The sequence below is a fragment of the Lactuca virosa genome, chromosome 6 (genome assembly GCF_052849685.1).
Source record: "Lactuca virosa cultivar CGN04683 chromosome 6, Lactuca_virosa_CGN04683_v6, whole genome shotgun sequence".
NCBI lineage: Eukaryota > Viridiplantae > Streptophyta > Magnoliopsida > Asterales > Asteraceae > Lactuca > Lactuca virosa.
In genome coordinates this window covers 80478052-80550140 of record NC_136431.1, presented here as the reverse complement: position 1 = coordinate 80550140, position 72089 = coordinate 80478052, and the positions used below count along the sequence as shown (strand labels likewise).

At 35.5% G+C, this 72089-nt stretch overlaps 1 protein-coding gene, 1 long non-coding RNA gene and 1 pseudogene across 2 annotated transcripts; 1 reads left to right on the top strand and 2 right to left on the bottom strand.

The window, feature by feature from the left end:
* Positions 1-26129: 26129 nt before the first annotated feature.
* Positions 26130-28943, bottom strand: LOC145118589 (receptor-like protein EIX2; annotated as a pseudogene).
* A 4730-nt stretch (positions 28944-33673) lies between these two features.
* Positions 33674-35576, top strand: LOC145121600 (uncharacterized). Its single transcript, XR_013714600.1, has 3 exons — positions 33674-33946; positions 34136-34819; positions 35365-35576. It is a non-coding gene; the product is annotated as an uncharacterized LOC145121600 (long non-coding RNA).
* A 15114-nt stretch (positions 35577-50690) lies between these two features.
* Positions 50691-53485, bottom strand: LOC145120455 (receptor-like protein EIX2). Its single transcript, XM_079056279.1, has one exon. It carries the CDS (start codon positions 53451-53453, stop codon positions 50793-50795), a length of 2661 nt encoding a protein of 886 aa, XP_078912405.1. The 5' UTR covers positions 53454-53485; the 3' UTR covers positions 50691-50792.
* Between the last annotated feature and the right edge of the window lie 18604 nt (positions 53486-72089).

Sequence of the window (72089 nt, the reverse complement as noted above, 5' to 3'; positions counted from 1 at the left end):
CCTAGGGTGTGTGTGTGTGTGGTCGCACAAAGGTGTGTGTTGCTGCACAAGGGAGTGTGCTGCTGCACAAAGGTGTGTGCAGCCGTACACAGGGGTGTGCGATCGTACACCCTTCATGCTTGTGTCCAAAATGCCGACTTTAAGGTGCAGCAAGGCTAGGGTCATGTCCAACTCGAATATGGAAGTCAAACTCTCACTTTGGAGGGTCTTTTAGGAGTGTGCGACCACCTTATGGGGTGTGCGACCGCACTCCTTCAAAGTGGGTGAAGAACATGACGGGATATGATGAACCAAGGCTTAGATCAAGAGGTTCTTCAAGCACAACAAGCTAAAGGATGGATTACTCACGTTTTGAAGCTTTGTGGGGGGGGGGGGGGTTCGCGGTTGATGAAGCTTGAGAGAAATGATGTTGTGTGCTGCCAAGGTGTGAAAGGAATGAAAGGAAAGGGGTCTACCCTTTATATAAGGGTGGGTGTGCTGCCATAAGGGGGGTGTGCGGCCGCACACCCATGTGTACGGCCGTACACTCCTCCTAAAGGTGTGTATGGCCCGGTTTTGTCACTATACGACTTGTTGACTCACTCTTAACCTCAACCTCGGCTGTATTCAAGCTTAGAACTCGCAAATGAACCCTTAAGCAGTACAAGAAGTTAACAGAACAAGTTTAACATTGATTGAATTGACTAAGTGTACAAGATAGATGTTCCGGGTTGTCACACTCTTACCGATGCGAGTTATAGAATCCGAGTACTCTCCGATCGGCCCCTTACTGAAGCGAATAGTGTTGTAAAACTTGGCCAACTTCATGATTAATATGTATAATATACTTAATGATTTATAGTTGACATACATATATGTGATTTTATATATATATATATATATATATATATATATATATATATATATATATATCTTAAATTTTCAGTAATTATTCACGAAGTGAGATCATTGTGTGTTTTTTTGTTTTTTGTGTATTCACATGTATCTAATTTTGTTATATATTTCAATCAACTTATGGTTTTAACTTATGATTTTGACATATAAAATTTCCCCAAAAATATTTTTACATGAATTACCAAATCCGAGTACTCCCCGAGTACTCGCGAGTACTCGAAAGTCGGCCGAACAGGTACCGAGTAGCGAGTTCTACAACCATGTGGACAGGTCAAGGTAAATTAATCGACTCAAAGAACCAATGAAGGTAGGAATGGTTCCATTAAAAGAAGAGTAAATTACACGAATGGTCCCTATGGTTTGGGGTGATTTGCGTGCTTGGTTCCTAACTTATTTTTTTAACTTGGAAGGTCCCTACTACTTGTTTTTGTTACGGGCTTCGTCCTTACTATTTGTCTTTTTTACGCGCTTGGTCCTGTCTTACCTAAAAAAACTATTATTTACATGGAGAAAAATGACGGGGTAGGTATGGTAAGGTGAATGGGGTGGAGTTGGGGTGTGCTTATTTAAATAAATTAAAAAATCAATGGCAAAATAATCTTTTTAGGTAATACAGAGACCAAGCGCGTAACAAAAACAAACAGTAGGGACCTTCCGAGTTAAAAAATAATTAGGGACCAAACGTGCAGATTACCCCAAACCATAGAGACCATTGGTCTAATTTACTCTTAAAAGAATTGTATTGTAGGAAAGATCAAGATGATTCTTTGGCTTAAGTTCTGCAATGAATGGCTTATCTCACTTCCAAAACCAAAGAAATCTTGGTATAACGCCCTGTGACTTCAAGCTTGATGACATGACCTGTTTGCTTGTTGCAGGTGACTTCCAAGACTTCAAGTCTTGAAGGGTGTGGGCCATAATTGGATTCCTGTAAGCTCTTCTTAGGCTGAAGGGTGTGGGTGCGGTCCCAGACCGCACTTTGTGCCACGTAGACCAGGAACACCGCCCCCAGACCGCGGTCTGGTGCGGTCTTGGCCGCAGTGCGGTACTCCCTTGTTGCACTTTCACTCTCTCTCTCTCCTCTTTTATTTGTTCTCTCTCTTCTCTTTCAACCAATCACCTTCTTCTTCTTTTTTTGATTTTTCTCTCTCTTTACCATAATCTCACTCCCTTGGTGTGGCATGAAACCACACTTGTATGGTAAAAAGTGACATGGCGCTTATGTGGCGGGGGAGGGAGTGCGGTTTCGGTGGCACCACTCCCTCCAGCCTTATCAGCAACCACCTAATCACGCTTCAAGAAGCCATGTACCCATAAATCAAAATCTTCTTTAATACCCAGATCATAAAATTTTCAAAAGACATTAAAAAAAAAACAAAGATTTAATACAACCACCTGGTAGCATTAGGAGGTGAAATAGAGTCAACAACAACCAAGGTGGTGATATTGACAGAAGAAGAACAAGACAACATGAAGAAAAAGGGAATACACAAAAGATTTGGTTTTGACACCACACATGCGCATTTCATCGAGCAGTTCATGTGCGTGATCGACTAATCCAAGAGAAATACATGAATTCACAACCTGAATCAAAGGGGAACAATCAGAAGAAATTGGGGAGTCCTCTTTCTCTATTTTGATTTTTCTTACCTCGAATCCGTTAACAATCGTCTTCTTGGTGATCATACTGACAATCTCCTACACTATCATAAATCTAGTTTTCCAGATTCCGACAATTGATGCAGAAATATCGTCCATTTTTCAGCCAACTCTACCTCTTGTAAGGTATATAGCCGACATATTTCAGGTACATGTTTTCCTTCAATGGAGAGTTCAACTGTAAGAATGCCGCTAAACGGGAATCCTCAAGTGAAAACGTGGTCACGTTAGGCGTGGGGGTTTTCTCAGTAGGGAGGACCACCGATCTCTACCATGTGTAAACGAGTTTAAGTATGATGATATGAGGAAATAGAAAAAGGATCCAAAGAAGAAGTCTTGGAACGTAGAAATAGAAATCTAATTTTGACTTTCTTAGTCAAAGCCACCTCGGCCTCCTTGTCAGGGTGTGCATGGGTAGGTTTGAGTCGGTTTTGGACCCAAACCCAACCCAACCCATAAATGGTCGGTTTATGGTTTTCAGAACCCAATAGGATCGGTTTCTGGTCGGTTCGGTTTCTCGGGTTCTGAGGTCGGTTTGGGCGGTTTTTCGGTTTCTTGGGTTCAACCCATATATTTACGGGTTCTGGGTTTAAACCCATGGGTTTTGGGTTTTAACCCATTTTTCATAATTGAAGCAACAAGTTAAATACTTCAAAAAACATCAAATTTAAGTTAAATACTTCAAAAAAACATGAGTCTTACAACAAATAGTCTATTACAAGTCACAACCAAAGCCCGAAATAGTCTATTACAACCAAAAAACAATGAAGTATGAGGTGGTTTCTCGGGTTGGATGGGTCGGTTTCTTGGGACGGTTTGTCGGTTTTAAGTATGGGTCGGTTTCTCGGGTTGGATGGGTCTGTTTCTGGGTAAAAATCGAAACCGAACCCGATTTTTCGGTTTTTAAAAAAATTCAAACCCTAACCGTCGGTTTTGCATCAATTTCGGTTTTTTCGGTTTTGGTTTCATCGGTTTTAGTTGGTTTCTCGGTTTCTTGGTTTGGGTTTGCTCACCCCTACTTGTCATTATCTAATGCCACCTCAGCAAGTTATCCATCAAAAAGGTTAAAAAGGGTTGGGTGAATAAATTACCCGGTATCCTCTCCTTTTTTGTTAATAAAAATTAATTTTGGATTAAATTATAAACTGGATCAAAATTTGAGAATTTTTCGTAGATTTCCCTATTATCTACATCGTTTCCCATATTGTGATATTTTTTGGTACTAAAAAATATGTTATATAAATCAGAAAACAAACAAACTAATAACATCAAATACAAACTGACCCATGGAAATAGTAATAATGTTTTTTGGGTCTCTGTATAAAAAGTGATGTCCAATACAAATTACTCTTTATTTTGAAACTATAGTGTTGCATTTAGTTGCAGAAAAATGTGCCGTTTTTCGGAAAAACTTTCCATGAATAATGAAAATTTTGAAAATACGTTTAGTTCGTTTATTTTTCTAAATTTTTCACAGAAAATAAAAATTTTTAGTTTTCTAAAATTACATAGAAATTAGAAATTTTTGGAAAACCGATAATCATTGTTTTCCACACTTTTTTTATTTCTAAAATTTTTCTAAAATATAAACACACACCCACTCTCACCCCATCCACCTCTACCTACCCCCACGTTAACACACCCACCCACTACAAAGCCTACCCCACCCCCACCCCCTACCCCACCCCACCCACACCTCCACAAACACACACACATACCCATAAACTGACACCTACTCCCACCCCCACAAACAAACACACACACACACAAACAAACACACACACATTCACACACATTCACACACACAAACACACACCCCACACACATTCTTCATCTATTTGTCTTTTAGTTTTAGGTTCTAATTTCACGGAAATTAAGTATTGTCTATTCCACACAAGTAGGCTAGTGCCACCAACTTAGAATCATTCATATTCATAGAGACAATATAAACCTTCATGGGGGTTGTTCATATAGGCATCAATACAATACTAAAACATTTTAATAGAGAATAAATGAAAGCACAATGCTATAATAAACAGATTAATGAAAGTATGTTGATGTTTCTTAGTTTAACCCTTTTGCATTAGTATGGATTACTATGGATTAGTTAATATGTGAAGCAGAATACAGAAGTTTAGCTGTAATTGTGTGTGAATTACTATGGATTTGTTACTTCTGTAGAGATTTGAAGGTTAAGATGAATATCCCTGTTGCATTATGGCGTGATAACAAAACAGCAATACATATCACAGAAAATCCTATATTTCATGAGAGAACAAAGCATCAGAATATTGATTGTCATCTGGTGAGAGATCAATACAAACTTGGTTTTGTACTTCCAAAGCATATATCAACAAAACAACAACTTGCCGATTTATTCACAAAGAGATTATGTGGACCACAGTTCCATATCCTTTTGTGCAAGTTGAACCTTCAAGATATTAACCAAGGTCCAACTTGAGGGGAGGATGTTAAGATTCAACACGTGGAGAAGACTTGTTACCAATCTGTTAGTTAGATCATTGTAATTATTGATAGTTAGTGATAGATACAGAATAGCAACGTACTTTTGTATTATATACAAAGTAGTATCCATCAATAACAACATACATAATTACAATTCATTTTCTCTCTCCTCATACTCTATTCATACTGTTAGAACAATCAAGCTATTCTTGGGTTTGGCATCATATATCAAAACTGCCACAAAGCTCTTAGCAGATTCAAAGGCAGGAAACAATCCATTTGATGGCTTCACACCTTCTGTAAGCTACTAAACTATCTTTTTTGGCACTCAATCAGAGCAAATTAGGTTTCGTTTGCTTGTTTTTTTAAAGGTTTTCAACCACATTTCTGCAGATCTCATCAGACGAAGTTCTAACATTTGGAGATGATAAGTTTATCAAATGTGACGAAACTAGTGTCAAGCAAATACAAAATGTTGCATTTGTTCTTGTCGCACGAGGTCGGGTGATAATAATCTTAAAACAATAATGAAGAACAGTGGATTGAATGCTTGATTACTATGAACTTGAAATAGAGATAACAAAATAACAAATCAGAGAAGTTATTTAAATGATTATCCTTCCTGCCCTAAATCAAAGAGGGTCTCAAAAGAGTTGACCTCCTACCTAAGCTAATTCCGATGACTATAAATGCAAAAGACTAAATGATCCAATACTCCTAAGACTAAACTTATTTATACTAGCCTAGGGATGATACTAGATAGGGGCAAAACAGAAAATAGAAAATATTACAATCAGGTACCTCTATGTTTGCCCTATGTTAATATATGACCTGTTCTCTATCAGCGGGCTTGGGGAATGTCTTGGATACAATTGAATCAAGGTTATTTTTGTCGTTTAATCATTCTACTATGTTTCAGGAAAAGGTTGCTTGTTTGGCTGATAATGATGATAGGCTTGATGTAGATGCAAATAATATGTACAGAATACATTTGAAGAACTTTGTAAAGTATATAATATTAGTAATATTCCTAATTATAAACCCCTTATATTTCACTTATGAGACAACACCTCATGGCCATGGCGAATTGGTAATGTGCATTCACTTCTTTATTCAAGTGCCTTCTTATAGAATGGTTTATATATTTTCTTATTTTCTTATTTGATTGGTTTTTGTTTTTATTAAAATATTTATCTCATTATTCTTAATTTATGGAACAATCTGTTTTAGGAAAGATGGTGGTTGGAGATGAGTTGGATTGATAGTAAGTAAAAAGATTATTGCTCATTTCATCAATTTACAATATTGCCATTCTGACCATCTTTTGAATTATCATGTGACAGATCCATGGCTTGCATATGCACCCGTGAAGAACAATCCTGATGATGCTGCAAAGGTAGTACAAAAGTTTATTAATGACCAAATATCTTAACAGGATTTAAAATAAGTATATTATATAAAAAACTATAGGTACCCAAGAGAAATCTATATCAAAGTGTCACATACGGAGAAACAGCAACTTATCGAACTAATAGTGTGATTCTAAGAAAGGTCACAAACCTAATTTAAAATAATAGCCTAAATTTTTAAGAGTAAATTGCATTTTTGGTCCATGGGTTTAGACGATTTTTCAGTTTTGGTTCGAAAAAGTTCTCTTACCATGTTGGTCCTTATTTGAGGTTTTTTTTAATGTTTTTTGTCGTTCCGAGTAAAATGGGTATATCTTTTGGACCAAAATTGCAAACATCAGCCATACTCAGGGACCAAAATAGTTATTTTACTTTGAATAGGGACCAAAAAATTACACGAACCTCAAATAAGGACCAAAATTGTAAGAGAACTTTTGGGACCAAAATTGCAAAAACCGTCTACACTCAGGGACCAAAAATGTAACTTACTCTATTTTTAATAATATTAGAGTAGATTACATTTTGGTCCTTAGTAAAGCTGATTTTTTTTTTCAGTTTTGGCCTATATTTGAGGTTTTCATAATGGTTTTGGTTCCTATTTGAGTAAAATGACGTTTTTCGGCCCCTTGGTATAGTTAATTTTCTTAATTTGATCTCGAAAATTACTCATTTTACTTGGAATATGGACCAACAACATTTTAAGAACCTCAAATAAAGACAATGAAGGCTAATGAAAACCTTTTGGGACCAAAATTGCAAAAATAGCTATACTCAATGACCAAATTTGTAGTTTAATCTAATTTTAATAGTCTTATGTGTCTTTTTCTTCGAGTGTTAAAATAGATGATCCGGTTTCAGAGGTACGAGGTTATAAGTAGGTTGATTTTTCAAAGTGTAATGCTTTAATAAGGAAAAAAATTAAGGTACGATGGTGTAAGTAGGTAGATTTTTCAACGTACAATGCTTTCAATAACAAAAGATTGAAACTACAGTGATACAAATAGGTAGATTCTGCAAAGTACAATGGATTAATAAGAAAAAATAATTGAAAGTACTATATTTTAATAGAAAGAAATGAAAGGAGGAGGCTATGTGATGTGTAAAATTCACTAGTCTTAAATTTATAGGGTTGAAATTACCGATGCTAAAATTTACTACACGACTTAGGCAAGTGTACCTAATTGAGTTGTAATATAGCAATGGTAAGAACGGATGTCGAACACTTGGGGAAACGAGTATGATTTATGTTTAGACTATTTGTCGCTAATTAACTTAAAAGATAAGTAACTTGTGGGAATTTTTAGTAACAAGACAAATAATGAGAATTTTAACGATTAAAGTGTAAAAATAAATATAGGACAAGAATTGGTTTTTTAGAATCAAGAATGATAAGGATGCTTTCACTTAGATTTAATTCCACCTTTTAGTAATGAATGATTTATATTAAGTGCAATGGATATTATTAGTTATTTACCGATTTCTAAAATTGGTTAAAAATCATGATCTAATTTTTACCGTTTTGATAATAAAATTAATTAAAAACAATTGTCATGCAATTAACAATTTTATTAACAATATTTAATTCGTATCATGCAAACATTTGATCAAACTATTAATTTTAGTGGTCGTAAAACTAATATGAAATCGTAAGTTGGTCGTACGATATAAAATATACATGTTAAATTTTTAGTATTTTATTTTGCCCAATTCCTAGAATATTGTCCTTTACTAGTCATAAATATCAATGGTTATGAAAAATTTATGATTCAAGATAATATAATTAAAGTGATCTTTTAAAAATATTAACTTAGTTATGGGAAAATTAATTACAAAAACTTAACATATATAAATAAATGATCAAATATGCATGATAAAATAAATAACAATTAATATCCGAATAATATAAATCAAATCATATTTTCAAGGTTTCATTATCCAAGTGAAAGCAAAGAGAATTTAGCTCATAATTAAGGTTACAACATACATAGAAAACATATTGAGAATGTTAAACATGTCGATAAAACAAACCCGATGTAGTCCCTAATGCCACTGCAATCTTCAATTCCTTAGCTTTTTGACTCTTGAATCCCCAATTGTGGTTCAAAGGTTGGATGGAATTTGGTATAGTGGTGATATGGTAAGAAATTGTATGGAGAAATTTGTGTATCAAAGTGTATGATTCAATTTCTTCTCCTCCTTTTGTGGTGAAAAATGGTGGTATTTATAGTAAAAATTGGAAGAATTAAATACCAAAAAGAAATAAATTGAGATTGGATCTAATGAAAAAGAATTCAAAAGAATTAAAAAGATGGGAATAAATGGTTGGAAAGTTTAAAGGTGGTGAATTATTGAGTATTGGTTGGAAATGAATGGGTTTAGAATAGGAAAAAGTGGGGAAAAAATGGTTAAAAACGGAATGGAATCGGAATTTGCAAATCTGGAAGCCAAAACGACGTCGTATTGCCAATGAACAGTACCGAATCGAATTTGGGTCGGAATCCGGGTCGAGGCGCGGATCTTCTGTGAGGGAAAACGGTTCGAAATCGCAGGTCGGATCTGGATCGAAGCCGGGTATGGATCGGATCGGATGACGTCATCAATGACGTCACCAGCGAATAAAAGCGCGGATCTTAATTCCCGGGTCGGATCGGAGTCGGGTCGGCAAATCGGGTTAAAGCGCGGATCTTCATGTGAGACGAAATGGTTGCGGGTCGGTTCGGGGTCGGGTCGGATTCTTCCGCTGGACGGATCAGGGTCTTCTTTTGGGCTCCGGGTTTGGGCTCCTGGTTTGGGCTCCGGGTTTTTTTGTTTCTTTTCTATTTTTTTTTTCTTTTTCCAATTTAAATTAAATTAAATTAATTTAATTAATATAAATTATTTAGAAATTAAATAATTAATTCCCAATAATTTATTTTAATTAAACCTCATTAATTAATTTAAATTCTTTTTTTTTATATTTTTATTTTGTTTTCTCGTCTTTCCAACGCGGCTATTTTTTGAATTCTTTGACTTTTTGATCTCGTTTTTCTTCGTGTAATTTCTTTCACTTCTTTTTGCGGATTTTTGCACATTTTCTTCTCCTTTTTCTTCAGAAATGATTTTTAGCTGTAAAATGGAATTTCAAACTTTATAAGTACCTTTTATCTTAAATCATACCAAAATATAGCTAAAAATACATAAATATCGCTCGAAATATATGTATAATTATTGCGATATCAAAATACCCCACACTTGAACTTTGCTTGTCCTCAAGCAAAACTAACTTTAGCATGTCATCATATCAAAACCTTCATCACCAACATTGTTTAAAACAATCCAACTTGAACCAAGCCATTACATCGAAACCTCAATGCATACATTTGTGTCTGATGATTCCTAAAACTTCCCCAATCCTAAATAATCTTCAAAAACACTTGCTCACTTATTTTGAACAACATTCATTTTATGCATCCCTCCGAATATATCCTCAGAAATCTTTCTTAACCTCAAAGTATTTTTACTAAGTCCCCAAGCATACATATTGAAAAATAACCTAGAAATAAAAATTACAATAACTAATAACTTGGCAAATTGCCTTTATTCTAGAGTCTTCATTGATTTTTGGAATTTTTCTTCATGATATTTCTTGATCTTCATAGCTTTGTAGACTCTTATTCTCAAAATTTGTAATATTTTTTTTTTCAAACTAAAAATCCTAAAAAATAAAAACATATGCTTAAGCAAGGGAACTTAACTTCAACTCTTATTGGTTAGAGATATTAGTCTAGAGTGCAATGACTACATAAGCTCTCCTGGATATATTTCTGGTACACGATGCTAAACATATTATGGCCCTCAAACTAAACAAGGTTGTGTTTTTGTTCCATGATTTCACTAGGATAGGGAAGCCACAAATGTACTATAACATACTATTGGTTCAATTAAACATTTGAGTTCGCATTGGATCATCGTACACAACGTTTGCAACTTAAGTTTCAACACAATAAAACTTTTTAATTTTTATCAAAAATGTTTGGTTTCCTTATTCGACCCCCTACCCCACACTTAAATCATACAATGTCCCCATTGTATGTAAAATTAAAGCACATAAAAGTAAAAAGGGAGAAAAAGGAACAGACTTCCCTGGGGTATTGTAGTGGCGAGGTCGAAATCCTGAATTGCGTGGGACAAGTGTTGAGTGCATTTTTCTGTTTGTGATGTTGAAGTGCATGTAAATCTTTTCTTTTTGAACCAGTTGGAGATTTAGGCAAGTGTGGGGTCTAAATCTTTTTCCGCATAATTTCTCTGAACAGGTGCATTTACGTGTCGCGTATAAGATTTGGACACGTCGCGTAATGCAATTATTTGGATTCTCTTCGCGATTCTTGAATTTAACACTTTGTATACTGGACAAGTACACATTACGTTATTAGATCAATTACTCCTTTTCGCTGAGTGAATTGATTTGACTTGTGTCGGCCGAATACTTGCTTCATCCTTCGAATAATGCTCTCCCGTTGGTCAGTGTTAGCTTCAGTTCTCCATCCTGCTCTTTGTGGGGAATCACCCCACACTTATGTGATGCCATTGCTCCAATTGTAATTTGCACTTCAGAAATTTACTTTACACCATTCTCACCATCACCTGTTTCTAAGCTGAAAAGTAACTTTCACAGAAAAATAAAACCATTAAAAAGCACTTTTATTGAAAACACAAACTAAAAAGAAAATTCACACCAAACATACAGAAAATAAACACACCAAATTTAAAAATCAAAACAAACATCGGGTTGCCTCCCGCAAGCGCTTCTTTTTAACTGAGTCATGAGCCAGACTCTACCCCTCACTTAATTGTTTTCAGTGAGTTGGAGGGGTATATCCTCTTTCTCTTATTCTTCTAACATTCCTTCCTGGTAATGCTTCACTCGATGTCCATTTACCTTAAAGCTTTCTCCATCTTTTCCAATTAGTTCGATTGCACCATGTGAAAAGACTTCTTTTATTGTGAATGGACCGTACCAACGCGTCTTCAGTTTACTTGGAAAAAGTTTCAACCTGGAATTGAATAGCAATACTTTTTCTCCAGGGGTAAACTTTTTGTCTCTGCTTAATCTTTTATCATGCCATTTCTTTGATTTCTCTTTGTAGATTTGAGAGTTTCCATAAGCTTCATCCCTTAATTCTTCCAGAGCATTCATCTGCATAAGACGGTTAGTTTTAATTTCCACAGGATCAAAGTTGCATGATTTCAATGCCCAAAATGCTTTATGTTCGATTTCGACTGGCAAATGACATGCTTTTCCAAAGACCATCCTATATGGTGTACTACCAATAGGTGTTTTGTATGCAGTTCGAAATGCCCACAGCGCATCATTAAGTTTATCTGCCCATTCCTTCTTGTTACTTCCCACTGATCGTTCCAGAATTCTTTTTAAAGCTCGATTTGTGACTTCAGTTTGCCCACTGGTTTGTGGATGATAGGCCGTTGCGATTCTATGGTGAACACCATATTTTTGCAAAACCTTTTCCAGTTGGGTATTGCAGAAGTGTGTACCCCTGTCACTGATCAAAGCTTTAGGGAAACCAAAACGTGAAAACAAATTCTTTAAAAACTTGACTACTACACGAGCATCGTTAGTGGGTAAAGCTTTCGCTTCAGCCCACTTTGATACGTAGTCAACAGCTACCAAAATATATTTGTTTCCTCGTGAGGAAGGAAATGGTCCCATAAAATCGATTCCCCAAACGTCAAAAATTTCACATACTTGGATGCTGTTTTGGGGCATCTCATTTCGGGAAGAGATGTTACCGGCCCTTTGACATGCATCACATTCTTTCACGAAGATGTGAGCATCTTTGAAAATCGTAGGCCAGTAAAATCCAGCATCAAAGATTTTTCTTGCTGTGTAATTAGCACCATGATGCCCCCCAGTCGGTCCAGCGTGACATCCTTTCATGATCTCACGACTTTCTTTTCCGAATACGCATCTCCTTACTACATTATCCGTGCAACTTCGGAATAAGTAAGGGTCATCCCAATAATAGTGCTTGAGGTCCGAAAAAAATTTCTTCTTCTGTTGATGTGTCATTCCTTTAAAAAGAAATCCTGCAGCCAAGTAGTTTACAATGTCTGCATACCAAGGTACCTCTTCACCTATCATCATCAAGGATTCATCTGGAAATTTGTCATTTATTTCAGACTCCTTGAGTTCTTCGATGTTGGGATTCTCTAATCTGGACAAATGATCAGCAGCCACATTTTCCATGCCTTTCTTGTCTTTAATCTCGATGTCAAATTCTTGGAGTAACATGATCCAACGAATTAATCGTTGCTTAGAGTCTTCTTTCCTGAATAAATACTTCAAGGCAGCATGATCAGTAAAGACAATAGTTTTTGACAAGATCAAGTAGGAGCGAAATTTCTCAAAAGCATAAACCACAGCAAGCAATTCTTTTTCAGTTGTGGTGTAATTTGCTTGAGTGGGGTTTAACGTCTTGCTGTCATAGTAGATTGGCTGAAAATGTTTCTCAATTCTTTGTCCCATAACTGCTCCTACTGCAAAATCACTAGCATCACACATTAATTCAAATGGCAAATTCCAATTTGGAGCGACCATTATCGGGGCTGTTGTTAATTTTTCTTTTAAATTGTTGAAAGCATTTAAACAATCTGAAGAAAAATTAAACTTTGCTTCCTTTAACAGAAGTTGAGTCAAAGGGCGCGTGATTTTTGAAAAATCTTTTATGAACCTTCTGTAAAATCCTGCATGACCTAGAAAACTTCTGACCCCTTTGACGTTGGTTGGAGGTGGCAATTTTGATATTGTCTCTATTTTCGCTTTGTCCACCTCAATCCCCTCCTTGGAGATTTTATGCCCTAGTACAATGCCTTCTTGCACCATGAAATGACATTTCTCCCAGTTCAAAACCAGATTTGATTCTTCGCATCTAGCAAGCATTTTGTCTAGATTAGCTAAACATGCATCAAAGGAATCTCCAAACACTGAAAAATCATCCATAAACACTTCCATGAAGTTTTCCACCATGTCGTGGAAAATGGCTGTCATGCATCTTTGGAAGGTTGCAGGAGCATTGCAAAGTCCGAATGGCATTCGTCTGTATGCAAAAGTTCCGTATGGGCAAGTGAATGTTGTCTTTTCTTGATCTTCAGGAACGATAGGAATTTGAAAGTATCCTGAGAAACCATCTAGGAAACAATAGTAAGCATTTCCAGAAAGACGTTCTAGCATCTGATCGATAAAAGGAAGGGGGAAATGGTCTTTGCGGGATGCATCATTTAACTTTCGATAATCGATGCACACTCGCCACCCTGTAACTGTTCTTGTTGGTATCAGCTCATTCTTTTCATTGATTATGATGGTCATTCCTCCCTTCTTTGGGACAATGTGAATGGGGCTTACCCATGGACTGTCTGAAATAGGGTAGATCATTCCCGAATCTAAGAGTTTTACGATCTCTTTTCTCACAACTTCTTGCATTTTCGGGTTCAATCGCCTTTGTGGTTGGACTGCTGGTTTTGATCCTTCTTCCATCAAAATTTTGTGAGAACAATAGGATGGATTTATTCCTTTGATATCAGAAATATTCCATGATATAGCTTGCTTTCTCTTTTTCAAAACTTCAATCAACCTCTCTTTTTCATGCGGTGAGAGATTTGCAGCGATGATCACAGGGAATTGCTCATTATTTCCTAGGTATGCGTACTCCAAATGATCAGGTAAAACTTTCAACTCAGTTTTGACATCGGAGTCAAAAGGTGTTTCTTTTTGGTGTGCTTCCTCTTTTTCTGATTTACTATCCGTGTAGTCTTCTTTTTGATTAATCTCCTCCAGCAGTTTTTCCAGTTCTTCTAGATCTTTTTCAGCATCAAACGTATCTTCTCCAAGTTGCATCATGCTTTCAATGTCTTTATCTTTTACTTCCAATATCTCATTTTCCAATAAGTTATCAAAAACATCAGCAAAGAAAACCTCATCATCACTCACCTTGGAGTGCTTCATTGCTCTATCAAGACCGAAGGTGATAGCATCAGTTCCGACTCTTAGTGTCAACTTTGATCCATGAATGTCAACTAATGCTCTTGCAGTGCTTAAGAATGGTCTTCCCAAAATAATAGGAACTTCATTGTCTTCTTCCATATCAAGCACTACAAAATCTGCAGGAAATATGAACTTGTCAACTTTCACCAGTAAGTCCTCCACTATCCCTTTTGGATACGTCACTGATTTGTTTGTCAGATGGATTGCCATTCGAATTGGTTTTGGTTCAGGTAAATCAAGTTTCTTGTAAAACGAATATGGCATAAGATTTATACTTGCTCCTGAATCAGCCAGAGCATGGCTGAGACCCAAATTACCAAATTGGCACGGTAAAGTCAGACTTCCTGGATCTCTCATTTTCTGAGGAAGTTTGTTCAACATGGCTGCTGAACATTGTTCGTTTAATACTACACTTGAAGCTTCCTCCATTTTCTTTCGGTTAACAAGCAAATCTTTCAGAAATTTTGCATATTTGGGCATTTGAGCCATAGCTTCAATGAATGGGATGTTGATATGCAAGGATTTGATATGATCGATGAATTTGCGATAGTCCTCCTCCTCTTTTTCCTTCCTCAAGCGTTGAGGGAAAGGAATTGGTGGCCTATATGGTTTGACAACTGGAGTGGATGTAGTTGTCTCAACCGGAACTGGTTCTTTTTCCTTCTCTTGGGATTGTGAAATAGTAGAAGGTTCGTTAGTATGAACTGGAACTAACGGCTCAAGATTTTTTCCAGTTCGAGTTGTTATTGCTTTGACATGAGCAGTCGGATTTGTCTCAGTGTTACTTGGTAATGTTCCAGGAAATGGCTCTTGTAGTACTCTCGAAATTTGCCCGATTTGGTTTTCTATGTTCAACATCGAAGCTTGCTGATTTCTTAGAGCAGTTACAGTTGTTGATCCGATTCTTTTCACCAACTCTTCTGTATCTCGATGTCTTTTATCAGATGCTTCTGCAAATCTGGCCATCATTTCTTCGAAAGTTGGCTTCTTTTCTTGCACAATTTGCTCCAATGGTGGGTTTTTTTGGTAGAAACCTTGACCGCTTTGTCTCCATTTCCCTTGCATCTCCATTTCCTTCTTGTATTCATCGAATGGTTTCCAGTTGTTCCGAGGCTTCCTTTCATCGTATCTATCTCCAGATGAGTAGCATACATCAACCTTTTGATTCCCATCTTGATCTAATGGACAATCTTTTTCAAGATGTGGTCCACTACAGTTGTCACAGCCGACTTGGATAGCATGAATTGTCTGATTGACCTTTTTCATGTCTCTTCCTAATGCATCCAATTTTGCATTTAATGCTGCCAAGCCATCTGAGCTCTCTCCTGTTGATCTTTTTCGGAAAGATGAATCTCGTGAAGAATGCCACTGATGTGAGTGTTGGGCGAGTTCCTCGATTATTGCTTTCCCGTCAGCTGGATTTTTCTTAGGAATGGGTCCTTGAGAGTCAACTAACTGACGGGTACAAACATCGATCCCGTTATAGAAAGTCTGCACGACCTGATGTGGATTTAGATCATGTTGTGGACAATTTTGCAGCATTTCTTTATAACGGTCCCAAGCATCATACAGTGTCTCATCTTCAAGCTGCTGAAAATTTTGAATTTTCATTTTCATCTTCGCAATTTTGCATGGTGGGCTAAATTGTTTTGTAAATTTTGATCTTAAACCTTCCCATGTGGTAATCGTAGGTTCAGATTTTATCCAACGTTTTGCAGCTCCTTGTAGTGTTATTGGAAACACTCTAAGCATGACTGCATCTTTGCTTACTCCAACAATGTTGAAGTAGTCAGCTATTTCGAGTACAGCTTCGACATGTTGGTTCGCATCTTCATCTTCTCTTCCGGCAAAAGGAGTTTCTCGTAGAAGGTGAAGAAATTGTCCTTTTAATTCGAAATTTGTTTGGGCTGGTATCGCTGGACGAATGACTCCATGATCATCTCCGTCTCTAGTACGGCTTGTATATTCCTATAATGAAAGGAGGGCTAGATCGGTCATTGTTTGGTTTTCTCGGATTAGTTGGTGAAACGTGCGTTCGGGCTCTTCTAAAGGTGGAACGAAAGTGAAATTTGAACTTCGGGTCATATATTAGGGAAATTCTATCTTAAATTGATTATATTGCATAAATTATTTATTTAATTTTTGTGTAATACTTTGACTATCAAATAGAGAACAGATAGAGAGAGGCAGCCGGGAGGCAGGATCATTTCGGTGTATATTATAAATATAACTTTTCTGAAATCCAGCAACCAAAACCAACGTACCAATTCCAAACTCTGTTATGGTAAGTAGAATTACTCGTATTACACGCGAATTAAATAAGGTTATTCATGCAATATAAACATGGCTCTGATACCATTTTTTTTTTTTTTTTTTTTAAAAAAAAAAAAATTTTTAATTTTTTTTTTAAATATATATATATATTATTTTTTTATAAATTTTTTTTAAGTAAATTTAACAATCTATAATTAACTAAGGAAATTTAACAACCTATAATTAACTTACAACTAAGGAAATTTATGCAATACTAAATTAAAAGAAAAAAAATATATATATATAATAATTTTTTTTTTTTTAATTTTTTTTTTAAAATTTTTTTTTAATAAGTAAACTTAATATTTTAAATCAATTTCGTCTTTTTTTTTTATTAATTTTGTTTTTAATATATTTTTTTTTTTAAAAAAAATTTAAATTTTTTTTTTTTTTAATTTTTTTTTACGTTAACTAACAAACAATAAGACTAAACCAAATAAAACCGTTTTCCCGGCAACGGCGCCAAAAACTTGATGTGTAAAATTCACTAGTCTTAAATTTATAGGGTTGAAATTACCGATGCTAAAATTTACTACACGACTTAGGCAAGTGTACCTAATTGAGTTGTAATATAGCAATGGTAAGAACGGATGTCGAACACTTGGGGAAACGAGTATGATTTATGTTTAGACTATTTGTCGCTAATTAACTTAAAAGATAAGTAACTTGTGGGAATTTTTAGTAACAAGACAAATAATGAGAATTTTAACGATTAAAGTGTAAAAATAAATATAGGACAAGAATTGGTTTTTTAGAATCAAGAATGATAAGGATGCTTTCACTTAGATTTAATTCCACCTTTTAGTAATGAATGATTTATATTAAGTGCAATGGATATTATTAGTTATTTACCGATTTCTAAAATTGGTTAAAAATCATGATCTAATTTTTACCGTTTTGATAATAAAATTAATTAAAAACAATTGTCATGCAATTAACAATTTTATTAACAATATTTAATTCGTATCATGCAAACATTTGATCAAACTATTAATTTTAGTGGTCGTAAAACTAATATGAAATCGTAAGTTGGTCGTACGATATAAAATATACATGTTAAATTTTTAGTATTTTATTTTGCCCAATTCCTAGAATATTGTCCTTTACTAGTCATAAATATCAATGGTTATGAAAAATTTATGATTCAAGATAATATAATTAAAGTGATCTTTTAAAAATATTAACTTAGTTATGGGAAAATTAATTACAAAAACTTAACATATATAAATAAATGATCAAATATGCATGATAAAATAAATAACAATTAATATCCGAATAATATAAATCAAATCATATTTTCAAGGTTTCATTATCCAAGTGAAAGCAAAGAGAATTTAGCTCATAATTAAGGTTACAACATACATAGAAAACATATTGAGAATGTTAAACATGTCGATAAAACAAACCCGATGTAGTCCCTAATGCCACTGCAATCTTCAATTCCTTAGCTTTTTGACTCTTGAATCCCCAATTGTGGTTCAAAGGTTGGATGGAATTTGGTATAGTGGTGATATGGTAAGAAATTGTATGGAGAAATTTGTGTATCAAAGTGTATGATTCAATTTCTTCTCCTCCTTTTGTGGTGAAAAATGGTGGTATTTATAGTAAAAATTGGAAGAATTAAATACCAAAAAGAAATAAATTGAGATTGGATCTAATGAAAAAGAATTCAAAAGAATTAAAAAGATGGGAATAAATGGTTGGAAAGTTTAAAGGTGGTGAATTATTGAGTATTGGTTGGAAATGAATGGGTTTAGAATAGGAAAAAGTGGGGAAAAAATGGTTAAAAACGGAATGGAATCGGAATTTGCAAATCTGGAAGCCAAAACGACGTCGTATTGCCAATGAACAGTACCGAATCGAATTTGGGTCGGAATCCGGGTCGAGGCGCGGATCTTCTGTGAGGGAAAACGGTTCGAAATCGCAGGTCGGATCTGGATCGAAGCCGGGTATGGATCGGATCGGATGACGTCATCAATGACGTCACCAGCGAATAAAAGCGCGGATCTTAATTCCCGGGTCGGATCGGAGTCGGGTCGGCAAATCGGGTTAAAGCGCGGATCTTCATGTGAGACGAAATGGTTGCGGGTCGGTTCGGGGTCGGGTCGGATTCTTCCGCTGGACGGATCAGGGTCTTCTTTTGGGCTCCGGGTTTGGGCTCCTGGTTTGGGCTCCGGGTTTTTTTGTTTCTTTTCTATTTTTTTTTTCTTTTTCCAATTTAAATTAAATTAAATTAATTTAATTAATATAAATTATTTAGAAATTAAATAATTAATTCCCAATAATTTATTTTAATTAAACCTCATTAATTAATTTAAATTCTTTTTTTTTATATTTTTATTTTGTTTTCTCGTCTTTCCAACGCGGCTATTTTTTGAATTCTTTGACTTTTTGATCTCGTTTTTCTTCGTGTAATTTCTTTCACTTCTTTTTGCGGATTTTTGCACATTTTCTTCTCCTTTTTCTTCAGAAATGATTTTTAGCTGTAAAATGGAATTTCAAACTTTATAAGTACCTTTTATCTTAAATCATACCAAAATATAGCTAAAAATACATAAATATCGCTCGAAATATATGTATAATTATTGCGATATCACTATGTAATACACAAATAACTGAGAGTACATTGCTATTTCTTGCATTTAGCCCAACACCATTTTTTTCTTTCATGTGAAAATAAGAGGTCTGGTGCCGGATAAAGGTGGGGCAATTGAAAGTGTTGATAAAGAGAATGGTACATTACCTAAGGAAGTGAGAATTGATGGAAATCAGGGCAACATATGATAAAAAAAACTGTACAAACTAACACAAGAATAAGAGTGCACAAAAGAAAAGGTTACTGAGTTTATTATTTGACACAACAAAACAAGCTACAAAAGGATTGCAATTTAAACAATCTACTACATTGAAGGCTGAAATAAAAGTACTTTACAAACAAAAAAAACATCAAAAAAAAAACTAACTAACTAACTAACTAACTAACTACTAACAGAAACTGAAATACTTTACTGGTTACCCACATTTACCTAGTAATATGGTAACCATTTATTCCCCTTTATTGCATTAAAAACTCAATTAAACATGAACCAAATCAGAATTAATTCCAACATTCTCCCCCTTAATGCTGATTTGAATTTTACAGATCTTCAACATCCAACAAATTTCGCATTTCTACAAATTTGATTCGTGGGAGTGCTTTGGTCAAAATATCGGCCTTTTGTTCTTCCCCGCTTACATGCTCAACGCAGATGAAACCTTTTTCAACACATTATTGAATGAAATGGTACTGGGTGTTGATGTGCTTACTTCTCCCATGGAATACCGGCTTTTTCATCAGCTCAATTGCGGATTTGTTGTCTACAAGAAGCTTTACACAACTTTCTTTAGAACTTGTTAAATATTTCAACAAACCTTGTAACCACAAAGCTTGACACGCCGTCGAAGTTGCCGCCATGAACTCGACTTCGCAAGACGACAACGCTATTGTTCTTTGTTTTTGTGAACATCATCTTATCAGATTTATTGAAAGATAAATTATCATACAATATGTACTTTTTCTGTCCTCACGATCTCCATTGTGGCTGTTGTCACTATAGCCGAGTATCTTACCGTCTCCTCCTTTTCGATACACTAACCTATTGTTTACAGTCCTTTTGATGTATCTTAGAATTTGCTTCACTGCTTTGAGGTGACTTTCTCATGGTGACTCTATGTATATACTAACAACACCCACCGAATAACTTAGGTCTGGTCTGGTGTGAGTTAAATAACACAGACTCCCTATAAGACAGCGATAATATGTAGCATTCACCAGCACCCCTTCTTTATCTTTGGTCAGGTCAAGCTTAGGTTCCATGGGACTTTTTGCCAGCTATCTGTAATATCTTTTGCGCGTACCTCATTTGGCCAATAGAGATTCTGTTCTTGCGTTGTTGAACTTCCATTCCAAGATAGTATGACAGTTTCCCAAGATCACTCATATAGAATACTTCCCGCATTTGCCTTTTAAACACATATATTCATTCTTCACTCGAACCTATTACTATCAAATCATCAACATACACTCCAGTAATTAGAACAAATTTTTATTCTTGGCATTTGTAGACAGCTTGTTCCTGGGGACACTTTTGAAAACCCAACTCCTTGAGTGTTTTGTCAAGCTTGACATTCTAAGCTCTCGGTGCTTCACGTAAGCCGTAAAGAGCTTTATTCAACTTGTACACCATTTATTCCTTCCCTGCAATCACAAAACCATCAGGCTGAGTTACGTACACCTCCTCTTCCAAGTCACCATTCAAGAAGGGTGACTTTACATCGAGGTGGTGCACTTGCCACCTCTCAAGAGGTGGCTAGAGCTAACAGCGAGTGTATTGTTTTATCCGAGCTACTGGTGCAAAAACCTCGCTAAAATCTACTCATTTTTCCTATATGTATCCCTTCGCGACAAGCCTTGCCTTGTGTCGTACTACTTTTCCATCAGAATCTCTTTTTAATTTGAAAACTCACTTCAACCCTATGGGTTTTTTACCACGAGGCAGATCAGTCAACTTCCAAGTATGGTTTTTTTCAATCGACTCAAGCACTCTCTTCATTGCTTCATTCCATTCGCCAACACAAAACACCTATGAATAATTTGTAGGTTCATCTCCAGCAAACATCAGTTCTTCTTGCTCATACTCTATTGGTCCTGTTTCATCGCATATGTCAAACAGTGTTCGATACCCTCAAATGGGTGTGTGGACATAAGCTGAAGGGATTACTATTTGACTGCTTTAAGAGGATGCATTTGAAGTGTTCATCGGAGTTGAAATCGATGAATCTCCATATTTTATTTGCATAGGTGTTGGAAAAATTAGAGGGGGGGTTAACGGGTTAATTTCTTCATCTGAGGGAATGGAACTCCCACTTCCTTTGTTGATGTTAGCTCTATTTTGAGTTACCCTTCCCCCTGTATTGACTTGTACCCTGATCCAATATGAGTTTGTAGTGGGTTGAACATCTTGGGTTCTATCCCAATCCTACTTGACATTTTCTTTAAACACCACATCACGAGCTACATGTAACCTGTTCTTCTTAGTGTTGAATAATCAAAAAGCTTTACTTACTGGTTCTACACCAAGATACACCATCGCCTCACTCTTTTCGCTGAGTTTTGTGAAATGACCAACTACTTGTTTTGTATGTGTAACACACCCAAAAACCTTAACATGTTCAAGTGTTGGTTTCCTCCCTTTCCAACCTTCATACGGGGTCATATTTTGTTGGAATTCGGTTGAGCAAATCGACAACATGACGAACTGCCTTTCCCCATAAGGTTTCTGGTACATATATGACCTTCAATAGAGATATTCTGACCTCAAGAACAGTTCGATTACAATGTTCCACCACCCCGTTTTGTTGTGGGGTGTAGGGTGATGTCTCCCTTCATTACTACAAAAATCGATGAACTTCTGTGACGTGAACTCACCACCCCTGTCATTCCGAAGTGTTTTCACCTTGTAGGAACTTTCATTCTCAACATGAGCTTTGTTTTAGCTTTTCTTTTTCTTTTACTTTTATAATATCAGGTGATTCATTTGAATCAGGTACAAATTCCTTGGTGGTTCCACTAGAACTAGGAACAATGTCCTTTGGTCTAGGTATGGATGAAAATCGATTTTCATCAAATATTGCATCTCTTGATTCTATAACAGTGTTAACTGAAATGGAAGCATTAGGTTCTATAACATAAAACCTATAAGTCTTGGATTGCTTAGCATATTCAATAAAGATACAATCAATATACCTCTTTCACCCAAAGTCTTCATCTTTGGTTCAGTCGGCCTTACAACAGCCCGACAACCCCGAGTTTTAAGATATCCTAAGTTTGGTTTCCTTTTGTATCAAAGTTCGTAGGAAGTTATTTTGTTCCGTTTGTTTGGAACTCTATTTGGAAGATAACAAACAGTGAGCATAGCTTCTCCCCAAAATCCATCACTCAAACCTGAGTATGACAACATAGAGCTTACCATTTCTTTAAGAAATCTATTTTTCCTTTCGGAAAATCCCATTTTTGTTGAGGAGTATATGGAGTGATTATTTCATGTATAATTCTAACAGAGTGGAAATAACTAGGATCATAATACCCACTCCCTCGATTAGTGTGAAGCATTTTGATTAAATCATTTTGTTGCAATTCAATTTCATTTTTATAAAATTTGAATTTATTAAAGGCTTCATGCTTGGAATGTAACAATTATACATAGAAAAACGAGAATAATCATCAATAAACGTACTATGTATCTCTTATTTGCTAAGGATGGAGTTGAGTACAAATCACATAGATCACTATGAATTAATTCAAGCATAATAGAATTCTTATTAACATTAGGAAAAGATTATCTAGTAATCTTAGTGTTAACATGCAAGTTTTACATTTTCCTATGTTAACATCAAAATATGGTATTAATTCATTTTAGACATTTCAAGCACTCTTTTATAATGTACATGTCCTAAACAAACATGTCATAAAGAAGAATCATCAATACTAGAACAAGACATATATATAGAATCTACATCTTTTTCATTTACATTCAATCTAAACATATCGTTACAATAATATCCAAACCCAACAAATGTATCACACGTAGATAATACGTACTTATCAGATTCATAGACTCACTTATAACCACACTTGTTTATTACACCACCAGAAACCAAGTTCTTCCTAATCTTATGAACATGAACAACATTCTTAAGAAAAAGTCTTTTTCCAGAACTAAAGTATAAAGACACACATCGACGACCAAACACACACATCGACGACCAACAACAAGTGCTTTATTATGGTCTCCCATGTACATCATCGATCCATCATTTACTACTTCATAATCTTTGAACCAAGAGCGATCTTTACACACATTTCTCGTCGCCCCCGAGTCTATCCACCATGCATAATCATCATCTTGAAAATAAAATGATTCGGGAATAAGTGTTACATGATATATAATAGCAGTAGTATTTTAGAAATAAAATTCCAACCTTGTGATTTTAGACCTTGATTATTAGATCCTTGTCCAGAAGTGCTTGCACCATTCTTGTTCTTTTTCAAACGAGAATCCCGTTTCATGTGACCAGGTGTGTTGCAATTCCAACACACAAGTTTTGCTTTCTTGTTTGAAACTTTGTGATGGTCATCTTTCTTCTTCCGTTTTCCTTTGTTATTTTTCTGATGTTTGTCATCTTTTACCATGTCCACAGAAGATCCATGAACTTCTTTCTCCTTTCCTTTGCCACTTTCTTGAGCCCGAAGACCCTCTTTAATTCTCAAGTGACTACCAAGTTATACCAGAGAAAACTCTTCCTTTTGGTGTTTGAAAGTGTGCTTAAAGTCTTTCCAGGATGGGCCAATTTGTCAATCACACTTGAGACAAAAATAGATTCATCCATTTGCATCTTGTGCTATTCAAATTGTCCCAAAATCCTCATGAGTTCATTATATTGTTTCATAACTTAAATCCACCATTTTGTAATTATTGAAATTACTCACAAGGAACTTCTTACTATAAGCATCATTTATCATGTATTTGGATTCAGGTGCATCCCACACATCCTTTGCAGATTCATGAGTTTGATAGAGATCAAAGAGAGAGTCATACATACCATTCATAATGTACCTACGACATATGTAATCATCATTTTCCCACTTGCATCTTCTTTTGGTATATTCAAGGGTTTCATCATCTCTTGGTTCTGGTGCAGGAGTGCTTAAAACATGAACAACCTTCATAGTGGTCAGAAGGAAACGCATCTTCTTTTGAAAATGACAAAAATCATTGCCCTTAAACTTTTCCAATTTTATGAATTTAGAACTCATGTCCCTGATAGATTCTGCCATTGATATTCTTCACAAAATCATAGATTTTGAATGTTAGATTTTGGGGTCATGAGAATATCAATATACTTGAATAATTTCTAGGATCGTGATTGCAATCACTTTCCAAAATATGTGATTTTGACCCTATAGCATGGGGTATCACGAAATCAGATTTGGGATAATCCAAGAATGACAATTTAAAAGTAAGGCCACTTCTAAATTTATAACACAAAAAGTACCTTGTTGTTTTGTGTTTGATGAGATAAATTATAACATATGATCAATTCCATGTACATATATGACCAACCCGATTTTAGAACACTTATCATCCTTATATAGATGGAAGAAAACGGTTGGAAGTCGGTTTATGGTGGTTACATGCATTTTGGGGTGAAAATGTTGATTAAAAATATGGTTATCTAGACATAACCGAATATTACATCATCATGATGTCAAAACCCATACTTGACGGGAAATTGCATGGCTGGAGTCACACCTGAAATAAAAATCCATTCAGATTTCAGGGAGCTGCCACTTGGAATCTCAAGCCCAAGGGCGCTGCCCTTTAGAACCACCATCAGTGGCTCTGCCCCTTGGACCCTACTAGGGGCCCTGCCTCTAGACCCCGCTAGGGATGCTGCCCTTTGGAATCCCGAGCCCAAGGGCACAGCCCCCGGGCCCCCGAATTCCTGAATTCACATTTATCACTCTGAGTGTGCACCCTGCACCTCGAGTCATGATAAGTAAATAAAACTTAGCCTATCTCAATATTAATAATAAGTACACTAAAATATGTTGATAACAATAGAATCACCAACACTTTCCATATCCTAAGCTTGTTGGGTTGTTCAATGAAGGGCTCTTGATCTTTATCAATAACTTATCTTTTTCATTTTCGGCCCCAAAAATATACTTATTTTACTTAGAATAAGGACCAATAGCTTTACAAAAACCTCAAACATGAACCAAATTGCAAGAGACAAACTTTTGCGACCAAAACTGAAAAAATAAGCTATACGCAGGAACCAAAAATGTGATTTTCTCTTCATCTTTTCAAGATAGATGATCTAGTTTCAGAGGTGTTTAATGGTTAAGACTTAAGAGGTACAGGTTTCAAACTGGTTTCAAACTGTACCTCTTAAGTATATGCTAAGACCAAAACCCGTCGATTTGGCCATGTGTTGTGCAGAAGCCAAAATAGGATGTTCAACTTTAAATATATAAATAATTAATAATTAAATAGTTTATTTTTTTTTCAAATGCTTAAAATTATTGTTATAATATTTCAAAACAATACTAAACCGACGGTTCCGTTTCAAATTGTATCGCTTTGTATAAAACGGTTTTTTCCTAAACAGGTCTGTTAGGTTTCCACTTTTTTTTCCAAACCGGTTTTTTTGTTCATCTATAAATTTCATCCATGATGTCTTATTTCATACAACACGGGGAAATTGGCCACCCATGGTGTTAGTGGCCAGTTTATTGATAATAGGGATTTAAAAACCGCCGTCAAATTACATTATATTTCGATAAATAAAAAGTTAAAAATAACAACTAGATAACAAACTATGTATGTCTAGCCCTTTGCAACTTTGCAACGAACACAACCACCTTCACATAAACCCAATCTCTAAATCTATCATCAAACTGAAAAAATGCATGTCTCCAACGACGGTTCAGGAGTAAAGCCCCACATGATATCCAAACTCCAGTAACAAAACCCATACTTGCACCAATATAAAACCATCTCAAGAGTTCATCATCTGTGTCTTCCGCATCACCCTCACTTTTACCATTGATGGGTGGTGATTTTGATTCTTCATCTCCGGGACATCTTTTGGTAAGGGGAGGTCCACATAGACGTGCGTTTCCAACGTATCTTGAAGGTGGAAAGGACTGGAGTTGAGTGTTCGTTGGGATTCTCCCTGACAAGTTATTAAATGACACGTCTAGGTCATTCAGTAAACTAATATGAGACATGCTTGATGGTATCTGCCCTGAGAAATTATTTCTGGATAAATCCAAAGTCAAAAGCTTTTTCATCTCACCAATTTTCTGTGGAATCTCTCCAGATAGAACGTTCCGTGACAAGTTCAGGGCAATCAAGTCATAAAGATTGGTAATTTCATATGGGATTTGTCCTGTTAGATTGTTGCTTGACAGGTCAATGCTCTTCACCAAATTCAGAGTGCTAAGGAATTCACGTTCATTTCCTTGCCACTCAATCATTGCATGGTCAACATATGTCTCCAATACATATGAATTATCAGTATAATTTCTATAATACTGTAAATCTTGTGAGAATCCTCCTTGTTGAACCATCATTGTAAGATTACTCAAACATGAGGGGATGGTTCCATTGAGATTGTTCATCGACATGTCTAAAATCTGAAGATTAGCTAACTGACATAACTGTAAAGGAATGGTTCTAAAGAACTTGTTTGATCTTAGGATAAGAACATACAGACCTAAGAGGTTTTCCCCAATCCAGGCAGGCACATTACCAGAAAACTTGTTTTCCCCCAAATTCAACGAGATTAAAGTCGTGCAATTGTTTAAAGACAAAGGCAATTCTCCGGAGAAGTTGTTATCTTATACATACAACACCTGGAGTTGTATCAAAGATCCAAGAGAGGGAGGAAGACTTCCAAAGAGATTGTTGTGTCCAAGATTAAGAACTTTTAGTTCTTTGAAATGCCACAAACAGTCCGGGAGTTGTCCGATGAATGAGTTATGAGAGAGGTCAAGAAAGTATAAGAGCCCATCAACAATTTGGCATATAAATGAGATTCCCCCTGAGAATTTGTTTCTGGAAAGATTTAATGATAACAAAGAGGAAGGAACCTTCGGTATCGGACCATGAAAGTTGTTGGAACTCAAATCTATAATTGCAAAGTTGGCAAAATTTGACAATAAATCTGGTACTTTCCCACTAATGTTGTTGAAAGAGAGATCCAGATATTTTAATTGAGAAGGCCACGTGTCCCAAAACTCCAGAGGAGTTGTGTCTGAAATTCCAGTATAAGAAAGATCAATACGGATAAGATTTTTGAGTTTCTGAATCCATTTGGGGAAGTAAGGCCCTAGCAACTTGCAAAAGCACAGATCAAGATACTTAACATGAGAAAGACCTGACAAGTGATATGTGGAAGGAACTGTAGGATTATTAAATGAAAGGTCAAGGTATTCAAGGCTGGGTAGTTCCCAAAGTTTCTCACTTATACTTCCATTTAAGTTACTATCATATAGGAACAAATTTTGTAATGAAAGGGATGTGCATCCAGACAAGTTGTTGAGAAAATCAGGAAATTCGACAGCAGCAGCGTTGTTAGAGAAGTCCAAAGTTTCCAGACTACAGAGGTTACCAAGATATTTGGGTATCCGATCTAAGATGTTGTAAGAGAGATAAAGTTTGTGAAGCTTATTGCTGGTCAATGGGAACAACCAACGATACATGGATGAGGTGAGATTGTTGAAACTAAGATCAAGGTAATGAATAGATGAAGAAGAAGAGTTGAGAAATGAAGAATATGGATACACGACCTGTGACAGCTCACATCCATCTAAACTTAAAGATGAGAGTTTCTGGAGACTTGAAATTGCATCTACCCATTTATTTGCTTTGGCTAGGGAAATCCCATCCATATAAAGTTCCTCCAAATGAGTGAGATGAGACAACCACTCTACCTTTTCAACTCTACACCTTCCAACAGAATAAAGATGAAGCTGTTGCAAGTTGGTTAGGTTTCCAAACTCTGGAGGAATGGTTCCATGAAAAGAATTGCTGGAAAGGTCAAGGTTCCTTAATTCAGTCAAGGAACCAATGGACCTGGGAATAGTTCCATAAAAAGAGTTACTGGAAAGGGAAAGGTACCTTAATCGAGTCAAAGAACCAATGAAAGTGGGAACGGTTCCATTAAAAGAATTGTAGGAAAGATTAAGATGATTCAAGTAGGTTAAGTTAAGTAATGAATGGCTTATCTCACCTCCAAGACCATATAAGCCAACATCAAGCTCTGTGACATGACCTGTATGGTTGCTGCATGTGACTCCACTCCATTTACAGCAGTCATGTTCCTCAGCTGTCCATGAAGAGAGACGACCATCAGGGTCTTGAAGGGGAGCTTTGAAAAGAAGGAGAGCATGTCTCTCCTTTTCCAAACACTTTTTCATATTAACACCATTTCTATCATCTCCTCCCACTGGTACTAATTGGCTGGTAGTTGTAGTCACAAGGAGTAGCAAGAGAATTGAGAACATTATAAAAGCACAAGGTTTCATAATGTAAATCAAAATCTTGCTGATTTTTGGTTTGTATTGATGCATATATGAACTGCCCCATGAGGGTTTATATAGTCTCCACTGTCAAGTGTGAACATGAAGGATTTTATGTGGGTGGCTCAAATTGATGGTCTGCTTGTGTGGGGCATACAACATGCAATTCTCATCGACCCAAATTAGTATCTATATCTTTTCCGATCTCGTGCTTTTTTGCGCCATGTGATATAAATCCCAAAAATCAAACGGACTAGAGAAATCAGATACAAATTACGGCTACTTATGAAAATAGTAATGATATTACTTTCGGTCTTTAGCTAAAATATAAATTTTGTGAATGATTTATAGCAATTTTTCTATAGATAACACAAACTGTACTATGAATTCAATAGTTTTTTAAACCCTCAAGTTTTATATAAGTTTTTGTGATTTTATCTTTTTCTTTTTTGAAAATTTAATAATAATCTTTATACTTTCAGCTATTTTTTTAGAAAAATTACTTCAAATTTTAGAATGCTCAAATGAACCATTCATACTAAAAAAAACATTTAAAATACATCATTTTTTACTAAAATATAAATATACTAGATTATAATTCGTGGAAACCACGGTCGGTATAATTAAAAAATTTATATAGACAAAAATAATTAATAGCTGCAAAAAATGCATCGGATTCTCGATTGTAATGGTGATAAATTTTTAATTTTCAAAATTTAAGGATTCAAAAAATGTACGATTAATGTTAGAAGACATTTTTTATTGGTTTTATAATTAAAATAAATACATGCTATAATATTATTTTCAATGTTTTAAAAATTGGTTTTTTAGTTGAACCGGTATGGTGACCGGTTCCCGGTTCGACCGTCAGTTCAACTAGTTTCTATAATTTTAATTTTTTTTCTATTTTTCTATACATACATAGACATCCACATGTTTAAACATTAAAAATATACATAAATACAAGTTCAAGATCGATCCAAATACGTTTAAAATACATAACCGTAAATTTTATATCAATCTATGTACATCAAAAAACAAATAAAGTATAATACAACAAAATATAGTTTTAGATGAATACAAAGACATTAAAAAACTTTGTAATATTTAATATGTATTTTTATTCAAAGAAATCTAAACCGAACTGGAAAAAACCAAAGTTTGTTATGAAAATGATTCATTTCCATGTGTTTTTATTTAATTTAACCGGTTCAACCAGATTTTTATAAAAACGACCGGTTCATTTCGGTTTAGAAATAGACATAAAATTGGTACTAGTTAAACCGCTCACTTCTTCGGTTTCCGGTTCGATCGGCCGGTTCAAACCGTTTTTAAAACATTGATTATTTTGGCATTACAATTAATTAATTAATTACAATTAATATTTCCAGATTTTTTATATAAGTTTTGGGAATTATAAGAATTATTTAGAAGTATGACACATGGCAATGTAGCATTGTAAATAAGGACATGTGACATAATTGAGTTTTGTTTATTAGAAGAGGTAGATTATTTTTAATAATTTCATATTATGAAAAAGTTTGTTAACTATCAATGTGAAAATAGTTCGATTTTTAACTAAAACTAAAGATGAAATCGAAATTTTCGGTTTTTTATTTTGGAAATTCCAAACCATTGATTTTGGGTTTTGATTTCTCGCTTTTTATTTTGCTATTTTAGGTTTGCTTTAACTTTATTTTTAACGATCTTATTCATCAATAATATTCTAAAAGTTCAATAAAAACACGTAACATCTTAAAACATAATATAAGATGAGGCCATCACATGTTTATTGTTTTAATTTACAATAGAAACAATAAATACATAATAACTATTTTGACTTCTAAAACACTTAATCAATTAAACATGTGAATAAAGTGTCATATTTTGTGTGACAATTAACAAATTGACCATATTTGTTTTTACTTAAAGCACAAAATGACCATCAATGTTGAGAATTACGGAATTGGTTAATGAATGGTCCCCATCACAAAAGTTATTTAAAAATATATTGTGAAATTGTTCATATTTTGAGAAATATGGTGTAATTTTGCAATTTTCTTTATGATTTTTGTAGTCTTTTGTTGGTAAAGGTAATTTTGCAATTATTCTATTGGGAAAATAGGTAGTCATTTTGTTAAAAATATATGCGTTAAACGAGACCGCCTATTGTGGTCATTTTGTGACGATCATTTAATTAAAAACAATACAACAACCCTTACAACCAATGTTTAGGTCTATGTAACTCAGGTGATTCTTAACCATTTGAAGTGGGTTTTATTGTAATCCCTTACAACCAATGTTTAGGTCTATGTAACTCAGGTGATTCTTAACCATTTGAAGTGGGTTTTAGGCCATGTAGCTAAGACACAAAATTACATGCTACAAGAAAATAAAAACAATTCTGACCTCGTACGAAAAAGTTATGGTTGTTCAAAATTTGACTAAAAATTATACATTAACTAAAAATAATCCAACAACCCTTGTTTAGGTTCTACTAATACAAAAATGAGCAATGGTCACACCAAAAAACAGTTACTACAAAACATTTACCACATGCCTAGGCACTTTTTTCATCCAAAGTGACACCGAAAGTCGTGCCATTTTAAGCAACATATGGCTACTTTAAATTTTAATGGTTGTATCATATGAAAAACTGTGATTGTAACATAAAAGTGTCTATTTGATATGGACTTTTGTTGCTGTAATTGATCATTTTATATAATATTGTGGCCTTAAACCATTTTTAGACACATCTTAGTTATTTTAGTGACTGTCTTTCACCGAATGTTCACATGAGTTTATTTTCACTATTGTATTTTCCTAATAATTTATCACACAAAAAAAAAAAATTAATGTGACTATTGACTATCTTTTAGAGACACACAATTAAGAGAAGCATTACAATCTTCACCGAATGGCCACATGAATTTATTTTCAATGTTGCATTTTGCTAATAAATTGTCACAAAAAAAACTTGTTTATTATGACCATGTTCACTAATAGCCACATGAATTTATTTTCAAAGCTCTTCCTGAGATAGCGTTTAGTGGGTAGACAAAAACATGACAAAACAAAACAAAACATTTTCAAAGGGTGTTTGGCATGAATAGAACAAGAATGAATAGAACAAGAACAAAAGAAGTTATTGACTTGGTCAAATGGGACTAATTGATATAATTTTAGTCCCACTAAAAAAGGCGGGACAAACAAAATTTGACAAAAATGCCCTAAATAAAACCTTTTTTTTCAATCTTTATTTCTTCCACTTATATATGTTATTATTTTCTTTTTTGTTGCTGATTGTTTGCACACTCGTCTTCTCAGTTCTCCATTTTCACTTTTATTTCTCTTATGCAATTTTCTTGTTTGCACATTAAATCTTAGTGTGATATTGGTAAATGATTTTCGAGACCAATCTTAATTTTTTTCAATAGTTTCTTTTAAGAATTATCGTGAAATAACAACTCACGGGTAAAGTGTAATTTAATTTATTGATGGATAGTTTTATAGACTTAGCTTCAAATGAGAACAATTATATAACTGAGAATGTGAGAACAAATCTCGGGCACATATATTTTTTTTTTTGCGGCAAAACCCTCCGGTACCGGCGCGACGGAGGAACTTAATATTTATACAACTAACGCAACCACCGTTGGGCCACATATTTTCTTTTGCCTCCGCGTACCTGTGTGATGGAGGAATGTAATATTCATATGTGCATAAGTATAATCATATATGAATATATAATGTATATTCATATATGAATAAATATATGCATATTCTCAAGTGATTATATATATATATATATATATATATATATATATATATATATATATATTCGTATATGAATATTATCTTTTCCGACGTCCCGATACGTTGGATCGCTTAAGCGGTAGATTTGCAATATACGAGAATATACTTACCTTTATATTCACATATTAATATTACATTCCTATGTCGTGTCGAGACGTTGGAGGGTTTTGCGGAAAAAAGAAATATGTGGCTCAAATTTGTTCTCGCATTCTCGATTTCATAATTGTTCATATGTGAACATTCCCCTAGTCTTTTATATATATATATATATATATATATATATATATATATATATATATATAGAGAGAGAGAGAGAGAGAGAGAGAGAGAGAGAGATAAGTTCATGTATTCTAACTAATTATTGTGTGGATGTAGGAATGATTGTGAGCCAATCTTTTCAAAAACCTAATTAGGGGTATATTTGTAATCTTAGATTTTAATTAATAATATTAATTGATTAAAATAAATATTTATTCCTTGTAATTATGGATACTTACCTATTTTGTCTCTATAAGACCATCCGGTATGGGCAACTCCATACGGAGTTATGCTGATTTGGCAGCTCCCATAACGGCGCCAAACACCGGAACACCGCCCCCCTCTCATGTTAATTGGTGTTATGTTAAGAAATGTTATCATTGCCATGGGAAGTAACCTGAGAATCAACCAATCAAAAGCCATTATCTCACTCTCTCTCTAACTCTCTTTGTATCTCTTAACATGTTACAACATGTTATAACATTTGCACACCATTTCCTACATAAATCAAATGGTGTTAAAGATGACATGGAATATGAGTTGGCAAATTTTGAGTATGATAACATGTCTTGACATGTTGCCCACACACACCGGACTAAACTTATATTATCTTTCCTCACCTCTTTCTTTTAAATCACGGGCCGAACTTCCGCCACATTTGTTACTGCACTCAATTTGACCACCACATATGAAAAACGAAAGATGCAGCATCGAATGAAGATATGAAGATGAGTTCATCGATTTCAAAAAACCATTTTTTTTGTTGGGAAAAAACCATTATGCGTCTTTTTTCCTTCTCAAAAATCGAAACCCGCATAAACTTCAAGAAATCGAAACATACCCATCTTCCTGCACTCAATGATGGAGTGAATGCACAAGGGAACAAAGACGAGGTACAAGTGTGTGTGCGAATCACGTCTATCAACCGGTTCGATTATTTCTTCATCCATTGAAAATCTTATGGTACGCTTCATACACCCATCCAATACCACCTTCTCCTCTATTCAATTTCAATAGGCTATTTATTTATTGGGAATAATCTGAGTTTCTCATAAGGGCATATTAAAAATCAGTCCATTGACATTTGATTTGCGTTTTTATCAACTTTGTTCACATGTTTCTTCTTCTCCTGATCTTGTCACATAATTCCAGTCAGCAGATATAGTCGGAGTGGAATTTGAATTTCATAGGAACATCTTCGATCGTCAGTATGAAAGGCATCCAATAAAAATCATTGGAACTGAATCTTTTAGGGATTGTTGATAAGGTAAATGGTATTGAACTGAGTTACAATAATTTTGTGGAGAATTTGGGCTTCTGATGATGGAAGACCTAATCTTCAGTTTCCTCCTTTAGTAATTCCAATTCCAATGTTTAGGTGCGTTGATTTCTTAAATTCTCTAATTATAAAAACTTGTATTTCCTTCTTCTATTTATGTTTGTGAAGATTCAGTAATATGAAATGTTTTGCTTTCTATTATCTAACAATCAATCATTTCAAGTTTTCAACTACTACAACAAATTTGTAACAACTATCCGACTGTTTTTAAAAGAATGGAAATTGGATGTTCGGATTTGTTGCTGATCTATTTACAGCTTAGAGTGGTTTTGATCCATATCGAATTCTAAATCCCTTGATATTGTTATTCACAATGTAATTCGTAGGTTGTTGATTGTCGTAGCAAAGAATTTATAGAGCAGAAGAGGTTTTCCATGTCAGTGGATGAGTTTATTGCTAATTGGGTTGAATTTTCTTTGGTGGAACATGCCAATACTTCAAGCAACAAGTTGAATGGAAAAACCCTAGTGTATTTGAAGGATTGGCACTTTGTAAAGGTGTGTTCAACATTTCAACTTAGCTCTTTTAGCACCGACTAAACTATAAACTGCCATTTTCATTGTATCATATGCTTATCTTATTTATAATCAAGATTGTAAGAGTACCCAGAGTATAAGGCATATACCACTCCATTTTTTTATGTTGATGATTGGCTAAATCAGTATCTTGGCCACTATTATATGCATGAAGACCCAGATACATATCAAAAGAGATACGACATAAGCTGTTTTGATTATCGTTTTGTGTACATGGGTGTAAAAGGTTGTCAAGGAAAAGAAGGGCCCCAATTTGTTGTTATCTTATGGTACTCTCTCTTTTTTCAGTTGTAGTAACTTTTTATGGTTTTCTTTTTCTGTAATAAGCAATTGCAAGATCAATGTATCAAGTTATGGATGGACACGTCTATTCTGTCGGTTGGTATGTAGTGTAATCTATCAGAATGTCTGTTATAAATGTATTCCATCAAAATGTGTTTATATGTATATAAATAATTTGTTAGTTCTAATCTTCTAATTACAAACAAATTGGTTCGCTTGTTCAGGATTCGTAAAGAAGATCAAGTGATGTGGACTTTTTCTATTATGGTTGGAATCAAATGAGCCTGCAAAATTAATTTTTCTCAAGTGTATTTTGGATTCGAAAAGAAGATCAAACGCATTTTGGATTCTGGAAGATCAAGTGTATTCTAGATTCCGGTAGAAGATGAAGTCGTTACAAGAAGGAGATGATGATTCTTACAACAATTTGAAGGATGTTCCGGTGATAATCAACAATTTCAGAATAAATGTAATTTATATTCATAATTGTATTCTTTATGAATGAATGTAATTAATGATTTTAGTAATATTGATAACATCAGAAAAAAATATTTTTTTTTCAAGATAACCATAATCACATTCTGTTAGAATGTACGAATTAATAGAATTCTTATAAATAAAAAAACAAATTTTTAATGTTTAGAGAATTAGTTCTTCTCTAAAATCTGTAATTTTCCTTTTTATAAATTTATGTTAATTGACTAAAATACCCTTATCATTAAATTAGATGTTATTTTTCAATTATCTGTAATTCAATAATATGTATTAATCATTTTCTTAAAATAACTAAAATGATTGGTTCACAATCAATTCTACATCCACACAATAATTAGTTAGAATACAATAACCTAAGCCTATATATATATATATATATATATATATATATATAAAGAGAGAGAGAGAGAGAGGAGAGTGAGAAAAAAGAGAGAGAGGTAGGTTCAAATGTTTTGTCACATCTATTGTGTGCTAAAATATACCAATACGAATTCAGTAAAAATTAAATTATTATTTAATCAAATAAAGATAAATATTAAATGATTTCTATAATTATATGTATATTAAGTGATATCCATAATTATAATTTTTTTATGGAAACTAATTAAATTCGTCATTAATGTCAGCAATAATATCTTTCTGAATGAATTCACATTTAGGTTTTCATGTACGGGTTTGTATTTTGTTTCTTGACCTACTCACTCAAAATACAACAAAGTTACCTTGAACATGGAGAATGTATTCTAGCAAAATGAGAGTTTATTCTAGAAGAATGAAAGTATATTCTAACAGAAGGAGAGTGTATCCAAGTAGAATACACTCTCGTTCTTCATGTATGTTCCATACAACTGTTGTATTTTAAGTGAGTGAGTCCAGAAACAAAACACGAACTTATACAGAAAAACGTAGATACGAATTTATTCTGAAATAATGTTATTGCTGACATTAATGCGAATTTAATTAGTTTCCATAAAAAGAAAATTATAGTTATAGATATTATTTAATATACATACAATTATGGAAATCATTAATATCTATCTGTATTTAATTAAATAATTATTTAATTTTATTAAATTCTTATCGGTGTATTCTACCACACAATAAATGTAAAAAACACATGAACCTCGTCCTATATATATAATTTTAAAATATCAAATTATAAACATTATATACCTTAAAACAAATTGGATACAACAGATTTAATAAATGAAGGATAATCCGGTAAATTTACATTTTTGTTCTATCCAAGTCTTGTCAAACACTATATAGATAAGTAGATTAATCCCATCGTCAAGTTCAGTCGAGTCCGGTTCAATCATGTCCCGTCAAGTTTTGTACCATGTACCAAACGTTACCTAAAGGTCCTCCATTTGACTCTTCGACACTAAAAATAATCTTTTCAGGAAATCAAATCATGACGTGCACATCACAATCGTGGTCCACTAAATAATATTCCTCCAACCAAATAACTAACTCACGACATCACTTCCCTTTTAGTTGGCTTGAGCCTCCTCTGATAAACTTTCCACATCCCAAGCATGTTGGTCTCTTCAATAGCTGAGCGTATTACACCAAAAAATATACTTATTTTACTTGGAATAGGAACAACAACATTAAAAAAAACCTCAAACATGGACAAAAAACCTCAAACTCTGCACCAGATGGTATTATCACCATGGAATTGGCTAAAGGCGGTGTTTTAAATGAAGAGATGAGAAGAAAGTCACAAGGTTCCTCTTCACATTCAGATGTCTTGGTCACAGAAAGCAGGGGGAGAAGTCAAAGTAGAGGTCCGAATAACAAAGGGAAGCATCGCAGTAAATCTAAAGGAAAGTTTGCTGACTATGAGTGCAATCATTGTGGTAGAAAAGGGCACACAATACGATTCTGCAGACATTTGAAAAGGGAGAACAAGAAGGAAAATTACAACAATCAAAAGAACAACCACAAGAAAGATGATGGCGGTAATGATACTGCTGAAGTTAACACTGCTACCGAAGAGTTCTTTATTTGTTGTGATTATGATATGGTCAATCTTGCACATGATGATTCGAGTTGGGTTGTTGACAGTGGTGCTACTTGTCATGTGACATCACAAAGGGATTTTTACACATCCTACACTCCTGGTGATTTTGGGAATGTTAAGATGGGTAATAATGGGTTATCAAAGATTGTTGGAGTCGGAGATATTTGTTTGAAGTTTGAGACTGGGATGGAGTTGGTTTTACACAATGTAAAACATGTTCCAGATATTAGACTTAGTTTGATCTCTGCTGGCTTACTTGATGATGACGGTTACCATAGTACCTTTGGTGGTGGCATTTGGAAACTCACTCGTGGTTCTTTGATTGTGGCAAGAGGTGAAAGAAGCTCAAAGTTATACATGACACATACGAAGATCTCCAAATAATCGATCCATGCATCGATACATTGTGACATGACCGATTTGTGGCATAAGAGGCTTGGTCACATGAGTGAAAAGGGGATGTCTTTGTTGTTGAAGAAAAATGTATTGACCGGTGTGCATGATGTGAATTTGAAGAGATGTTCTCATTGTCTGGCAGGTAAGCAAAATAGAGTTTCCTTTAAGAGTCATCCTCCTTCCAGGAAGGAGAATATACTTGATCTGGTACATTCCGATATATGTGGTCCCATGAAGACTAGGACACTTGGGGGTTGCTTATATTTTGTCACATTCATCGATGACTATTCAAGAAAGGTATGGGTTTATACTTTGAAGACTAAAGATCAAGTATTGGATGTGTTTAAGCAGTTTCATGCCTTGGTTGAGAGACAAACTGGGAAGAAATTGAAGTGTATTCGGACAGATAATGGCGGTGAATACATTGGTCCTTTTGATGCTTATTGTAGAGAGCAAGGTATTCGGCACCAAAAGACTCCTCCAAAGACACCACAGTTGAACGGTTTAGCAGAACGGATGAATGCAGGATTACCTGATTCTTTTTGGGGAGAAGCTTTGAATACAGCGGTACATGTTATTAATCTTACTCCTTGTGTTCCTTTGTCTTTTGATGTTCCTGATAGGGTTTGGGGTGGAAAAGATGTTTCGTATCGTCATTTACGGGTCTTTGGATGCAAGGCTTTTGTGCATATTCCCAAAGATGAAAGATCAAAGCATGAAGTGAAGACCAAGCCATGTATATTCCTTGGTTATGGTCAAGATGAATTTGGTTACAGGTTATATGATCCAGTTCTGAAGAAAATCGTAAGAAGTCGTGATGTTGTATTTGTTGAAGATCAGAGTTTAAAAGATATTGAGAAGACAAAGATAGTTCCTCAATCTAATGATGATCGTGTTGATTTGGATCCGGCTCCCCCTCAACATTTTGAGCCAATTAATGAAGATGTTCAGAATGATGAACAACATGATACTGATGACAATGATGTTCCAGAGCAGTCGGGGTTGGATGAGGATTTTCATCCAGAGTTACTGTTACCTGATATACCACCATTTGTCCCACTTAGGCGGTCTACGAGAGATCGTCATCCTTCCACCCGTTATTCTGCTGATGAGTATGTTTTAGTCACTGATGGGGGAGAACCTGGTTGTTATGCATAAGCTATGGAAGATGATCATAAAAGAGAGTGGGTTGAAGCTATGCAAGATGAGATGAATTCCTTGCATGAAAACAATACCTTTGAGTTGGTGAAGTTGCCTAAAGGCAAGAGAGCTTTGAAGAACAAGTGGGTCTACAAAGTGAAGACTGAAGAGCATACCTCACGGCCTAGGTACAAGGCTAGATTGGTGGTCAAAGGGTTTAGTCAAAGAAAGGGTATTGATTTTGATGAGATTTTCTCTCCGATCGTGAAGATGGGTTCCATTCGGGTGATTCTTGGTTTGGCTGCTAGCCTTGATCTTGAGGTTGAGCAAATGGATGTCAAGACAGCTTTCCTTCATGGTGACTTGGACAAGGAAATCTATATGGAGCAACCTGAAGGTTTTCAGGTTAAAGGCAAAGACGACTATGTGTGTAGGCTTCAGAAAAGTCTTTATGGGTTGAAGCAAGCACCAAGACAGTGGTACAAGAAATTTGAGTCAGTCATGGGTGAGCAAGGCTACCATAAGACCACTTCAGATCATTGTGTTTTCTTCCAGAGGTTTGGTGATGATGATTTCATCATTTTGTTGCTTTATGTTGATGATATGTTGATTGTTGACAAGAATGCGGAGAGAATTGTTCAGCTGAAGAAACAATTGAGCAAGTCTTTTGCTATGAAAGACTTGGGGCCGGCAAAACAGATTCTTGGCATTCGGATTACTAGAGATAGAGCTTCAAAGAAGTTGCATATGTCACAAGAGCAATACATTGAGAAGGTGCTTTGCAGATTCAACATGGATAAAGCTAAAGTGGTTAGTTCGCCTCTAACTACCAACTTTAAGCTGACTGATAGAGATTGCCCTTCTACTAAGAAGGAGATTGAAGAGATGGATAGAGTTCCATATGCTTCAGCCGTTGGGAGTTTGATGTATGCCATGGTGTGTACAAGCATGCAGTTGGTGTTATTAGTCGTTTTCTGTCAAATCCTGGAAAGAAGCATTGGGAAGCAGTTAAGTGGATTTTCAGATATCTACGTGGTACTTCCAAATTGGGTATAACATTTGGAAATGGAGCACCTATGCTTGTTGGTTATACAGATTCTGATATGGCAGGAAATAAGGACAACATGAAATCCACTTCTAGATATTTGATGACTTTTGCAGGGGGAGCTGTGTCATGGCAGTCACGACTGCAAAAGTGTGTTGCCTTGTCCACCACTGAGGCTGAGTATATGGCAGCAACAGAAGCATGCAAAGAGTTATTGTGGCTAAAAAGATTTATGCAAGAGCTTGGATTTATACAAAAACGCTACGTGGTTCTTTGTGATAATCAAAGTTTCATTCACCTTGCTAAGAATTCTATGTTTCATAAAAGAACAAAACATATCGATGTGAGGTATCATTGGATTAGAGATGCTCTTGAAGACCACTTGTTTGAACTAGAGAAAGTTCATACTGATGATAATGGTTCCGATATGTTGACTAAAGCTTTAGCAAGGGAGAAGTCGAAGATATGTTGCTCGATCACCGGGATGGTGAACTCTTCCTCATAGGCCAAAAAGGGGGAGATTTGTTGGGTTTTCTATTGGGTTTTTTAGCCCATGAGGAAAGCCCACTTATTTGGCCCATGTATATATATGTGTTACATGCCCTAATTTCCAAATACACACAGAAATTCTCAAAAATTCTCAGCTATCAAGAGCAATAGTGAGAGCAAAAGAGAGAAATCAAGGGTTTCTTCAATTTCCGTTTTTCTGGACACACCTTCAGTGTTCCTTCGTTTCCCGGAGATCCAACGGTCCGTTTTCTCTCATTTTTGGACAGCAGCTTCCCAACATTGAGGCCTTCAGATCCAACGGTTGAATTGTCGAGATCAGCCCCAGAGACTCGGGAATCGTTGCTTCTGTTTGCTGCTGGAAATCAAAAACGTTTTTGGGTGATATTCTTCTTTGTCTTTGCTTATTTGATTCCATATGCTTGATGTGATTTAGTTCCAAGTATATGATGATTATTGTATGCCTCTAGTACATCTAGAGAAGACTTTGTATTGCTCTAATATTGATGATAGTGGATTTGAAGCGGCTCTAGTAGTCCCGTGGTTTTACTCTCTTTTCTTTAGAGGTTTCCACGCTAAAATTCCGGTGTCTTTATTGGTTGATTACTTATTGTTTTGGGTTGATTATATTGATCATATAACTTGCATTAGGGCTGATTTGTTGCAAGTGAAACTATCCTATTTGTTTGCATCCTAAAAGGTTCATTCAAGACGGGAATAGTTTAATCAAACGAATTATTATTCCGCATTGTTATTTACCGTTGTGGCTGCGTTTTTCCCATCACCATGATGTTATGTGATATAAATCCCAAAAAAACAGACTAATGAAATCAAATACAAGTCTGCCTATGAAAACAGAAATGATACTATTTGGGTCTCTATATAAAAAGTGACGTTGAATATAAAATCTTAACAGAAACATAACCACACCATTCAAAAACAGATAGATAGTACAGAACACAAGAACAAATGCGCTGAGATAATTTAGCTGATGGAGAACAAACAACATGACAATGGTGGGCGGTGGCGACGACGTGGGAGATGGTTAGAAATTATATCTCCGTCCAAGACAACCAAAATTTGGATATAGATTCGACATCAAAATATAGTATCCATAATATTTGGATACTTGAAATTTAGGGTATCCAGTTTTAATCACGGGAGGGTTTCAACGTTGAGTAAATTTTAGTATTTTGATAATTTATCCAAAAAACTTGGATGATTTATGATTTATCACACAACTTTTCTATAGATAACACAAAAACTTTACTATGAATTAACTCAATGGTTTTTTTGAACTTTTAACTTTTATATAAATTTTAGTTGTTTTATTAGTTTTTTCTTTTTAGAAATTTTCATAATAATCTTTATATTTTCAGCTATTATTTCCAAAAAAAAAAAAATCAAAATTCTAAAATATCCTAAAAAACAATTAATAATAAAAAAACATTAAAACTTTTTACATAATAATTTTTATATTTTAACTAGTTTTTTAAAAAAAAAATTACTTAAAATTAGAGTGGTAAACAAACCGCACAACCCTCGCTCGTGTTCGTTTACAACCCTACTTCAAATTTAAAAATATCTTAGAAAAACCGTTCATATTAAAAGAACATTTAAAAACCGTATATGTTAAGAAATTTTTTTTTGAATTCTATCTAATTTGTGATCATGAAAGAGATTGTTAACTATCAAGTGTGAAAATGGTTCGATTTCTTACTAAAATCATAATAGAAATTGTAATTTCGGTTTTTGATTTTGGAAGCTAAAATCATCTGCTTTTGGGTTTCGATTTCTCGTTTTGTATTTTGGGAACTTTTGACATGGTGCTACGAGCAGCAGCGAGCATTGATAAAGCGTTAGAGAGCACGATTAAAGAATTAAGAAATAAGGAAGCCGAACACGTGAGGCGAAAAAAATATGCATAGAGACCATGAAGCTGCCTAGCGACATCTCATGCATGCTTATTTTGACGAACATGCGGTTTTTCAAGGGTACTTTTTTCGATGACGGTTCTGAATGCATAAATATTTGTTTGAATGTATATTCGAAGACGTGACAGGAGCATGTTCATTTTTCCAATAAAGTACAAATGCAAGAGGTACAGTAGGGTTTTGTATGATACAAAAATGCAAAATCTAACACATATGGCACCCCAACCAATGGATTTAACGAGAATCTTATGAAGTCTCCATGTACCACATGAGAAACTTTTCACAGATTTAGCTAATATGTCATGAAGTTGTACGGTCCACACTATTTGTGTAAGCCTATTTACAATGACATCAAACAATATCATGCTCATCATACAAACCTACATAGCCTCCATGGAATGTTAGGAACCTTGGATTTCCTCCATTGGGAATAGGAAAATTATCTTAATGCACTTTTTGGTTAATACACTCGAGGTAATCAAGGGTATCTGACGATCATACTTGAAATTGTGCACAATAATTATGTATTTGGCATGCATAAATATTTGTTTCCACATATATTCAATGACGTGACAGGAGCATGTTTATTTTTCCAATAATGTACAGATGCAAGAGGTACATTAGGGTTTTGTATGATACAAAAATGCATAATCGCACACATATGGCAACCCAACAAATGGATTTAACAAGAATCTTAGGATGTCTACATGTACCACACGAGAAAGTTTTCACAAATTTAGCTAATATGTCATGAAGTTGTATGGTCCACACTATTTGTGTAATCCTATTTACAATGACATCCAATAATTTCATATCCATCATACAAACCTACATGGCCTCCATGGAATGTTAGGAAGCATGGAATTCCTCCATTTGGAATAGGCAAATTACCTTAATGCACTTTATGGTCAATACACTCGAGGTAATCAATGTTATCTGACGATCATACTTGAAGTGTATGTGGATCATATTGCAGGTAAGGTACAAGTATTATCTTTGATGTTGTCGATTCGCTTAATTACACTCGAGGTAGTTTATGGTCAATACACTCGAGGTAGTCAATACACTCGAGGCCTCACAAGAATTATGTATTTTCCATGGCTTCTTCGATGTTGTCGATTCTCTTAATTACATAAATATTTTTAATATGTCTTCGATATTCAAATATACATATAACGGGACTACACCAGATTCTTTATTTGTAGTGCATGTGGATCGTATTGTAGGTAAGGTACAAGTATTATCTTGTGGATAGGATCTATCTTGAGATTTCTATATTTGTTAAACCATTGTCATGTCCTAATGATCATAAGAGGTTAAAATTTAAGAAAACTTAACAAAAAGTGATGAAAGATATGATACGAGCGTTTGAACCTCTTAAAAAACACGGGCAAATATTGAAAATCTCTGAATTTTTTTCTTAGGAGGCAAAGACGAGTGAGGTGATGTATATGTGTTTCATATTACATAATATGATTTTATAAGTCGAAGGAAATGCGATATGCGAGTATGAAGAAATTGAAATCGTTCCACCAACACAACTGCTTTGGTAAAAAATTGATAAGCTAATTTCGTAACCAAATTAGTAAATATGGAATGATGTTTAATATAAAATGTTAAACTGTGAAATACTTGAAATATTATTGAACATCTTGATCGTGAATAAAACAATAGTATTGAGAAAGTTAATCGAGAATGTTGATTTGTTTCGAAATGTAACTAAGTATATTTTGTAAGGATGGGGACAAAAACTGTATTAAAGTTGTGAAATTGACGAATTAGAATATAAGTCTTAATATATTCAAAAAGGTGCCAAGATATTACAAAATACTGTGGTATTTATTGGAAAATTAGTTTTAATAACTTCCAAAAATGAGTTTTTCCCCATTTTTGTGCACAAATTTCGGACTCTAACTATAATCAAACGAATGGTTATATATTTGTGTTCTCCTTCATGATATTTTCATTTTGATAGATCACATATCCAAAACAGATTAAAAATGAATGAGAAATTACTTATCAAAGTAAGGTAGTTGAAAGAGAATAATAAGTGGGTTACGTGACTTTGTAAGACTTATAGAACCAAGGCTCTCTCTTGCGTGCCCACGCAGGGAGGTGCAAATACGAGCTAGTGTTGTTTGGGGTCACGAAATTTTTGTGCGATCGCAAATCCTCCATGTACGAATGCAAAACCGGTTGACCATAAAAGTTCAAGGACCTTTTTGCAATTTTTTTCGTTTAATAGTTACAAACCCGAATTAAGAGTCATTAATCATAGAAATCAGTTCTGATTTCTTGATTAATTGTCTTATTTAATTATGACAGTTACGATTCTATATTAATCACACCAGTTACATTGTGTAGTATAAATACAAAACCTATATGACTTATTGAGATACACCGAATGAAATGAAATTCATCTCTTCCTCTCTTATGCTTCTGCTTCTTCCACATCTTGCTGCAATGAAGGTATTTTCCGAGCCAAGTGAAGGTTCGGGTGACCTAAAAGAGTCACTTACTGCTATTGTATCCTGGGAAACAAACACCCATATAAGGAGAATTTGTTTTAAAGAAACTGTGTTTAACATAGGCCTCAGCTAATTTTCTTTCTGTTTTGGTCTTTTGTGCAGTTTTGGGTGATACTCTCCTAACAATCTTTAAACAAATCGTTTGTACGAAACAAAAAACTGAAAGAAAAAAAAACGCTTTTGTCTTATGTTGCAGTTCTTAAAGAAAAAAAAAATTCCCTTCCTTCACAGTTCAGATTCTGTTTTAAGAAATAGTTTTCAAAAACTACTTCTGTTTTCTGTGTTGTTTTAGTTTCAATTTCCATAAAAAAAACCATTCTTGTTTTGCTTCTGTTTTCATAAATTCTTTTATAAAACAGATTTGAGAAACAAGTGTTTAAAAGTTTTCTGACTTTGTTTTTTCTGTAAAAGACACTCATTTAACGGTTTACGTGTTGTGATTGTGTACTAATCTTTAACTGATTATTTTGGTTTGACTAAAACTGTTTGTTTATATGTGTAGCATAACTGTTTAAAACTCCAACTCAAAGCCTACTAGTACTCCTAACTCTCAAGGAGCTCCAACTATGACCATCCCGGTTAATCATGGAGAAACACCACAAACATTTTTTGGGTACGTTGCACTTTAAAAGGTGGTAGCAAAAGATGCTCATCTACCTTAGCACATTGCATCTTTCTAGATTCTTAATTGAAGAGGCTCCAAGGATGCATGATGGAGAAGGAGATGTGCAAGATTTGAGTGCTATTGAATCTTGGAAACATTTTGATTTCTTGTATAGGAACTATGTTCTTAATGGTCTTGTATTAAATCTTGTATCGTTCCATGACAGGCCTTGAATCCACCATTTTATAATTATTGAAATTACTCACAAGGAACTTTTTACTAAAATCATACTCTACCTTGTATTTGGATTCAAGGAAATCCCAAAGATCTTTTGCAGATTGGTGATTTTAATATAGATCAAATAGAGAGTCAGACATACCATTCAAGATGTTCCCACGAAATATGTAATCATTATTGTCCCAATTTTCATCTTCTTTTGATATGTTTAATGGTTTCATTTTCCATTTTTTCTGGTGTAGGAGTGGTTAGAACATTAACAACTATCAGAGTGGTGAGAAGGAAGTGTATCTTCTTTTGCCAACAACGAAAGTACGTCACTGCCTTCAAACTTTTCCAGTTTTCTGAAATTAAAACTCATGTCCCTGACAGATCATTGTTATTCCTTCACAAAATTACAAATTTCGTATGTTAGATTTTAGGGAATTTCGAATAATAATTTGAATTGGATGTTTCAAGGATCATGATTCTATCATTTTCCGAAATCTGTAATTCGTCCTTATTACCTAGGGTACACGGATTCAAAAGTGGGATAATCCAGTGACTTCAATTTTGATTACATACCTAATTAGAATTAGAAACGCACAATACTTGTTGTGTGTTTTCAGAGAGACGTGGAAATGCAAAGTAATCAATTTTCAAGTATGAAAGTTGTAATGTTTGCATGGAACATCCATCTTCCTTTTATACAATGAAAATGGTTGTTAGAATGTAGTTACCATTCATCTTGGCGCTAAAATGGCGGTTTGACTTGTAACATCCGGTTTCAGGACGTTTCTTTTGTTGGAAAACTGGACTTAAATTTAATCATGAAAGGTTCTTGGGTCTTAAGGGATGAAGATTAGACCATAAGGAATGAGGTTCTAGGGCTAAAGGTATAAGACTTTAGACTATAGGTTTAGTTTTGGCCTGAAAATAAATTTGGGATTAAGTTGGTTTTTGGCCTTACTGGATCAAGACGTTCGCGACGCAACATGAGATAGTCACGATGTGAAGTCTGTGCAGTCCAAGCCTACGAAATTAGGGTTTTATCCCATATTTAAAGGCTTTATCTCCTAGAATTAGGCCAATTGCAGTCCCCGTCACATCAGAGATCCCTTGGGAGCACATCCTAGCCTCTCTCTCCTTTCATTATAGTGTCTCGTGCTTCTTTACACACCGTGGAAGAGAAGGGAGTGCATCTTGTGAATCAAGAAGTAAGTCAAATTTAACTTTTTGGATATCTTCTGGACCATTGAAAGTCCTTAAGCTTGAAGCTTTGGGAGCTATTAGGTCTAGATCTATGATTTTGTGCATACTTTGGTTACTTGGTTGATGTTTAAGGAACTCCAACCTTAAAGGTTGTATTTTTATGTGTTTTGGACCTATTGTGGTAAAAAATATGAGAAGTTCATCTTGTCATTCGGTCCATGCATGAGTTTATGAGATTTTTGGTGTCATTTTGACCTAGACTTGGTATGATGATGTTAAGGGCATGCATATGGATAAAGTTGGAAGCTTTATCCATTAAGACCATGTTTTGATATGTTTTGGAGGTTTAGAGCTTAGGTCTTAAAGGATTAAGACCTACGTTGGAAGTTCGGTGTTTTTCCAAAATCGTGTCACGATATGAGGTGTAGTCACGCCGTGATGTTTGAGTATATCATGATTATCTTGTCTCCTAGCAGTAGCACCACATTGTTGGTCGTTGCGAGATGGCGTGGACAATTAACTTTTTGACCAAGTTTGAATTTTGGTCAACTGTGTTGGGTTTGGGTCTTGGAGGGGCAAAATGGTATTTTTCCTATATAATAACTTTTATTAGACCTAGAGTCGATAAGGTAGTGTAGATAAAAGTTTTACTTTAATTATTAAATTAGGGTTAATTATTGTGTAGTGACTAGAGGAAGACTCGATGTCACTAGCTTGGTTTTGTGGATTTCATCTTGTTGGTTACTCTGGTGCGATCTCAAAAACTTTCTTATTATATGGATTGTGTGATTATTGTTTGTACGACCACAAATAGCCTCTTAGAGGGAAGTGTGGTCGGTATGTATAGTACTACTAAAGAATAGCCTCTAGGATGGAAGTTCAAGTGTTCTTTAGAAAGATGTATGATCACGAATAGCCTCTCGGAGGAAAGGGTGATCAGGATGATCTGTATAACTAGTAATAGCCTCAAGGAGGGAATTTCTAGTTGTATAATGGTTAGAATTACGCTAGCATATGTTATGTGATAAAATGTAAAGTAATATGTGATTTAATACCTCATGAAGTTTATGTGTTATTGTGTGTATTGCATATAATTTGTATAATGGATGAGTGTTGTGATTACTCATTAAGCCTCAAGCTTACTGTTGATTTATGTTCATGTATCTTCAATTGTTTTCTATTACATTACTATATTAGATGTTTGTTTTGGTTCATATATATTTAATGTTATTTGTTTATCTCCGTTCGTTTATGTTCGTTTAGCATGTTCATGAACATAAACAAATGAGCATGAACAAGGTAATTTGTTAAATGAACAAACATGAACACGAAAATTGGTTCGTTTATCCGTTCTTTGTCATTATTTTGTTCAGCTAACTTAAATGAACATAAACAAGGTCTTGTTTGTGTTCGTTCGTTTACAGCCCTAATCTTTTCACTTGTTAGGTAATAGATCCATGGATTGCATATACACTTGTGAAGAACATTTCACATTTCTGATGATGATACAAACGTAGTATGAAAGTTTATTAATAACAAAACTAACTCATTTCATGAATTTACAATATTACCATTTTGATCATCTTAACAGGATTTCAAATACTTACTTTATATAAAACTTATAGGTCCCTAGCTAACACAATAACAATAAAAATGGAGGATGAATTTTTAATCAAATCGTAAAAACCAAAAAACAAAACTTCAAGAAGTTCTTCTCGTCCAAGCCACAAGGCCGATTATATTCATTAATGATCTTTTTAGGAAATTAAATCATGACGTGCACCTCAAAATCCCGCTCCACTAAATAATATTCCTCCGGCAAAATAACTAGCTCGTGGCATCACACCCCTACATGTGGATTGAGCCTCCTCTAATAGACTTTTTGTTGGATTAGGTGTCTAAGTCCATAACTATGATTGGTATGTACTTGATTTGATAGTAGCATGGTCCTTTTGGGTTGCCTTCACTCTAGCAACTTGATAGGATGACTTTTGGAGAGAGAGGTTAATGGATGATTTAATAATATATTATGAGAATAGTATATTAATTAGAAATCATATTATTTAATTAGTATTTAATCAGAAATTAATTTAGATTTAATTTTGGGATTAAAGGAACCGATTAAAAGAACAGGGGTTGTTTTGCAAATCATTGATAGTTGTGAAACTGGGCTGATGGACTCCTTAATTAGGAGTGGACGAAAATCTATAGGGAGGCCCTATAGATTTTGTCCGAGGCCTATTGATAAAGGGTCCATGGGTTGCTTAAGCCTTAAGCAGGAAATTAGGGTTTCCTCTAGAAACCCTAGCAGCTCTCAGCTATATAAGGACCCCAATGGCTTATGATTTTCGGCCTACACACATACACAAGAACCCTAGCCGAAATTCTGGTGTATTCCCTCCTCTCTCCTCTCATCCTTTGCTAGTAGTGTTTGTGATTCCATTAGAGGTGCAACACCTGTGGTACTTTGCTTTCAAGAAGTCAAGGATCTAAAAGTTACTTGTTATTACTACATAACAAGTCAAGGTAAACATCAAAACCCTTTTGTTATATGATTTTCGAAAATTGTATGCTAGATCTAGGGTTTATTGCTTTGGTATTCAATTGTATGTTCAACTAGTGAAAAAATTATATCCAAAGCAAATAGGGTTGCATGATCACATAGGATGTAGTTATGCTCAAAACCCATCACTTTCCACATCCTAAGCATGTTGGTCTATTCAATGAAAGGATTGGCTCCAGATCTTTATCAGTGCCTAATGTATTTCACTTTTGGCCCGAAAAATATACTTATTTTACTTGGAATAGGAACACCATGTTAAAAAAACCCTCAAGCATGGACAAAACTGCAAGAGACAAGCTTTTCCTGACCAAAACTGAAAAAATAAGTTACAATCAGGGACCAATAATCAGTAGTTGTTTTAGGGTGGGTCAAGTGTTGCACCGACAACACCTACTTTCTCTGTCCGCATGTGGAAAAATTTTTAATTTTTTTTTTACATATTTTTCATGTATCGGCGACACCGTCTCGACAATACCTACTATGTATTCCTACGTCCGCCCCTTGCCAGTAATGTGATTCGCTCATAATCTTATATCTTTTCTTCAGGAGGATGTTAAGATAGATGATCCAAGTTCAGAAGTGTTTAATGGTCGGGGTACAGGTTTGGGCAAGTGTTGTGTGGAAGCGAAAATAGGTTGTTTTGTTTTAATGTATAAATAATGAATAATTAAATATTTTATCATTTCAAATACTTGAAACTATTGTTATAATATTTCAAAACGGTACTGAGGCGATGGTTCCGCTTCAAACTGTATCAGTTTGTATCAAACCGGTCGGAATAGGTTTCAGGCTTTTCTTTTTCCAAACCATTTTTTTGTGCACCTCTAATTTTCATTAAGGGTGTCTTATTTCATACAACACGGGGAAAATGACCACCCATGGTGTTAAGTGGCAAATTTGTTGATATTGGGGGATTAAAAACCACTGGCAGTTTACATTATATACTAGGAAATAAGAAGACAAAAAATAAAAAATTAGATTACAAACTATGTCTGCCTAGCCTTTTGCAAATTTGCAGTGAACACAACCATCTTCACATAATCATAAAACTGAAAAAATGCATGTCTCCCACGACGGTTGAGAAGTAAAGCCCCACATGCCATCCAAAATCCAGTAGCAAAACCCATGCCCCCACCAATATAAAACCATCCCCAAAGTTCATCTGTGTCTTCCCCATCATCCTCACTTTTACCAATTATGGGTGGTGATTCTGATTCTTCATCTCCAGGACATTTTTTGGTAAGCGGAGGTCCACATAGTCCTCTGTTTCCAACATATCTTGAAGGTTGAAAGGACTGGAGCTGAGTGTTTGTTGGGATTCTCCCTGACAAGTTATTAAATGACAAGTCTAGGTAATTCAGTAAACTCATCTGAGACATGCTTGATGGTATCTGCCCCAAGAAATTGTTTCGTGATAAATCCAATGTCAAAAGCTTTTTCATCTCACCAATTTTCCGTGGAATCTCTCCGGATAGATTGTTCCTTGACAAGTTCAGGGCAACTAAGTCAGAAAGATTGGTAATTTGATATGGGATTTGTCCTGTTAGATTGTTGCTTGACAGGTCAATACTCTTCAACAATTTCAGAGTGCTAAAGAATTCGCGTTCATCTCCTTGCCACTCAATCATCGCATGGTCAACATATGGCCCTGGTAAATATGATATCTGAATCTCTTCATCTTGTGAGAATGTTCCTTGGTGAACCATGCTCGTAAGATTACTCAAACATGATGGGATGGTTCCATGGAGATTGTTCATCGACATGTCTAAAATCTGAAGACTAGCTAACTGACATAACTTTAAAGGGATGGTTCCAAAGAAGTTGTTTGATCTTAGGATAAGAACATACAAACCTGATAAGTTTTCCCCAATCCAGACTGGCACATTATAAGAAAACTTGTTGGCCCCCAAATTCAACGAGATTAAACTCGTGCAATTTTTTAAAGACAGAGGCAATTCTCCAGAGAAGTTGTTATCGTATAAATACAATACCTGGAGTTGTATCAAAGATCCAATAGAGGGAGGAAGACTTCCAAAGAGATTGTTGTGTCCGAGATTGAGAACTCTTAGGTATTTGAAATGCCACAAACAGTCCGGGAGTTGTCCGATTAATGAATTATGAGAGAGGTCAAGATATTCTAACCACCCATCAACAATTTGACATATAAAGGAGATTCCTCCAGAGAATTTGTTTCTGGAAAGATCCAATGTTGCCAAAGCGGAAGATAGCTTCGGTATTTGGCCAGTAAAGTTGTTGGAACTCAAATCTATCACTGAATATTCAGCAAAATTTGATAATAAATCTGGTACTTTCCCGTTAATGTTGTTGAAAGAGAGATTCAGATATTCTAATTGAGAAGACCACATGTCCCAAAACTCCAGAGGAATTGTGTCTGAAATTCCAGTATTGGAAAGATCAAGACGGTTAAGATTTTTTAATGTCTGAACCCATTTGGGGAAGCGGGGTCCTAGCAGCTTGCAAGAGCTCAGATCAAGATATTTAACATAAGAGATGTTTGACAAGTGATGTGTGGAAGGAACTGTAAGATTATTAAAGGAAACAATAACAATTTCAAGCATGGGTAGTTCCCACAATTTCTCACCTATACTTCCATTTAAGTGATTATGAGAAAGGTCCAAAGAAGATAGGGATGAAAACTTTTGGATGTCATCCGACAATGACCCTGTAAATTGGCTTTCTGGAGCATACAAGGATTGTAATGAAAGCGATGTGCATCCAGACAAGTTGTTGAGAAAATCAGGAAATTTGACAACAGCAGAGTTATTATTAAATAACAAATATTCCAAACTACAGAGGTTACCAAAATATTTGGGTATCCCATCTAACATGTTGCCAGAGAGATCAAGAGAAAGGAGGTTATTAGTGGTTAATGGGGACAACCAACGATACATGGATGAGGTGAGATTGTTGTCATTGAGAAAAAGCTTAACAATAGATGAAGAAGAAGAGTTGAGAAATGAAGAATATGGATACATGACCTGTGACAGCTCACATCTCTGTAAACTTAACCATGAGAGTTTTGGGAGACTTGAAATTACATCTACCCAATGATTTGCTTTGGACAGGGAAACCCCATCCATTACAAGTACCTCCAACTGAGAGAGATGAGACAACCACCCTACCTTTTCCACTCTACACCTTCCAACAGAATCAAGATGAAGCTCTTGCAAGTTGGTGAGGTTTCCAAACTCTGGAGGAATTGTTCCATAAAGAGAGTTCTCGGAAAGGTCAAGGTAAGTTAATTGACTCAAAGAACCAATGAAGGTGGGAATGGTTCCATTAAAAGAATTGAAGGAAAGAGCAAGAGTATTCAAGTAGGTTAAGTTAAGCAACGAATGGCTAATCTCACCTCCAAGATCATGGTTTCTGATATCAAGCCCTGTGACATGACCTGTTTGGGTGTTGCATGTGACTCCATTCCATTTACAGCAGTCGTGTTGGTCAGCTCTCCATGTAGAGAGAGTATCATTGGGGTCATGAAGGGGAGCTTTGAAAAGAAGGAGAGCATCTCTCTCCTTATCCAAACACTTTTTCATATTTCTATCATCTCCTTCCAATTGGCTGGCAGTTGCAGTCACAAGGAGGAGCAAGAGAAGTGAGAAAATTATAAAAACACAAGGATTCATTATGTAAATAAAAAATCTTAATGATTTTTGGCTTGTATTGATGGATATATGAACTTCCCCATGAGGGTTTATATAATATCGAATGTGAAGATAATATCGAATGATTCTAAGTGGGTGGCTCATATTGGTGTCTGCTTCTGTGGGTCATGCAATAATGAAATTAGAATTGACGTCCAAAGACTTGCAAGTCTTCGAAACTTGTATTTATTATCTATATATAGGTTTTCCTATATTGTGATATTTTTTGGTATTCAAAATTATGTGATATAAATCACAAAACAAACAAACTAATGACATCTAAGTATAAATCTACCTATGAAAATAGTAATTATATTATTTGGGTCTCTGTATAAAAGTGATGTTAAATAAAAATTACTGTTTATTTTAGAACTGTTATCAATTACATAGAGCAAAAGTGCAAAACATTTATTCAATACAAGCAAATAAGAATGTAGAGGCATACATTGAATTGTGTTACCAATTTAACAGTAATTATTTCATGAATCTCGTATTCCCCATCCCTTCTTAAACACTTTATGTTAATGCCCATATAGCACGATTCACAGTTCATCATATCCTCAAAGCATTTGATATCCTGAACAGATTTATGATATCAATTAGAAAAGTTTCAGAATAAACATATCTAATTTATCATGATCTCAACAGGAACATAAATGGAGAACATATAGGAAGAGAAGACATGCGCTGAGAATCGCCGATAGTTTACCTGGTGGAAAACTAAGAAGAAGACAACAGTGGGCCTGGATGTCGGCAGCGACGACATTGGGAAATTAAAGCAACGACTTTCTGTATCGACATCAAAATCTAGCATCCATAATTTTGGCATATAGGCTATTCGGTTTAAATTTAATGGGGGGTGATTAAAGGAGATTTTAGTATTAGATGATTTATCTCATATTTTCTACTAATAACCAAAAAAAAAAATAATGGTTTTTTACAAAAGCTTCCGGATATGTTGATGCAAAATCTGAAAATGTTAAAGATATGCAAAAGCTTTTAAGTACTATGTATTTTGGTAAAAAAAAATGAATCAAGATAATTTTGTTAAGCGTTATGATGTTTTTAAATGTTTCGAGATGGTGGAATGATGTAGAAAGCAAACAACAAAAGATATTACAAAGAAAAACCTTGATCAATTAAGATATCCGACATAAAACCTTGTGAGATGAAAATGTCATATTGCCTATGTGTCTTTATCGATAAGAATTGTTAGTACATAATATTTGAGAGTGAGAGTACATTGAGTGACCAGTCTTAAAGTGTTAGGATGTGTGTGTTTTGTGTCATCGGAATATGCTATTTATACAAATCATATTAGTTAACAAACTATGCTAGAACTCTAGGATTATCATTGATCTTCTCTTGAACGTTATTGACTCTCATTGCGATTATCAAGTTGTGTTTGACTAGATATTGACTTGACTTGGTCTTTTTCATTTATAGTTGCTCATGTAAAAAATATATATAATAATAATAATAATAATAATAATAATAATAAGCTTTTGGGGTGCTACTATATGTACCCCCCCTCCCTCACTCACACAAAACGTCATATCATAGGGGTACATAAGCATTATTACACTCACATTGGGGGTACACAAACCAATTGGGGGGGTACATATAGAATTTCCCTTGTTTGATAATACATATTCAAGATCGTAAGAAACTTTAAGATGCAAGATGCGAAATATGACTCCCAACGATTGCCTCTAAAATTGCAACCAAAGGGAACTTCAAAGGATGAGATTTTAAAATCCAAAATTAAACTGATAAATCATGATGGGACACAGCTATCATGAAACATCAATGTTTTTGATGATGTGGTTATCCTTTTGAGGCAATATAAATAGGGTTTAATCCTTGTCATTTCATAACCTTTATCTTCAAATAAGTCCTAAGGTGTCAAGAGTGATAGTGTTCCGGTATGTTCTATATTCGTCTCTTCGCTTAATATTTAACTTCATCGACTATGGATACTTTGTGGATCAATTCCTTCTTGCAAACCAAATGATGAGAGTTGTTCTTTTTCTAAGCAACAAATTGATTTGTTAAGATCAAATCATGGGTTTCTTGTTGCTACCGTTTTCGACCTTACGATTCAAGGATTAGGCTAGACTTTGTTTTTCATGCATGAATTTGCTTTCATGAGTTTCCTTTTACCCTTGATCTTAAGTTTCCTTTACCTAATTGATTTATGAGTTTTTCGAAGTCATTATGCTCGCTTATGTCCAATGTGTTGGATCTATACGCTCAATAATCATTTCAGAGTGATGTTTGCCAATAACATATGATCATATAAGGTCACATCTTTAGCAAGTAGTCACTTATTGGTCTTAATAATTATTATTTATTAAAATAATATTTTCTAAGAGAGAATAACTAGTAACTCATAATGTATGATTTATATGTTATGTACATCTTTTTGGACCTATTGTACTCCATTTATTTAAAGTGAGTTTATATAAATAAAAGGTACATATGCTAGTGTATTATAAGGAATGGAATACCACCATGATTTGACATTTGAGGTCAAAGTCGTATCTTTCTAGTAAATAGGAGAGGTTGCTTGTGAAACAACTTCTTACACATCCAAGACTCTTTCCTTTATCCTATGCTTTAATTTATAAGGGTTGGTGCTTACTACTTGCATGCAAGGTTGTAAAAAACGCCGAAGTTAGCTAGTTGGTGGACTGAAGTTAAGTGATTAATCGGTTAGACACAGATTAATCGGGGACTGTTAAGACCGCTGTCGTACACGATTTAAACAAATAAAAATAATAAATAAACTGCTTTATTGCACTAACATGTAGTACAGGTAAGCAGGGTCGGATCCTCAGGGACACATCCTAATGTTTACACCTCTTTGCGATAAGGTGTGATCTAATTCTTGATGAATGCAATAAACATAAAAAGGGGGGGGGGGGTATTTCTGAAAATTAAACTAATAGGAATTGAAAATGACAAAAGAATAACTAAATTTAAAGTGGTGAAAATTCAAATAAAAGAAAGCAATTCCAGTTTCGCGGTGACTCCCCTAATCATATAATTAACCTTCAACACAATATTTGACTATGCACTTGTTTAAACTGGTACTAAGGTTCATTAACAAGATCTAATGACCTTTATTACAAAAATTCATTTAATCAAAATAAGTTCTTTGAGTTAAATCTAACTTTTTACTAAATTAACCAAACAAGCTCTTAATTAACAAAGAAAAGTTGCATTAGACACAGTGTAATTCCCAGTAAAGTTCAATACCTCTCATAAGCTCGGAGGCGTTAAAACTTGTTTGATCATTTCACATTAGAATTAAACCTAAACTCAGAATTAATCTAATACTTCTCACTTTTTACTAATTAATCTAGAAAATTACGGAGCTAAACAATTAGATGACTGGAATATTTCACAAACAATTTAAGTGGCCAACAGAAACAGAAATCAAAACCAAACACTCAATTTAACACAGAATTGATCAAACTAAACAGTAACCATAGTCAAACATAGTGCGTAATGATTAATCATACGAAAAGGTTACGTCTTGAGAAACTGAAATCTGAGTTTTTAGCCTGACATGGCTAAAAACGGATTACAAACAGTGGAAATAGAATCTAAACGATAAATCTTACTAAACTATGAACTAGAATCGAATCGTCTCCTTTAGATATGCGTTCTTCACTTGAAAACCTCTGAAAATCGCCTTTGAATCGCCAATCAGGGTTACTGGAAGAGTATCAGGCTGTATTTATACGTCTAGCTGTCAAAACGTCGTACCTGCGATCACAAAGGGCATACCTGTGATCACATGTATCACCCAAAAACGTGTCATAGGATTTTTTTAATGAAGTACGTTGCCATTTCGACGCAAATTGACCAACATGCGATCACAAGGGCACAACCTGCGATCACATGTTTCTTTTTTTCCTCAACTGATGAATTTTTGGCTCGACAAAACCTCGAAGGCAACCTGCGATCGCATGTTACTTTTTTTTGGCTCTTTTGATCGTCGTTCCTCCTTCCAAGCAGTTCTTGATCATTTCCCGGCATCCTTCCTTGGTCTAGACTCCAATTAAGCTCCAAAGCATCCACAAACGCATCCCGAACTTGCGCAATCATCAATGTGCTCCAAATGGCACTGAAAAGTCATAACAAACGTGAGCAGTACGGGCATTCTTCAAAATAATCATGAAACACGAAATACATAAAAATAATCGGGAACTAGTTAGCTTTTTATAATGAAATACGTAGGAAATTGTGCTAAAAGATGCATATAAAACGCATCTAACAGGGACCTTAAATTGCTATTTCGTTGAATTTTAAAAATTTAAAGATGACTACTACCATAACAAAGTTCGTAAATACTACTGATATCATAACAAAAATAGGTTAATATGATTAATACAAGACTAATAATTCCTCAATAGTTTATGGTGAGATAGAACTTTTTCAAAGTGTTAAAATTTCATCACTTGCTATTCTTTCTCTCATTTTGTAGGGAGGGATTAATCGCTAGACGTATTCCAGTTTGTCGTGTAACGCCTAGGGATTAATAAGAGACTAATCGGGATGTGACATTCCCAAATTCACGGTCATTTTAAAAAATTCATTTATGCTTATTTAAAAATAAGAGTATCCATTTTAAAGAATAATATTGAGGAATTTGTTCACAGAAAACAAGATAAAGATATTATGAAAGCATTACTGAAGAAATGTATTTTGTTTATATTTAAAATATTGGGATATTATCATCAATATAGAAACATAAGCATAAAGAGACCTTATGTAACGCCCGGTTCATGGAATATATTTAATTCAAAAATTTATTCACTTTTGCATAGATACTTGACGAGTTGGAGGTCCCAGACTCGTCAAGTAGTAATGGAATTGGACGCGGGTTGTGAAGTCTACTCGACGAGTTGAGAGCCTAAACTCGACGAGTAGGACTGGTAGAGTGAAACCCTAATTTTCAAGGTTTTACACCATATTTAAACACCTTAACCTCCATAGGATGGCCTCATTTACAGCCTCCATCGTCCCAAACCCTAGCCACGAAACTCTAATTCACTTTTGAGAGTTTTGAGCCACCTTTGAGCATTCTTTGTGATTTTGAAGAAGAGGATACTTGAAGAAGGATCAAGGATGTGTAAGAAAAGAGTAGATCCAGAATTTAAGCTTCATTTCTGGTTCATCTGAGGTATAAAGTTCCTACCTTGCTTATAGTATCTTTAGATCTAGTTTTAGGATGTTTTCCCCATATTTTGGTCCAAGAATGTTGGTCTTTGGGACTTGGACATCCCATATGGGCAAACCTTTCAGAACTAGGGTCTATAGAGGACTTCATGGCATAAAGGTGCAATATTTATGAACATGGAAGCCCCATGCAACTTGTGGACTATCTTTTTGGCCTTTTGATCCAAGTAATCTATGCATGCAAGTAAAGATAGGAACTTGACATGACCAAACTGTCCCTAGAGTCCAGATCTATGATCCTATGGCTTATCTTGAAGTTTGAATGGTTTTTGAAGTTGGAACTAAGCTATTTTGAGCTAGGTTTAGGGCTCATTTCGTCTAGGATGGGTCTTAATGGGTAAAGTCATAAACTTTACCCTCCTAGAGGTGTATTTGACCCAGATCTGGAATAGGGGATTTAGACTCGAAGAATAATGGCTGAATGCATTAAGAAAGCTAATCAGACTGAAAAACTCGACGAGTTCATGAAGTAACTCGATGAGTTGTGTCTAAATGCCCCGATTCTACAAAAGGAAAGATTCGACGAGTTCAAGGAAGGACTCAACGAGCTGAGTGGGAAAGTCTCGATTCTGTTGATAGGAGGAACTCGACGAGTTCGTGGAAGAACCCGATGAGTTGGATCGCGATTTCAGGGTTTATGATTTGTGGAACTCGGCGAGTTGATAAGCCAACTCGACGAGTTGAGTCAACCTAGAATATTGAATTTGACCAGAATGTTGACTTTGACCAGGGTATTGACCTTGACTTTGGATTTGACCAAAGTTGACCCTTGAGGGGTCGTGAGTATGAAAGGGTAATTAAGGAAATCTTTTATGTATAGGAGTTTGAGTTGGGTGGATTGTCGGAGTCGAGGATTTGCAGCTACTTTACAGCATTGAGGTGGGTTACCCTCAAGTAGAAGTGGGTCGAAGGCACTAATGTCGGCCCACTAGTAGTTGATTTTAGTTGAGATGATTGCCTTTATGATAATTTTCTGGTATGCCACTATCTGTTATGCTTTATGTGGTAGTATGCTATGGTATTATGTGATGGTGGTAGGAGGGGTAGGTTAGACCCCGTAGCCGGTTGAGATAAACCGGAGGCTAAGCCGGGCACCCAGATATGTCTGACAATATGTTTATGCTATGTTATGATGTGGTAGTGATAGGGGTGAAATCGCCCTCGTAATCGGTTGAAATAAACCGAAGGGTACGTCGGGCAACCAGATATGCCTGCCAGGGTCAGTCAGGCACCCAGATATGCTTTATGGGGGTAGGTCGGACACCCCGGTATGTCTGACAGGGGTAGGTCGGACACCCCGATATGCCTAACATAGGTAGGTTGAGCACCCAAATATGCTCAGCAGGGTAGGTCGGGCACCCAAATATGTCTGGCAATATGTTACTGTATGGTATGTGGTATGATGGGGGAACTCACTAAGCTTTGTGCTTACGGTTTTTAGTTTTGGTTTCAGGTACTTCCTCCTCGAAGGGAAAGGAGTCGGCATGATCGCGGCACATCACACTACATTTTCCACACAGGAGATCTTTGGAATTTATACTCTGATGTTGTTTTATCATGACATGTTTTGACTATTGATACATGGGTTTAGATATGAGTTGATATTATGGATGTTCTCAGACAAATGGTTTTATAACTATTTAAATTAAAAATGAAATTTTCGGTTGTAAATTTTGGGATGTTACAAGTTGGTATCAGAGCCTTGTTTGAGGGATTCAGACACAATTTCGGGGGTGTCTGGACTCAAATCGAGGGTTTGAGAAATTTTTACAATGGAAACAAATTTTCTGAAAATTAATATTAAGGGTTTTAAGAAAGAACAAGGAGTGTGATGCGTGCAATCGGTCGAGCTCAAGTAAGTTTTCCCGAAGATACCCATACATGTTTGCTATAATATATGATATGATTATGATAACTGCATGCTAGATTAGGTCTAAGGATCTAGGAAGGATGCCTTATATGCCTATTGTACGAGAACTGCATGCTAGATTAGGGCTGAGGAACTAGGAAGATGCCTTCTGTGTTTGCTTTATGTGCTTATTGAACTGCATGATAATACTGACTAGTCAGTGATATGATGCCCTGATTAGGATATGATTGGTTTTGGTTACTCAGTACCCGAATGTTGCTTGTTTTGTGCTTTTATGAGTCCTAGTTATATTTTATTAGCTTGTAAATGAATACGTTAAGTTATATATTACGGGGACTAAATAATTTCAGAAGGTGAGCTCTATGCCTATTTCGCAGCTCTTGTCTGAGTCCAACCGTTGTAGGGTAGGACCTCTCATTCGAAGAATTATCTAGTCTTAGTAATATGTAATGGTATTTGCAAGCTACTTAGGGAGAGATAGTAGGGACTTCTTATACAGCTGATAGCCGAGAGTGGGTCGGAGATTACCTTAGGGTAAGCCTATGATGAGATTAGTGTAGTGAGCAGTAGTAGTGAGAGGGACTTGGTGGAATCAAGGCAATTCTTGAGGAAAGTACAGATAGATGTGGAAGGTAGTATGGGCCCGTACTACTGAAAGCAGAGGATCCGACAAGAATCAAGGAGATCTTAGATTAAACCAGGGAACTTGTAGTGTGTGAAACCTCTCGAGGTTATGTACGACCCAGACGATTGTGTGTTTTGTTGCAAAATGGTGATGACACGTCACGGAGCAGGAGGTCCAGGGTCTGGATCAGGTTCGGGTACAGGTTCCGAGCCAGTTGATGACGGATTTGTAACACCCCGAATTCAGAAGACCTAGAAAAGAAAGGAAAACCTCAAGCCAAGAGGTCTACTCTTCGAGTCCAGAGGGATGACTTGACGATTAAGAGCGAGTTTTTGTGACGTGGGTTAAGTGACTTACTCGGCGAGTTGGAGGACCAACTCGGCAAGTTGGTCATGGTTTGAGAAACCCTAAATCCAGGACTTGGTGCCCTATTTAAACATCTTATTCTCCTCAAATCAGCCTCATTATCAGCCCCCAGACCCAAAACCCTAGATCTTGAAACCCTAGTGCCTTACATGAGCTTGTGAGCCATTTTTGGAGCATACTTCGTGTGTTTTGAAGCTAGTAGAGAGAGGAGAAGCTTGAGGACTCATAAAGAAGTTATTAGATACATAATCAACATTTTTAGATCTCTTCATTTTCTGGCAATCAAGTTTCTATCTTGACCATTAGTTCATTAGATCTCTTCTTTTCTCCTTTATGAAGGTTGTTGGTCCAAGAATGATAGCATTTGAGATTTTGACGTCCCAGGCAAAGATCCTTTAAGATCTGGAGTCCCTAAAAGTGGATAAGTCATAAAGGGCAAACTTTATGCCATTGGAGACCACCATGCAAGCTTTAAGAGGTTGTTATGGTCTTTTGAGCCTAGAAGGCCATGCATGGATGAAAAGGTAGAGACTTTACGTGTTCTTCCGGTGTATACGACCTAGATCTATGTTGATATGCTTTATTTTGGAATGCTATGGCCTTTGGACAAGAATTTATGTCTTAAGGAATTAGGGTTTGAGCTCATCTCTTGTAGGGAATGTATTAATGAGTAAAGTTGGAAACTATACCCCTCTAGTAGTGTTTCCAGAGTGCATGAGAAGTTTGGAGTCTAGATCTGAAGTGTAAGGCTTAATCTGTTAAGATGGACCAAACAGAACGAGGGACTCAACGAGTACAGGAAGGGACTTAGCGAGTTGGGGTGAGTTGTCTCGATTTTGTTCGCGATAGAAATCGTCGAGTCTGAGGATTGACTCAACGAGTTGGTTCGATAAATCACGACCATCAGTAGCCAGGGAACTCGGCGATTCAGGGGGTGACTCGACGAGTTGGTTTGCGATTTTAGAGTTTTGAGTCTTAGAAATCGATGAGTTGACAAAGCAACTCGGCGAGTTAAGTCAACTCGGAACGTTGACTTTGAACGTTGACCGTTGACTTTGACTGTGGCCAAGGTTGACCTAGTTTGAATTTTGAGTATATTTGGTCTAAGTGTTATTTTGGTATTGGTAGCTCGGAGAGCCGAAGGATCAGTAGTTCGGGAATTGCCAGATAATAGCCAGAGGGGTATTAGCAGAACTTCAGCAGTGCAAGGTGAGTGTCCTCACTATATGCATGGGTCTAAGGCCATAATGACGACCTATTATGTTTGTGTATAGTAGGAAGACCCCAGGGTTAGCCCTAGGCACTGTATGTTATATGTTCCAGATCACGATCCAATGTCGGGCGAGGCCCGATGAATGTTAGTATGCTAGAGGTCTTTGTGATTCTTGCATGTGTCAGTACGATAGATTCCAGACCAAGGTCCGAAGTCGGGGCAAGCACGGAGTATGTTTATATGGTAGTATGTTCTAGACCAAGGTCCGATGCTGGGGCAAGACCGAGGAAGATTTATATGTGCATGTTAGATTATACTTGTTGTCTTTGTGATGCTTGTATGTGCCTGGTAGGGAGGTGAGTGTGGGCAAGGACCCGTATCTCATCACTAGCTAAGTATGGACGGGGTTCCATATCTCAATATTAGCAAAGTAGGGTGAGGCCCGTGATAGGAGAGTAGTGAGTGTGGGCGGGGGCGGGGGCCCGTATCTCACTAACATCAAGAGTATGGACGGGGTTCCATAGCTCATCAGTAGCAGACCAGGGCGGGGCCCAAGTTAGGTAAGGCCTTAGAACAGGAGTACAATAGAGTATGTTTTCTTTATATGCTAGTATGTTATATGTGTTCGGTTATGAGCATAACATCATTCATATGGTGTTCATGAAACCCTAATTACTTTGATCTAGGTTTTTCTAAGTAAACATACAACATTGAATACCAAAGCAATAAACCCTAATTGACTAGCATAAAAATATGAAAAATCACATATAATTAGGGTTAGGAATATTACCTTGATTGTTATGTAGCAATAACAATCACAAACCTCCCTGATCTTGACTTCTGAAAGCCTAGTGCCTCAAATGTTGCACCTCTAATGGAGTTACAAACACCACTAGCAACAAGACGACTTAGGAGAAGGAGGAGAGGCACCAAAACGTCCAAGATCCTCTTAGGAATGCTTAGCCACATATTTTGCAGCCTTAGGGGTCCTTATATAGTTGAGGCTACTAGGGTTTTCAACTTGGAAACCCTAATCCAGTTGCTTTTGCCCTAAGCAGCCCAAAGATCCTTCCAAAAGGCCCCTTGGACGATTTCTATATGGACTCTCATATAGAATTCGTCCATTGCTTCCTTATGGATCTTAAGCCCAACTGTGTAACTATCTTATAATTACAGTATCAGTCCCCTTAATTTAATTAATCTCTTTTGACCACAAAATTAATTCTTGATCAATATTAATTAAACCATATGATTTATCTTTTAATATATTATTCATATAATATATTAATAAATCATAATTAATCCTTTTTCTCCATAATTCATCCTATCAGTTGCTAAGATGAAGGCAACCCAAAAGGACCATGCTCATAATCGGGTCAAGTACATACCAAAATAGTTATGGGCTTAGACACCTAATCCAACAATCTCCTACTTGGATAAGTCTAATAACTATTTTGCAAGTACGACTTCAGAACTTGATCAACAATCATAGCTTTCAAAAGTCGTTGTCAACTCTGATTTTATCAGCACGTGTCCTTTAGATAAGGGATCATATATTCCTCCATTCTAGATATCGTATGAACTAAGACATGGATTTTAATCATTCTCTATGTTTATGTGTTGTTTCCCGATTTCCGATTTATGACGACTGACAATAGACTACAATTGGACACATCAACTTAGTCCATGCTTGGCCAAGCGCTTTAGGTGTCATCACTAAATCATCAAGGGGCCCACATATATCGCTTTTATCCCTCTTAGGGTAAAAGGAATGAATAAACTTCGACTCAAATGCTCGCTTGTATCTACTCATCAAATCACACACAACAATATGCTTTATAACACCAAGTTACTTGTGCGTTTACATATGATCAATGTGCAACCGACTTGTAAATTACAACTCACATGTCTCGGTTTCAAGAATATAAGATATTATCGTCTCACTAATCACTGTGATAAAATCCATGAAGTGATTCAAGTGAGCGTGGGTTTAATCCAATACTCAAATCTTATTTCAGAAGCACTCATGAACACTGCAACATATTTTTGCTATGTCTAAAATGATGGGTTTTGAGCATTCTAACACTTCCTAAGTATACATGCAACCCTAATAACCTTGGATCTATGTTTGTCTAATTATCATGCAAAGTTGATTTCCAAGGCTATGATCCTATCTAGCATACATGGGGAACAACTTTAACTTGAATAAAAGATAGAACTACATACCTTGTTGTTGATTTTGATCCTTGAATCCTTGTGAGCCTAGCACCCCAAGTGTGATGCCTCAAATGCTTCACACAACACCAAATGCTATGGAGTAAACTTGGAGAGAAAGTATAACACTCTAAAAATCGGCTCTAGCCCTCAAACATGCATGTGTGTAACCGATTTTGGGAGAAACATGAGCTTTATATAGTGTTGACACATTTAGGGTTACACCATGTAAACCCTAATGTGTCATGACTCTTCATTTCCATGACCCATGGGTTTGTAACTCCCATGGAGCCTCCATGGAGCATCCAATGGTTTTAACCCAACTTGATTATCCATGGAGCCTCTTAGCCCACTATATAAGATATGGAAGATTTACATAATCTACCCATATATCTAATTAGTTATCTTTTGATCACTTAATTAATTCTAAATTAATTCTTGATCAAACTAATTAAATAATATTATTAATATATTAGAACTTATAATATATTAATAAACCACAAGTGTTATTTCTCTCATTTAGTCTATCCAATTGCATGGTGCCATGCAACCCAAATGGACCATGCCGGGTCGGGTCAAGTACATACCAGAAATAGTTATGGACTTAGACACCTTATCCAACAGTCTCCCACTTGGATAAGTCTAATAACTATAACTGCAAGTATGACTTCAGGAACCGATCGGCAATCGTAGCTCTTTTCAAGGTTTCACGGAACTGAGAAGATGATGGTACGCCATTTCAGATAAGGGATCATATAATCCTCTGTTCTTAGATATCAGCCGGACAAACACATGGAACATGGTCTTGCTTATTGTCCAGTAGTTTGTTTCCCGATTTTCGATTTGTTTGACATAGAACTTAATTGAACACATCAACTTAGTTCTGACCGGGCCCGGAACATAGGTCAAAACAAAATCATCGAGGGGCCCAGATATCAGCTTCCAATACAAGAAGGAACAGATAAACTTCGACTCATATGCTTGTTCTACTATTTGTTAAATTACACACAAACGCACGTTTTATAACATCGAGTTACCAATGCGGTTTCGCACGTTCAATGCATAACTAACTCATAGTTAACAGGTCATATCTCTAGGTTTGAAGACTTATATGATATTACCGTCTCGCGATCATTCGAGATAAAATTCCATGAAGTGATACCAGTGAGCGTGGGTTGAATCCAATACTCAGAACTTATGAGCACTCATGAGTGTTGAGGCCATGTCCAACATCTTAGACCTCTACAACCAACTCATGACAGTCTTACTTCATATCTACTTCCAACATATGACTGACTGTGGATAATTTGAATAATATGTAAAACAACATAAATATTCTGGAAGTCAAAACATGAAAAAGAAATAATAGTAAACGATTGACAAGAGGTAGCAACACTTTACTCATAAATAAACACAACTTTTATTCATCATCAAATGTCAATTACATTTTACAAATTTCATAATTTATCTAACTACTAAAACTTATATCATCCTTCAGCCCTATGCTCCGAGCATGATGGAGATGCTTAACCCTACCCAGTCCCTTCGTGAGGGGATCTGCCGGGTTCTCATCCGATGATACCCTCTTTTCCACGAGAAGTCCTTCTTCTATACGATGTCTGATGAAATGATATTTTTTGTCAATGTGTCTGGATCTCCCGTGATCCCTTGGTTCCTTGGCTAAGGCAACAACACTTTCACTATCACAGAAAATCTCTATAGGCTTCGATATAGCTGGTACAACTCCAAGGTCTCCGATGAAGTTCTTTAGCCACATAGCCTCTTTTGCCACCTCGCTTGCCGCTATATACTCTGATTCGCAAGTTGAATCAGCCATTGTCTACTGCTTGGAACTTTTCCAAGAGATTGCTCCTCCGTTTAAGGTAAAGACCCAGCCCGACTGAGAGCGGAAATTATCCCTATCATTCTGGAAGCCAGCATCCCTATACCCTACGACTCTCAAGTCATCACTCCCACCGAGGGTAAGGACCCAGTCCTTAGTCCTCCGCATGTACTTGAGAATGTTCTTTACCGCTGTCCAGTGAGCCTTACCAGGATTCCCCTGATACCTGCTAACCATGCTTAAAGCAAAGGCTACATCAGGACGAATACAGGTCATAGCATACATGATCGAGCCTACTGCCGAAGCATAAAGTACCCGACTCATTTCTGCTATCTCAACCTCAGTACTCGGGCTCTGAGTCTTACTTAGTCTAGTGTTACTCTGGATGGGTAACTCTCCTTTCTTGGAATCTTGCATGCTGAATCTCTTCAGCACCTTATCCAAGTATGTACTTGTTGGGTTTTGAGCATTCTAACACTTCCTAAGTGTACATGCAACCCTAATAAACCTTGGATCTATGTTTGTCTAAGGTACATGCAAAATATTAATTTCCAAGGTTTATAACCTATCTAGCATGGCATGGGGTACTTTTAAACATAAAAGAACTAGATTAATTACATACCTCTTGTTGATTGTTGATTCCTTGGAGTTTGAGAGCCAAGCACCAATAATGTGAATGCCTCAAATGGAAATCACAAATCACCACAAACTTGGAAAATGTATGAGAGAGTATACTAACACTTAGAAATCGGCCACCACTATTACACACACACTAGGGTTGGATTTCATGCAACATGAGCTTGTTTATATAGTGTGCATGGTTAGGGTGAAACCCTAATAACCCATGTCTTTTCCTTTCCAAGGATCCATGGGTTAAAAGCTCCATGGATCATCCATGGACTTCCACATAAGCTTAGCCCATTAACAAATGAGTATTAGCCCACACCATATAAATATAATAGCCCATGATTTAATTAGTCTTCCTTTTAATCACTAAATTAATTCATAATTAATTCAAGATTAAAACTAATTAAATAACATGACTTTATATTAATATATTATAACTTATAATATATTAATAAATCGTAAGTATACATTTCTCATAAAATTATCCATAAACAGTTTGGGTGAAGTGCAACCCAAATGGACCATGCCGGGTCGGGTCAAGTATATACCAAATAAGTTATGGACTTAGACACCTTATCCAACAGTCTCCCACTTGGATAAGTCTAATAACTGTATTTGCGTATGGTACTTCAGGAACCAACCAGCAATCGTAGCTCTCGAAAACTCTGTTGAACTATGAAGCGCCATTTTAGATAAGTGATCATATAATCCTCTGTTCTCATGATATCAGCCGGACAAATACATGGAACAATGTCGTACTTATTGTCCAGCAGTTTGTTTCTCGATTTCCGATTTGTTTGACAAAGAACTAAATTGAACACATCAATTAGGTTCTGACCGGGCCCGGTACATAGGTCAAAACAAAATCATCGAGGGGCCCAGATATCGCTTCTAATCCTCCAAGGACTAGAAGGAACAGATAAACTTCGACTCATATACTTGTTTCTACTACTTGTTGAATTATACACAAAGGCACGTTTTATAACATCAAGTTACTGATGCGTTTACGTGCAATCAATGCACAACCAACTCATATGTAACAACTCATATATCTAGGTTTGAAGACTTATATGATATTACCGTCTCACGATCACTCGAGATAAATTCCATGAAGTGATACAAGTGAGCGTGGGTTAATTCCAATACTCATAACTTATGAGTACTCATGAATGTTGTAGCAACCATTGCTATGTCTAAACACGTTTAGCCATCTACAAACCCGATTCATGACAGTCTTAATTCATACCTACTTCCAACATATGAACGACTGTGGAGTGTTTAAATAACTTAGTCATTCGGAAAGAATAACCTAGCTATTCTGGAAGTCAAAACATGCAAAGTGAAACACAATAATAGTCGAATCCAATATGGTCTCAGAACCCTTTTGAATATAAATAAAACCACCTTTTATTTATCACCATATTGATTACACATTATTCATTGTATAATGTTTCAAATAATCAACTTAATACTTGAACAAAAACAACAGTCGTCCCATGCTCCTAGCATGTACACTTTGTTTTTCTAAACAATAGTTATGCCATACTCCAAGTATGCACACTATGTTTGTCTATGATCTTTACTTTGTGAAATAGATCAATTGAACATGATTCCAATGATGCTCATTTCACAATCCCAAATCCTTATTGTAAATGTAAGAATTCCTAATTCCTACCATTTACCAAAAAACTGTTAGATTTTAAACTTATATGCACTGATCCTCTCGTAATGATTATGCACAAGGTCACCAAAACCTTGTCATCAGTCATTACAGAGGATTCCAAAGGAGATCAACTCTATGGAAACGAACTCTCATATTCAAGGTACATTGCTTTGAACATCCTTCTTGCATAAAAGTTTCTAACTTTCTCATAGATTCTTAATATCCAACTCCCAATATGGAAAATTTCCATATTCCTATTTTGATTATCATATCTGAACAAGAGCTACCTCTTTTCAGAATATATCCATATGGTCCTTCCAAAATTTAACACTATACTTCCAACTATCCCTGAGCAACCAATCTTTGGTGAGCCTTAGATAGTCCTCGACAATTGCTTAATCATTTTAGTCTTATCCAATTCTAAACTTTTCCCGTCTTAATGCTCTGAGCATTTGGAAAATTTAGAAAGGATGAATATTATAGCACATGTGACCGATCCTATACCCGAAGCATATGGGACACGATTCACGATGTCTCACATAAAGACCTGATACTGGATCAGTCTTTTGCTACAATATTTTTTTATTTTCCATGTTTTCAAAAATCGACTATGAAGAGGGATGTCGTGATCATAATCGAACTTGAGAACGCAATATATATATAGAATTTCCTTATGTTGAACCATTCCAACATAAAATTCATATATATATCCTTGACTAAAGATGATTAAGAACTCAATCTAAGCTTTTAGAATTGAAATGAAGTATAATTTCCTCTCCCTTAATTATAGCAAAACAACTTTTTCAACCCCTACAACTTTACGAATTGAAACTTTTGTTTTTCTATAATTAACATTGCTAACTTGCAACACTAAACATAATAATCATGCTCCCACTAACATGATGATTATCCGCATAACACTTATGCTCCCACTAGCTCTGACATATTTCCAGAAATCAGCTGGACTTCTGAAATTTAGATTCGTACACCCTTTCTTAGATAGCTCACATGTGTGTCTAAACAATTTCCAGAACTATGAAAAGGGATGCCGTAATCATAGTCTTAATTGTTTAGACCTTTTCCATTTCTCACAAGTCCATGTTAGTGTGCCGGTTAACCACACACGCTCCACTAACGACTTTGAGAATGCAAACATTACAATTGCTATCTACTTAAAATCTTCTTAGTGAAAGCATTTCCTCACCATCATTTTCATGAATCGGAGAGAAACCTTATGACACTTAGATTTTATAGTGTATGAGTTTCTATCCATGTGAATTTGTCAAAACCATAATCACAAGACAAGGTTAGTAATAAATTCAGCCTTACATGGATTGAACTTGTTCAATCTTAATTTCTTGTCATCTGGTAGCACAAGGCCCACCAATGCTTCCAAGCTGTTATGCACACAGTTTAGAACTAACAGAACTCATATGCATGGACAACTTAATAGGAACAGACACAGAAACAAGAATTATGTCAACTTAATAGGTTTCAAACCTTAAGTCGTGTGCTAGTGATAAAACTCAGGTTTTACTCTTGATTAAATCTTAAAATCCTTTCAGGATATTTAAGACTCCCACTGTCCTCTTGACATATAAGTTTCCCTAGTCAAGAACCATTCCTTGACAAAACAAATATTCAAGGGATAGTGCAGATTCTTATCAAGATAAACACTTCACACAATTGGTCTTAGTTGGTCTTTGTCTTATCCAAGACATCACAACTTACCAATTTCAAATGTACAGGAGTAGAAAACATTTTACACTACATTTGATAAGTGTTTTAAACCTTACTTTATGTCACTCAATGTTACAATCTTGGATTATGACTCTAAGAGTTGTTTTGGAACGAAGTATGATCCATCTTCTTGATTTTAACCATTCCAACAATTCATGACCCTTCATCTTAGTCATAACAATGCACTAAGATGTCCTTAGAGTATGAATTTGTGATATGGTTTCATAATCATTAAGATGATCATAAAAACATGATACTAAAGTACTCTCCCATCTTTTCAGATTTGAGAAACTTTTATCTTTCTGCCAAATTTGATTCTTCTCATTCGTTCTGCCATACATTGAAACTTTTCCAATGTTACAGAATTATACTTAACCTTATAAGTATAACCATATTTACTAATCTTTAGTAAATCATGACGAATTGATCTTTGTGGTGGACCTTGACCAACACACACCCAGTGTACCTAATTCCTTAGTCCTTCAATTGACTCACATATGCATGTGATCAATGAATTAGTCTCAATTTTACAAAGATGAAAATTCTCATTCATCATACAATACAACTTGTATGATTCCAAGTTTCTGTCTAACTGAAGCTTGGGTGATGAGAACCTTTCCTCATTTGGTAAATTCAGACACTACCACATATGAGAGAATCAAACTCATATTTCCAATATTGCTAGAAACATACAAACATCAATTTCCATAAATGCCATTGTAAGGGGATATAATATAAAATAAACTAAACAAAACTTTTATTTCTTTATTAAAATGCGGAAAAATATTCCTTACAATGCATCTTCAAATGAAAACTATGATATTACATATTTCCTAGCAATCTATCATAACTTTTAAGTAGTAGCTCAAAAATCCGATCCTCGAACCATGCGATAGAAATCTATCTTCGTGATCAGATTCAGCACACTCTTATTCTAACCTTCCTTTTGCTCGATCCTGCTAAACATCAAGATGCAACCTAGTCACATCATGTAATAAGAATCAACAATTAGGAACTTTAACAAAGTTAGATAGTGGACTTACCTGAAGCCGAGTCAAACATTTTGTCTCTACTTGTTTTCAAATATTTCAGGTATTCAGGGCAGCTTCGCTTCCAATGTCCCTTCTCATGACAATAAAAACATATAGACTCTTTGGGAATCTTACACGAGACAATCACAGACTTAGCCTTTCCCTTTACCTTTTGG

Coding starts and splice junctions, on each gene's coding strand:
- LOC145120455 (XM_079056279.1), bottom strand. CDS start 53,453: ATGAATCCTTGTGTTTTTATAATTTTCTCACTTCTCTTGCTCCTCCTT.